Genomic DNA, 72,089 nt, shown 5'->3' on the forward strand with positions numbered 1-72,089 from the left:
TCATGCTGAACATGGACTTGGCAAGCAAGCCAAGCTGGCATAGCTGGCAAAGGGAGGGCACATCCAAGTGTGACCCACAACCTCTGGGCTGGGCCGGACACATTGCAAGGTGGGAGCACATCCACCACCACCAAGCTGAGCAAAGCCAGAAAGCAGCAAAGACCACTGGAAATGGCTCATGCCAGCCATGATCTCCTCCAGTTGCTCTCCCATGCAGTTCCCAACTTACACCGTATGTCAGCACTGCCTGGTATATGTGATCATGAACATGGAATCACACTGGAGAAGCAATCCAAGATAGGCTAGTGGATGGCCACAGAGCTCTAGACAGACCACAGGATGAGGAGCTGCCATCTGCATGCCATCCTCAGTGACATCAGGACACACTGGTGAGCTGCCCACACCTGCCCTCTTCCACAGACTGACAGGGATGCTGGGATCACCCAGTCCAATCTCCCATGTCACTTCACTACAGCAGATCCTTCCTCTTCCACCAAATCTTCTGCTTCTGCCAGAGCCACCCTGCCCTGTGACCATCACCTAGCAGTCAGGATGGTGACACAACCTGCTTCCTTTCCGTGCTGTGACTAACAGATGCCAACAAAACTGCCATTCTCAGTTGCAGGAGTTTAGTTAAGGACATTTGGATCATCCCAGGAGAACATTCTACTGGCTTGGGATCCTAGGAGAAAGTTTATTAGTTTTCCATATTCTTCATGTTTTCTGTAGCCTTGCTGGCCTAGGGACCAGGACTAGGGAATATGCCAGGTGCTACCAGACCAAGCCTATGCTGTTTCTTTCAGCCAAGCACTGTTTCCTCCTTAGACTGATATGAAAGATCTCTCTGTCAAAGGGGGAAGTGTTTTGTATCTGTATGGTGGCATTATGCACAGAAATTCATTTGCAGTCTGTTCCCTGCTATCACCTCAAAGCCATACCTGTCCTGCCTGCTCAAAACGCAGCTGTTTACCATCCATGTCTGCACTATTTCCTCTGCTTTAACCCACTCTCCTTCAAAATAGCTCATAAAATACTCAAAACAATTCTGGGTAGCTCTTCCTCCAGACTCCTGAAATGACACCATGCAGTGGTGCTGCTTTGCTGGCCAGTAGAAGTTGGTACATTGGAAAAGTTCTGGCTCCCAGTGCTGCAGCTGCCACAGTTGAGTGCTGTTCTCCCAGCAGGATAGGACATTTCATGAAAAACCAACAGCTCATCTCTTCCTCAGGACTATGAAAATAGTCTTAAAAGCACTTTGAACCCCTCTGATATGAAAGGCACAAGAAGAGTACAAAATATCCCTCTCCACCATGGCAGAGGATGTCACATGAGTCTCTTCATGACCACAGGAAGTTGATTCTCTGCAAGAAAGCTGCCCCTTTCAGATGATGTGTAAGGCTTTGCCAGGCTCAGGATGAACAATCCCCTCTGACCCCTTCCTTGCCTTTTGCATGTTGGCCATGCATGCCCCAGGCTGCACACCAGCAGAGTACTCCTGGGCTGGGGGAAAGTAATGGCAGTAGAAGATACCAATTCAGGGCAATCACCTTGGCTGCTGTCAAACAGCACATCCTTCCCAACAGCACTACTGTCTGTGAGTCTCTCCCATGTGCTGACTACTTGCTCTGTGAAAAATATATTTACATTTCTATTTGCATTTCCTTCAAACTGATCAGATTTGAGCAGGGCAGTTACGTGACCTCGTACAACAGAAGCCTTCCCAGTCCATGCCACTGGCACTGGGTGCTGCATGAATGCAGAAGAAGGAGCAGCCTTGAGGAGATGCAGCTGACTCCAAGAGAAGCCAGGAAGAGCAAAAGCCAACAGTGCAGTGATCACTCACGCTGCCCAATTAAGCAGTAACTCTCCTTCGCAGAGCAAAAGTTAGTGAGAGATTCTGGTGGGTTTAGGAGGGGTGGGTGATGGGAGCTGCTCTGACTTTCAAACATAGAAAGAAATGGGGTAACCACTAAGTGAAGAGCAAATACCATGGTCTGTAGGGCTCTGGGCTCTTTGGAGTGGCTTTTGCAACTGGCTTTCTTCAGAGAATGAAGAAGTGTAATAAAGTCCCATCTCTGTGTTGTACATTTCTGCTCTGATCAGTAACAAGACAGTTTACAATGATGTGGTTTGTACTGTTGAAACACATCAAGTTCTGCAACATGGACCTAGGAGCTGCTAGAGCACAGACAGGAGAGGAGAGATTTGCACTTCCAGGGTGAGAAATAAACCTGAAGCTGCCTTTGACACTCATACACATAGAGCGTGTTAGCAAGTGCAAGTGGAAGAGTGTCCTTAGAGGAAGAGCCATCAGCTCAGCATCATCTTTGTACTCAGTTTTTCATGTTTTCTCTTGAATGAACTTTTGATGCACGAAGTCCAGGAAGATTCTAATTCTAATTCTAATGCATTTGCTCTTTTACAACATTTAGGTACGTGAGGGACCAAACAGTAGGACAGGTGAACAACCCATGTGCTCTTGGAACAAACAGCATCAGCTAGGAAGCTTCACCATCCCTTTAGCAGCCATCTCTCTTTCTTGCATCTTCCTCTCTCAGTCCCAAAAAGTGGGTCCAAGGAAAAATACTGGCAGAGATAGGAGGAAAAAGTCCAGAGGACCAGTATTACCAGTGTTTCCAAAGCCTGTGTACTCTTCCATGTCTTCCAGGTAACACACACCAACTAACATCAGCCTGCTTCAGGGCTGGCCTGGGTCTCACCACAGCTGCTCTCCAGCTCAGCCAGGACCAGACTGCATGGACTCCTTACCCTTCCCCCCTTCCTAAAAAGGATCCTCATCTTCCCTTGAGCTCGGCCAAACCAACACCTACAAAGCACTGAGACCAGCGAGCAGCACAGGGCAGTGTGAGCGCTCAGGCAGCCCAAGGCAGAAGGCTGAGACATTTCACACCACCGCTGCCAATGTCTCCACTGCCGGCAGGAACACTGTGGGGCCACGACAGGAAATTGGGTCTTAATCACCATCTCACTTTTCATTCCCCACTTTAGTTCTGCTATTTTAGCAGCTGCTGCGAGCTGGCTCCGTACTTTGAGATGAGCAGCCGTTGGGGCACAGGGTTTAGCTGGAGTTTTCAGGCTGCAACTCCAAATGCAAAGAGAAAAATGAAACTGGGGCAGGCTCGGGGTAGTGATCTGGCAGCAGTCAAGGCTTTAAGACACAACCAAACAAGCACCAGTCTCATGCACAGGCTGACATTGCCTGGGACAGGCAGGCAGGCTTGTGAGACTATATGGGCAGGACACTGGCACTGTGCAGACCTACTGACTGGGCTTGCTGCCCACTTAGGACAGCTGTGTGACTTGGTCCAGTGCAGATGTGTCTCCAGGTGCTTCCCCTCCTCCTTGTTCATAGTACATCTATAGATGTGCTCCAGCAGCAGGGTCAGCTGTAGCAGCTCCCTGCTCAAGCTCTGCAGCAGCCATGGAGAACCCCCTTGCATGGGGAAAATCTGCTGCCACTGTAACCAGCACAGATGGCACAGCCAGCCCCATACACCTGTACCAGGGATCATCTAGAAGGGAGAAGGTGCTGGGACCTGGAAAGAGACGTGGCCAGAGCTCAATGGCACAACCATCCCTGTGCACCAGCATGAGAATGCTCACCAAGTGCCCATCAGCCTGTGCTCCCCATGCTCACATGGCCTGTGGACCTCCAGAAGGCAAGTATTAAAATTATGAAATCCTTGACCAAGACAGAAAGCAACCTTTGCCACAAAACTAATTAAATCTTTGAAGAAAAGGACAGTATTTACTGTCCCCATATTGCCTCAAACAACACTATTCCTGAAAAGATCCCAAACTGTTCTTGTGCCATGCCCTCAAGTCCTACTTTGCCTCCACATCACATTGACAGGTCACAGATGCAGTGGGTGCACAGACTGTGGGTGACTCAGCCACTGCCAAATTGCAAATTACCTATAAAAGTTTCCCAAGCTGGCCTTGACCTGACCACCATCTTCTTCAGATGATACAAAGTCAGAGCCACTGCAAGAAGGGCCCACTAAACTTGCTTTAACACCCCCCTCTCTCCCCACACAGCCCACCACAGCCTGGGGATGAGCTTTGCTACAGCAGGTGTAGGATTCCTCTCACCCACCCCAGAGCCATCAGAAGTATCGTATCTAGTCAGAGTGAGCTGGCTGAGGCACGCCACATCTCATCAAAGAAAGGTGTCTGCAGCCTTGGCATCTGCATCCAAACAAGTCAGCATAGAGTGTTTTTGCAGGTGATGAAGAATCTGCCACACAGCCAAGGAAGATGAAGGTGTGATTTGTCCCATTCATCAGGGGTCACACCTTAATTCCTACGGACAATGTTGACTAGATCTCCCCTGGCTGCAGCATTAACCAAAAGCTGCACTGCTGACCTACATGGGGGGGTACCATAAGATGACTCCCACCTTGCCAACTAGTCAAATGTTAAAAAGCAGACACTTCCAGAGGGTGAAACTGCTCTCAAAGCCTAACTTCATCACCTGACATGTCACTGCCTCCACCTCAGTGCACTTCCAGCCTTTAATCCTCCTCTGCCCCAGTAAGGGGAGGCAGAATAGACAAGCCACGTTTCAGCTTCCCACTTGGTGCTCCAGTTCTCCCAGCAAGCAAAGATGGGTTTGTGCTCATACAGAGCAAGGGATAGATAAGGTGCAGATGCACATTAGCTCATCCTTAGCCCTGCCTCTGTGGGTAGCAGCTTTTGGCAACCAGGTAGGTTGGGAACTAGGAGCAGCAACGCCTCTAACAGCTCCACAGGGACTCACTTCACATCAGGATGGTTATCAGAGCATGCAGATGAGTAGTACCTTCAGCACAGCTGTATTAACATATCTCAGTAAAACTCCCTGAGACTCCAAGACAGAAAATGCCACATGGGCAGCTAATTTCCACCTAATTGCCCATTTTCCTCTGGCAGAAGTTATAGACTGCAAGTGCTTCATGAGCCATTTGCAGGAACATTTGTAGGCACTACTGAGGAACTCAGAAACTTAATTATCTCTTTTGAAATGACCTGTGTAATTTAAAAATCTATTTGGACTTCAGGTGCCCTGGGATCTGTAATACCTGATCTAGTTGCTCAGCTGGCACAATCTTGAAGTTACCATACAGGCCACTCACATTGCTATTAATTGTTCTACCTACTCACCAAACCCTCAAACATGCCCCGAAATCCACCATCCTAAACCAACAGAGATAGAAGCAAAACCCCAACAACCACTTCCTTATCCACTACCTGCCTGAGCTTCCCAAATGATGGCAAGAGTACAAATCCCCCCTACTGGGGTCAGCAAATTTTCAGCACTAACAAATGCCCAAGCATCTTTAGACATAAAATATATATATATTTAGGGAAGTTATTCTGCTTCTCGGAAACTTTTTGCAATAGAATGACCAAGGCTAAACAGCAGTTTTTAGAGCCGGGTGGCAGTTCACAGCTTGAACCAGAAGACACGCCACACACAAACCCTCTTACTAATAATGGCCCACAGGGCTGGAAAGCCCCTGTGTCTCTCTCAGCCCGTGCTGCGCCGAGGTGACATGCCTGGGTGCTCGATTTGAATATGTAGAGCTGAGACCACCCACGGGGAAGCACAGATCCTGCCTCTGAGCCGCCATCCTGACCCCAGTGATGCGAGGTGAATGGGGTAGGGGCAAGTGTTCTCATTTCTCTACCCCAAAAATATTTCTGTGAAGTGATGGTTAAGAGCAGTTGTCAGAGTTTTGGGGCTTTTTTAGACATGTCAGTGCAGGAGGATATGCCCAAAATGGAAGAACACGCTGGTAAAATTCCTGATGCCCTGACCCTTGCATTCATTGACTGATTCTACAAGATCCCCAAAAGCCAAACTCCCAACCTTTATACCAAGATTTATATCAGATTATCACTCAAAAAATTTTAGTCCTAAGGTAGTTTCAGCATGTGAATATCTCCGATGCAGAGCCTAAATGGAGGAGGCCTTAAAAGCATTTTCTACTCTATGAGGCAGGCACCTAACTGAGACTATGTTACAAACCATCGTGCAGGGTTTTCTGCTCAAGCCAGATGCAATACATATTTTTTATTTTACATATGAGCAGGACCCACTTTTTTACTCCAAAGTGCCATAACTGCCAGAAGAACAGAAGCTCCAATGAATGTAGTAAAGTATCAAAATCATAGAACCACAGAATGGTTTGGGTTGTAAAAGACCTTCAAGGATCATCTAGTCCAACCCTGCTGCTATGGGCACATATCACATATAGGACATCTCTCACTAAATCAGGTTGCTTAGAGCTCTATCCAGCCAAACCTTGAATATTCCCAGGGATGGGGCATTCACAGTTTCTCTGGGTAACCTGCCCTAGTGTCTCAACACCCTCACAGTAAATGCTGAGACCCAAATCATGCTGTTGGGGCACAGCACAGATCCTCAATGCAGATTTTTCCTCCTGGGCTCTAGCTCTTGTTTGCTGAGAAAGCACGTGCAGCACCCAACACACCTCCACTGCCCCACTGGAAGGTCCTGCCCCAGGCTACTGATGGTGACAGGGATGCACTGCTCCAGCCACAGCTTCTCAGTCATGGCCCAGCACCTTGATGGAAACCAAACATCCTCAGCAGTTTAAGGATGGTGGGAACCACAGGTGATGCCCAAGAGTGTGCAACAGGTGGGGTCCCAGCCATCCCCAGTGACACCACCCACACACAGGTAGGAACATCAGGCAGAGCCACACATGCTGCCATCACTAGCAGCATGGCCCTCGCTGCAACACTCCCTTGAAAAATTTCTCCTTTTAACTCCAAATTTCCCTCACTGCTGTATGGTGCTTTGTGCCCGTCCAAGCTAAAGCCACCTCAGTCCCCTGCCACCCCAACTGGTTTAACACCTCCCCAGCAGCTCCTGCTATCCTGTACATACCCCCCACCTTCACAGCTCAGTTCCTTTTGCATCTTCCCCACGGGCAGGTTCCTTTCTCTTGCTCATCATCACTTCTTAAATCTCATCACCTGTTGCTCACACAGCCTTGAGGCCAGTGGTTTTGGAAGCAGAGGGAGGTTCAGACACAGAGTCTCGGGTAGCCTGCAAATTTGTTCTTGAATGTAGTAATTCCAGGGCCTCTCATGGAGCTGAGTACATTGGGTACAACTCTCACTCGCCATTGAGTCAATATGGGGTTTTTTTACACTTTACTGCAGCCAGCATTTTGCTTTAAATGATTCAAAAGTAACAGCTGGAAGAGCAGTTGCATTACCTGTTTCTGCACCTTCTGGTTTGTTCCGCTGAAGAAAGGGTTTGATGGCTCTGAAAAAACACAAACAAAACAAAAAAACCCAAAGAATCGAGGAAAGACGCTAATGACATCTATGAAAAAGACAAATATTGCACATCCTGAAGAAGAGCTATAAAGCTACAGCCTTTCAACTAGCTTTCATTTAGGTAACATGAGCTGCCCCATACCCTGTACCCCACTGGGGGAAGCAAAACCTCCCCTTGTGAACCCTTTAGATGGACAAACCAAGGAGAAAAGGTGCCAGAGACCCAAAGCACTTTCACAGAAAAGCTTGGATAGTGAAATTAAGGTTCCTGGCTCTTGGCATCACACTATAGCAGTTATAAAACAGGATATCCATCTCAGCAGCACAGCTACCAATACTCCAGCATGAGTCATCTCCAATACTTATCTAATGGTGAGTAAGCTGCTCCTGTCAGTCACACTTTCGAGATAAATCTGTGAAGAAAACAAGAAGGAAGAAAAAAAAACTATCAGAACATATTATTAAAGAAATAAAATGTACAGGATGGTGTCTGGTCAGCAAGACAGCACCCGAAGTGGCAGAGGGAAAGGTGGTTTGGGAGTCATTGGATGAAACATGCACACCAGGTGCTCCAAGACAAATATCAGGGTCCATATGGAGTATGAGTGAAGAACCACTAAATCAACCATGATGTGACCCTTCCTGCTGGTGGATGCTTCAGCCAACACCAGTGGCAGGGGCTGTACGTGACACAGCTTTTGGGACTGGGACTCCAACATACAGACATGTCAGTCTGGGGGTTTGTGCTCAACACTTCCTTGCTTGGCAGTGAGTGATTGTCCAAGTGAGGACACAGTGCTCAGGAAGAGTTGCTTGAGGTCAGTGTCTTTAACATCCCCAACATCAGGGAAACCCCAGCCCAGCCACCAACTGTGTGCAAAACAATCCAGAACATGGGGGATGCTTCCTCACCTCCCCCTGTTGACTAAAGCACAACAATTAAATTGCAAATAATTTAGTGGTGAAAATAATGACAGAAAAAGATAAAGACTTCTTTCAAGTCTGTTTGATGAAAGCAACCCTGAATGACCGTACAGGCTCATTTGCACCCAGCCATATGCGACCTTTGTGCTTGCTGCCTGCCTGTGCCTTGTAGACTCTGGTGAGCCACAACAGCTGAGGTCAAGACTTAGAGAATTTTCTCACAGAGAAATCGCTGCTGGGGAGGTGGAGGAAATACCCCAAGGGTCTCCCAAGGGGGTGTGGGTGTCTCACAGAGATTTCAGAGGGGAGCTGGGGAGCGGGAACTGTGAGGGGAGAAAACTCCAAACACCTCCCCAACTTCACATGCCAGAAAGTGAGAGAAAACCCCGGGTATGAATCACCCTGTGCTGGTAACTCAGAGCTGCTAAAGCATTTCACACAGGCTGGCATGCAGGCTCCAGCCAGAACAGAGGAGCCCATTTGCTGTTCTTGCAGCCCAGCTGTGAGGCTTTGTGGGCAAGGGGATCCCAGGGTGGGCACAATGCTTCTGTCCACTTGCCTGCAAGTGGGGAGAGGCACAAGGACATGGCTGTGGGGACCAACACAGAGCCACCAAACCCCAAGACATCCATACCCACAAGTGAAGCCTGAGATGGCCACCTTTGTCTTTTCCTACCTGGAAGGGACTGGAAAATAAAAGCTCTTGTCATGGCTAGCATTTCATAGAATCACAGAATGGTTTGGGTTGGAAGTTGACCTTAAGGATATCTTGTCCAAATCAACTGCCATGGGCAGGGACAACTTCCAGGCACAGTAGACCAGGCTGCTTAAAGCCTCATCCAACCTGGTCTTGAACACTTCCAGGCATGGGGCATCTACAACTTCTATGGGCAAACTGTTACAGCATCTCACCACCCTCATCATAAAATATTTCTTTCTCATGTCCAAACTAAACCTAGCCTCTTTCAGTATAAAGCCACTCCACTTTGTCCTATCACTCCATGTCCTTGTCAAAAGTGCCTCTTCAGACCTCTTGTATCCCCTTTAGGTGTTCTAAGGTCTCCCCAGAGCCTTCTCTTCTCCAAGCTGAACAACCCCAGCTCTCTCAGCTTTTCCTCACAGGTGAGACAATCCTCTGATCATCTCCGTGCCCTCCTCTGGACCTGCTAAAACTGACATAATAAAATTGATTCCTTCATTAAAGCACAGGCTCTGCATGGGGAAAGCCATTTAGAAATAAAACCAGGCCAACTTAATCTCTCCTGAAATCTCAAATTTATTTTCATATACACATTTTTCTTCCTTTTTTTTTTTTTTTTTTTTTTTAAATAATAGGATTGAGAAGGGCCTCCCTGGAGCATGAAATCCATAAGCATCTTCCTCAGGTAAACATATAATCCTTCCCAGAAACAAACCAAACCCCTTAATACTAACACTCTTATTAAAAAGCTTCCCCCAAAATTAAAAACTTTCTTTTTATGTTCAGCCTAATTACCACCATAACAGGTGAGTTCCATTTGCTCCTGAAGCATCAGCCTCCTTCTGGTCTCAGCAGGTCATCCATCTCCTCCCTGATATGTTGCTCTATTAGGAACGGCGAGAAGAACGACACAGACTCTCTAGGAGTCAATCAGGAGAATATCTCTTAGTTTATTACTTCAGGTCTTTTTTATAGACTGATACATGAAAAGTACAGAAAGGAAACTCTTATTGGTCAGCAAACTACTACATCACCATCATTGGTCAGTGGGGCACACCACTCCCCGACCTTCTCCTGCAAAGAAAACAAGGGACAGACAAACAGCACCTGCAAGGCTGTTTTCTGTCTCTGAGGATTGTTTTAAATCCTCCTCATGAATTCCCAGGCCACTTTCTCAGGCAAGACTGAGAAAGCTATGTGGCCTGCTCACATGCTCTCTGTTTCAGAGTTAGCATCCACACTGATACACCTGTACTGGGCTGAACAAGCAACCTGCTGTTCCAGCCTTTCCCATCCCAGGTCTTTCTGTCCACTTCTTCCCATCTGAATTTATCTGAAGAACACAAGAACTGGACCAAGTAAGCACTTTTGGGAAGGCAACTTGCCTCTGAGAAGCCCTCCTAATTTTCTAGGTTCTCCTCTGAGACCTTCCTACTAGAGTTTTATAATTCTGGGTTTGGGGCTTGGTTTGGTATTTTTTGTTTCAGTTATGCTATATGACCAAAATTGCCTTTAAAATGTCTAAACATGCGTTTCATCCAAAATTACAAAATACAGTGAAGAGGGGGAAAAAGTGTCGTATCTTCTTGCCAAGATGCAAATAAAGTGCTGAGTAGGAACTGAACTGGCCACAGATGTAATCTAGTCCTGTCAGTGCTTTGGAGCACTGTGATACAATACTTGTGTACTTGTGATACAATATTAGACCCAAATTAGGAGATTCCTGCAAATGAAAATACCATTTTGTCAGCTCAATTTTCAGTAAAAAAAAAAAAAAAATTTGTTCTAATATAGCATTTAGCCTAGCCAGTTTTGCAGAAATAAAAAGAACAAAATCAATAATAAACTATGTAGCAACCTATCACAGCTCTGCGCATTTCTATCGGTAAATAAATGTAGGACTGCCTCTCTGTATTACGATACAAAGGCAAACAAATGTGCACTGCCAGCTTTGGACCAAGGCTCTGGAATTTACAGAAGCAAGGAAAAACCTACAGGGGCTTTGCCTGAATAAAGACCGCTGGTTTAAGCATACACGTCTTGTGCCAGTGTTCAGTGAACCAGCTTGGCTTGCATGCGTGTGTGCACAGTTAAAGATAACCATCTTGATATATTTATATCAAAGAGGGAGAGCGAAAAAAAACCTCGCATGCAAAACATGGTGACGTTCACACAGATCTTGCAGATCTGAAGGCGACCGAGCAACACTCTCACAAGAGGTCACAGCTCTCGAGTTACCAGCCCTCTGACGTGGGCCTTTGCTGAAGGGGAAGCTCATCTGGCTGCCCCTACAACTGCTGTTGTACACAAAGCTGGTGCAAAAGTCACACAGCAAGCATGCAGAGAGGTGATACAGCACTGCAGTCATCCAGCTCCTTGTTTTCTGCATGCTAGAGAACATTTCTGGTTCCTTATTTTGGGCTTGGAAGTTTGGAGACTGGATTTTTAAAAGAAAAGGTGTGAAAACAGTCTGTTCCTCCTAACTACTAATGTATCTGTTTGATTAGGTAGCACCTTTGTGCTGGTACTGGTGAAGCAATTATGTATTTAATGGAGCAAAATTGCAGTCACTGGTGAAATTCAAGAGAACTGCAGCTCAGCATCATCTCTGCAGTCATCTGGTGCATTTGCATCTGGTTTGGTCACGCAGCTCCATGCAGCTGCTCCAACTGCACCTCCCAATCCCTACAGTAACTAGTAATTCTCTTGGGGTGTAAATATAGCCGTCACACCTAAGATGTCTGCAGCCATTAATTAAATTTCCAGCTCGAGGTACTGCGAGATGCTATCTCTCTTCGAAAGCAGCAGCCTTGACTCAGCACACGCAGGAGAGAGGGAGGGAGCGTGCTTCTTCACTTTCCTGAAAGGTCAGCAAGGGAACGCCCCGGAAACCCTGAGTAGTAACACCTTGTCCCTAACCCAAGTACAGGAGCTGCATTTAGGCAGCTGACTGATCACAAGAGCTACAAGGACACGTGTCTGCTCAGCAGCAACCAACTGGAAATGCGGATGCCTTTTATTAGCCACCCTTGTATTTAGCTTGGCTCGGAAAAGCGTGCTGCTCTGCTGGTGGGTCCTGCAGCGTATGGAAGAGCAGTTATTAGTGAAGCTAATTACAAACAACGTGGCTACTTAGAGGGCTAAAAATAGCGTGGTGTATTAATAGATAGAGTGAAAACTGGGACGCGGAAGATGACGATTCTGATCTCGAGCACAGCAGCATCCTACATGATCTTGGGAAATTCTCTTCATCTGTGTGTTTTGTTTTCACAGTTTACAAAGCAGGCAGGAAAACCTCAGAAAGGCTGAGAGGCTGAATTCCTCAGCATCCAGGAGCACTGGGAGGTCCTCCCATGTATCTCCACACAAGTGGAAAACATTCCTGTGTCAGCTGACCTGGCTCCATGACAAGAATTTCACACCATTTATGTGTCACTCAGGTGACAGTTCCCAGAAAGCTGTAACATTTACCTTAAATACCTGAGTTCACTAGTCACTGATCAAAGGAATGCAACCTTTGGAAACGGTTTCCAGTTGACTTGGAGCTGCTGGGGCAGAGTGGCAAGTGAAGCCCTTGATACCCGCCACTGCTCTGCAGACAGGAAGACCATTGCAAGGGGGGAAGTGTCTGACTCACCTATTCCATACAAACTTTAGCCAATTTAAAAATCTTATGATTTGCTTCTAGCTAATGACCAGACACACAAAGACCTGTAATGACATCAGAAACCCCTCTGCCTCCCCACAAGACAAGCTCAGTCTCAACCTGAGAGCACACACATGAGAAATCAAGCTCTTCCTTCCCCCACTCTGCAGCCTCTCAGTTGATCTAATAACAAAAGCAAACCAGACCCTGGCTACCCTTCCAGGCTGGACAAACATCACTGCTGTGCTGGAGAACATCTCCTGAACCTCAGGACACCACACCAGCCACTAGAAGAAAAGGACACAAGGAGCTTGTGTACCATGAAATCCCTCATGTCCCAGGGAAGCTCCAGTGCCAAACCTGGCCAGTCCTGCAGGCACCATGCAGGTTCCAGCTTCCAAACTTCACAGTGCTGATGCAAGATGTGTGCAACACATGTGTCCATACATGCAAAGCTGTATTCGTGTGGATCAATGCACTGCCCCAGGATGCCAGATTAACCCCTCTACATCCATCCCTCTGATACAGCTGCTTCTATGAAGAATAAAAACAAAAGGTCTTTAATAATGATGCAACTGCTGTGTTATAGTGACTCCTAATAACTGTAAAACAACATACCTTAGTGAGTAAGAAAAGGGAGTGGAAAATTAATGTGCATTTGAAGAGGGATTCATCTATTTATTTAAAACAGAGGGCATGCCTCTGAAACGAGACAATGCAATCCCATGGTCAGTGACAGTTCTACCTTTGCACTGATGTACAAGAGATAAGACTCTGCCCTTGAGTGTTTTGTTACCTTCTGCTCAAGAGTTCAAGATGATAAAAAAAAAAAACCTGCAAGAAAACATAAAAGCCACAAACCATACCAATTTCAATACAAACAAACAGGAATGTTTTCTTTAGCCTTTTCTACCATGGAAGTAGTGAGATAAGTGGACCTTTCATATGAGTGTTGTGAAAACAGCTGCAGGAAGATAACAAAAATTGAAATACGTGTCAGATGCAACTGACAGCTACTGGCATCTCAGGTTGCAACTGTTCCCATGCTTAATCTCCAAGAAGAGCAAACAAAAACATCTAACAGGGCTTCCAAAAACCAGCATCTCTCAGCTGCACAACTCACTTCCTGACCAGGAGGGGTGGTGGCACCCCCTTAAGTGGAGGTTGAGTCCCAGAGGCAGAGTTCCAAGCAGGAAGAGGAAGGATGGAGAGGGGAAGGAAGAGACACAGGAAGGAGGAGCAGTCTCCTTCCTCCGTGCTCTTATGGTACCAAACTTCTCAAGGCTTCTGCTGCCTGTTTTGTTTTCCAGAGGACATAAATTCCTTTTCCACCCTCAAGAGCAGAAGCTCAATGAAAGTCAAAGATGCTTCAAGAGCCAAGCATGGCCCCACACAGCCTGAGTTCCCCACTGAGCTCCAGCAGCCCCGGGAAAAGACCTAGCCCAAGGCTGAGGTGCTGGAACTTCAGCAGGGCGTCAAGCTCCAGCTTTACCATGCCATAACCCTCCTTGGGTTTGAGTGAGGTGTTTTATCTCCCCCAGAGCTCCACAGCAGAAGGAGGGATGACCCACTCTTCTGCATTTTGCTCCTCACAGGAACTCAGCTGCAGGCCTGCTGCAGCCCAGGGCCTTGGGAGACACAAGAACTGCCCAACACCAAAGATCTGTGCTGCTGACGGGTGCACAGGGAACCCATTCAAGGTGGAGCTCCACAAACCACCAATGGAAACATGAAAAGAAAGTGGCACCAAGTTATGACTTAGGAATGACATGGGAAAAAAGAACAGACACGCCTGCTGCATCCTTCTTTTTCAAGCACACTTCTTTTTTTTCTAACCCATGACTTAATTTTTTTTAAAGTATCTCTTTACATTGGGATAAAGCAATTAGTGGAGATGGAGATGTTCTCTAAAGGCAGTATCCACTGCAGCTGTGACAGACCAAAGGATTTTTATCTACTTAGAAGTAGAGTAAGATGTTTCAAACTGAAAAAAATACGTAAACTGTCAAAAAAAGCGATTTTTTCTTTTCTTAAATAATCACCTAAATCATAAGCAAAGTGAAATTAAATTAGGAAAGGGGAAACTTCAACCAGACATTGGGAAGTATTTAACAACCTCATACATCTTCCTGTTGGGAAAAACTTCCTATGAGGAGGTCAGTGGCGGGGGAGTGAAGTCACGGCCGGCTTCCGAGCTCTGGGCTGCGCTGCCTAATCCGGCGCTGGCAGCGTCCTGAGCCACTGGAGGGGAGAGGGGAGAGGGGAGAGGGGAGAGGGGAGAGGGGAGAGGGGAGAGGGAACCTTCCCAGCTCCCCTGCCGGGACCGAGCCCCGCTGACTTCATCGGAAGTGAATCCCCCCTTTCCCTGCTCCCCCTCCGGCCCCCCATTCATGTTGGGAAGGAGCCTGGCAAACCCTGGGGGGATTACAAGGCAGGGGAAGCAGGAGGTTAAAACGCTCTGAGGCCCCTTTCAGTCTAAAGGACAAAGTAATCGCGAAGCTAAAACAGATGCTTTGCTGAAAATAAAGAGTGGTTTACACAATTCTCGAAGAGAAGCCAGAAATTGAAAATACTGTACAGTCCCAGGAAACTGAGAGCATCCTGTTCTTATAAATAGCTACAATACTTGTGTCTGCAATAATATTATTGCAGCATTTTGAAATGATGTTAAAAAATTAAATGTTATTTGAAGGATAAATTTGAGATGGTACAAAAAGGAGACCATGCTGCTGAATATGATGTAATGAAAGCCCTGAGTTTAAAAATATATATATATTTACAATTCACTTCCATGAGAGATACAAGGAGGAGTGACAAGACCAGCCACCCAGGCACAGGGACAAACAACTGCCCATTTAAATGAGCTCTCCACAAACAGAGCACGAGATGCCAAGACAAAGCCATGAAGAGATTAAGTCAGCAAATGCCCCTTATGAATGTAATTATTGTTGACTCCTGTCACATTTGGTAGGCTGACCTGTTTCCCTGGAGAATCAGAGAAGAGTGATATTCTGAGAAAATATTTCTGTAGGTTCACTAATATTTATCCAGGGTATTTTATGGTGCTTTGATCCTGTGTAGGTGAAGGGAATGCTATACTGAGGTTCTGGGCTCAGCCATTCTTCCACCTTTCTACTAAACCTCTGTATTGCAGCAGTTGCCAGCAGTGTCTTGGCACGAGCATGTCTCAGCTGCTGAAAGGACTGAAAATGTCATGTTTCTTCCCTCTGAATTAACGCTAATGGATCAATTGAAATAGGAGATCACAACTTGCAGGATTTCAAGAATCACGAAGTGGTTTGGGTAGGAAGGGAGCTTCAAAGATCATTTAGTTTCAATAATCCCCCCCTGCCATCCACACCTTCCACTAGACCAGGTTGCTGAAAGCACCATCTAGCCTGGCCTTGAACACTTCCAGCCACAGGGCATCAAAAACTTCTCTGGGCAACCTGTTGCCAGTGCCTCACCACCCTCACAGCAAAAAGTTGCGTCCTAATGTCCAACCTAAACCTGCCATCTTTCAGTCTGAAGCCATTCCTCCTTGTCCTATCATATGCCCTTGTAACAAGTCCCTTTCCAGCTTTCTTGTAGCCCCCTTTAGGTACTGGCAGGTGCTTTAAGGTCTTCCTAGAACCTTCTCTTCTCCATGCTGAACAACCCAAACTGTCTGTTTTACCTCAAAAAAGAGTTGCTCCATCAGGACACCAGAGCAGATAAAAGCAGCTCTCCTGGAAGTGAGCCCATGTCTGGAGTCTGGGCTCTATTTATTTATCTATTTGATCAACACCTCTGGCTGCTGCTTCAAAATGGCTAAAGGACTCTGATTTGTCTTCCCTCAATCTTTGGACCTCTAGGTGAGGAGCAAGTATGCCAAGTGAGGGAGCAACACAATCTGCAAGATTTGTCTCTACATTGTGCTGCATTCCAGAAAGTTTGAAAGACCTGTGCAGCTGTCCTGGGAGCTGCCAGTGGAACTGTGCCGCAGTTACTCTGCAGCTATTCACACCAGACACTGCCTCACGGGTTTAACATTTGGCTACTTAGGCTCAGCCCACTACCAGTACAGCTTTTCACAGACTTCCACTCGCTGTCCACAGATAACTTTTCATCCCCAGGTTGAAGCCAGACCAGTACAGAAGTGACATCCCCTTTGTTTAGTTCTTATGTGGTCAGAATACCTACAGCTCAATTATAGTCAAAATCTACTACCTGGAAAAAAGAGATGGTGACTTTTCATATACAGAATAGTGGCAAACAGCAGAGAAGAGGGGAAAAAACATAAAATAAAAAGAAAGGAGGAACAAAAAAAAAAGGACCAGAAAAAGGAAAATAAAGGTGGGGGTCAGGGGGGAGGGAAGGAGACATGGAAAAAGGGATGGAAAGAACAAAAGGACTGTGTGGGATGACTTTAGTAGGGTTCAGGCATTAATCCAGGACTTGTGCACCTGGCATACTGCCCATGGAGAACAGGCACTGCACAAGGTACCAGGTCTCCCGCACACTGCTGGCCCCAGGCTTTAATCATCCTCCTGCACAGACGGCCCCATGATCACGTTTCGAGCCTTATAAATTATTTACATCAGATATGAGGAAGCAGAGACATTAGAGATGGAAAAGATGCACCAGCCCATCCCCTGGGGAAGAATGCTGGATCCTTCCCCGTGTCACACGAGCAAAGCAGTGATGCTCTGTCTCTCCTTAAGAAGGTGTTTTGCTGCTCCATGCCCTCATCAGACTGAATTTCTTCATGAAGCCTTTGCATAAATTGTATTTATTTTGACCTCTAATCCCTTCCTTCTGGCATTACCACCTGCCTGCATCCTCTGCAGCCCTCTGGAGTTTTACAGCATCACTAAGACACTTCCTTCTTGAAAGTTTGCCAAAGACATTAAATATCCTGCAAAGCCCAGTTAAAGATACCTCAAAGAATAACCCAGCAATCAAGTACTTTAAAAAATAAAAATAAAAATCAGACTAATTTTGAAAAAGGAGGACTTCCTGCTAGAACTTTGCTCTTCCTGCCTTCACTCCCAGAGTGGGAGGTCAGCATTTGCTAGCTAGGGATGTGATCAGCAGGAAAATATTTCCTGAGCTATGGACCGAATGCTTTGTAAAGTCACTCCTGCAGCACCAACGTAGAAAAGGGACTCCAGAGAAGCTTCATCCTTCCTCCCACAATGCTCAGCCAGTTGCAGTTTGTGGGATGGGGCAGTACGCATCCTCATGAATGCTTGGCAAAGTCCAAAACACAAAAACACAAAAGCAAGCACAAAATAACTCAGCCCCCATCCCCAGCACTACATTTTAAGCGCCAACTCCCTCCTGACAACTGAGATAGAGTACATAAAGGAGCGTGTCATGCTTTGAACTCCACAGTAATTCACCTCCTTGCCAGGACTTACACGATCTTTCTGTTGGCTCCAAGAGTTGCCAACACTTCCTTCACTTACAGAGCTTCATGCAGATGAAAGACTCCTGCTGAGAGTCATCAAGATTTACTGCAGTTTTGGTTCAGATCAGGAAAGCACTTACACATGCTCTTAAATACTGCTGAAGTCAAGGGCACCCGGCTGCACACTCCCATACTCGAAAGCAATCAAGAGGATCCCCTTTTTATCACTGGAATAAAAAGGCATGTAGAATATTAATTAAAGCTAGATGGAAACTACCTAAATGAGATGCTTTGTTACTGTAATAAATCAGATGGGAAGATAATCAAGTACAAGACATGAGGACAGAAAGTGGATGGGGAAAAGCTGGAACTGAGGGTTTGCTTGAGCAAGCACAAGGTGCAGGACACAGAGCTTGCCCACAGAACCTCTGAAAACAGGCTTTGATTTCAAGACACCAAAGTCAGAAAGGAAAGGCTCCCAGGTACTTCTACTGAAGACTCCCCTTGTAAAAGATGTATTCTGGCTTGCTCAAAATGGTAGAGACCAAGCCAGTCTGCTTTTCCCCCATGTCTAATGAATTTCTCCTGGCTCGTCCTGCTCTGCTTGCACAAGCCTTTGCTGGTACTGGGAAGCCCTGAGCATGGAGCAGAAGTTTTGGAGGCTCTTCTATACTCCACAACTCATACCTGGCAGGCAGCATCTATTATGAACAGATTTGGGAATATTTGGAAGTTCAGCCTGTTTGGTCCCCATTCCCATACTCCCAAAGCTACACATGGGACATCTGACAGTCACCATCAACTGCAGCCCCAACAAGAGGGCTGTAGCTGCTCCACAGGCCTCTGACACTACATCACCCATGGCTGCACCAGAGCAGGACCAACACTAGCAATGTTCCAGCCATGTGTTAGAGCCACTTCAACCTTCCCATTTTGTGTGTCAGTCTAACCCAGATAATGGTTTCTAGTAAGAGCGCTGTGAGTTCCAGGTTGACTGTGCCTCAGCAGCTTCTAGAAAAAAAATTACCTCAGCCGACAAATAAAATGACACATTTTTCTTTTTTGTTTTTCCAACTGCAAACTCAGTCTGGGAGCTGAAAGCAAAGATGTGAGCTCTCACCACCTCAAGCATTGCCACCCAGCACATAATCTGGACAAGGTTGCAGTGTGCATGCAACTGGGAGTGCTGGCTGTGTGGGGCACATGCCATGGGGCATGGGCTGCATGTTGTGGGTGTGCAGGATGCTCAGTGTGAGCATAGGGCACATGCTGTGCACATACAGTGTGCACCCCATGGGCTCCTGGGGTGAACTCCGTGGATATGCAAGGTGCACACCGTGGGTACGCGGCCAGAGTCCAGCTCACCGAGGTTATCTGCGACAATTCAGAAGTCACAGCCAGACACAGTGCCTGAGACAATGATCAGACAGTGCACGCACTCGGCAGCTGAAGGGAAACCCCTCTCTGCTCTTTCTTATAACAAATCAAACATGATCCTGCAACTGAACTAAAAGCAGGCACCCAGCTGGACAGGCCAGGCTGACAACTGGGAGTTACCAGCTGGTCACCTCAGATGGTCACTAGCCTTTAACTCAGCACCTCCCCATAACCTCCCCAATCCCCCACTGAAGCAACCACCTATTCCCACAGGACAGGAGAGCACTGCATCCAAGGCAAACAGGCAATAAACAGCCACCTCAGCAGGAGCCAGGTAATGGGGAAAGGCATGACTGTGGTGCAATGGCATGCAGGCGCTGCTGGGGAGCAAAGCCCAAGGGCTAGCTGGTCACCCACTGCCCTGGAGACCTCCATCCCAGCATGACCTTGGGAAAGTGGTTGCTCAACTGCTGGTGCAGAGCCAGAGGCTGATGGGCAGGCCTGAGGCTGCTCCACTGAAGTCAGGGTGACTCAGCATGATTCAGAGGGAAAATGGTGAAAAGGTCTGAAGGAAAGAGAACCCAGCCCACATGCGACAGCACCTGCAGGTGCCTGAGACCCCCATGCTGCAAGCTGTGACGGGTGCTGGGCTGCACCATCAGAAGGCAGGAGGAAGGACATAGAAAAACCTGAAAATCAAGCTGTGGATGCTGTTTCAAGAGGAAGAAGATGGCTGCACATCCCCAGAGGTGCCAACCACGAGAAAGGTGGCACTGTCCTGCTCTCTGATGCCAGCCACCCTACCCTGGAGATGGGCCACCCTGGGGATGCTGCACTCATCAGCCTCAGCATTTCTTGATGGCTGCTGCAGATGGCAGAGAAGCCTCCCCAAGGAGTCAGAGCACAGTCTTGGCCCACTGCCACACCACAGAGGGCTGCTATCTCTGGGCATCTTGTGGAGCTTTGCAGAAAGGAGTGCTGGTGGTTTGGCTCTGAAATAAAGTGGTCTTCCCTGGGCAGAATAGCTCGAAGATGTGTCCCATGCTTCCAAGAACATGCCAGCATTGAGCCAGGAAGGGTGCAAATAGTGGAACCTTCAGCCATGATGCCCTCACCATGCTGGGCATAGTTACCACTCTTACACTGCTTAAAGAATGGCTTCTGCTGGACACCCAAGACTTGACCTCCTGCTCTGCATTACACAGCTGCCACAGGCCAGCTTGAAGATACGTGCAATTAAAGTGAAGTACCTTGCCACAATCACAGATAAACTAAAAAACTCATTTGAAACCACTAAGCGGAAGAAATTGATGTTGCACATTAAGTCTCTCTCCGTCAAAGATGGCATTTTATCAGATTTATTTTGATCTGAGACGATAACCCTGGCCCTTAGTACAACACTACAGGAGTACTGTCCTGTGGAACACACCCTCCTGCGAGGAAAAAACATGCTAATTCAGAGATGCCTTTCCTAGGAACCTCTTACGGGAAGTTTGACCTTGCTTGGGTGGCTGGGTGGGTAGGTAGTCTTGCTTCCCGCCCAGGAAGATTCCATGGAACAAACTTGCCTTTGTGGACAGTGCTCAATTAGGGGAGTTCAGCAAGTCCACTGGAGAGTTCCTCCATTCTCCATCAAGAGCTTTGCCCAGATGCATTGCAGAAGCTGAACACCCCATGCTGTCAGTTCTGCTCTAAGAGGCACAAAAACAAGGCCAAAAAAAAAGGGTTCTTGGGCTTGGTGGGAGAAGCTTCTCTGTCTCTCTCCTACCTGATAAAGATCCAGACACCCACTTGACTCATCAGCGGCTACCAGGTTACCTCCAAAGACAGAAAGGGAAAGAGAGGAGGGAAAATAACCTGTTCTTAAAGTGGTGGGAGGATGGAGATGCAAGCTCTAAGTGTGGAGAAAAGCTGTTGCTGTCAGTAGGAGGGCATGGCTTTTCACAGCACAGAACTGGAGGCAAAGCATTTGTCCAGTGGGAGAAAAGAGTCCCTGGATGTGAAGCCTGAAGTATCAGCTGTGCATACGAGGACTTCTAAGTGAAGATGCATTCACACAGCTTTAAGATGCCCTGTTTTAGTCATATGAACAGTCTCGCTTCCTCTCCTCAATCCCACATCCTCTCAGGCACACGGACAATGCTCAGAGCTTCAATCTGCAAAAAAACCTTGACACAAGCACCTCTGACCTACAGGCAGAAATCCATTTATTGCTGGGTTGGGAGGCTGGACAAAGAGGAGTGGTGTTTCAGAGCTGGGTGCCAGGGCCACTCTCTGATTCAGCAAAGCCCTTGATAAGAAATGTCATCCTCCATTCAGTAATTTTAGCCCATGAGATAAGAATCTCTATCAGCCTCAAACATATGGCTGGCTGCAGTGCACGCAGCAAAATGAGATGGGTAATTTATTTGCTTGTGCTAAGAGCACTCCCAGACCCAGAAAAGCTGATGCAATGAAATAGTAAGTGCCAAATTACACTCTATTCTTCTTTGGAGACCTGGAAGAGGCTCCTATGAGATACAAGAGGTTGTATCTCTCTCCTTTAAGCATCAAGCCACCAAGGAGACAACAGTCCTACACAACTAATTGAAGACTAAGCTGCACAGAATTTTCTAAGGTCTGTTCATGACATTAAATCCTACTTGTTACACAGGAATTCACAGCCACAGATATGACTGGTGCTCTCTATGACATGCCAGCAGAGGCTTCCCAGGGGAAGAAGTGGAGGGGTTAAATGACCAAATTACACAGGACTGAGGGTGAATTCCAATCCCCTGGTCATTAGAGCAGGACCATCAGTTCACCAGGTGCTGTGAGGTCCCCTGGCCAAATCCAATTTAGCACCTCTGATTTAGGTGACCTTGGCTAATCCATATAAACACAATACTGGGCCAGAGACTGCATGGCTTGGGTTGCTCAGACTAATGAGCTCTGTAACCTGAGCACAACAGGAGCATCTGATCCATGGGGACAAATGGCCATAAAGGACACTCCCAAGAAACGCTTAGCACATTTAACCACTGGCTTCTGCAAGGATCTGCTGAGGAAAGCTCATTCCTAAAGCACTCTTTCTTACACTCTTTCCTCTCTTAGCTATCACCACAGGAGATATCAAACTAGATGGTCTCGCTCTGTACAGCCACTTCTACTCCCTTTCGTCTTTAACAGTGTGGCTGCTGTTCAATGTGTATCAAACATTTTCTCACCTCACCTTTAAATGGGGGAATTTCAAACACAAGATTAGCATCTAAACATCCACTCTGAAACAGAAACTTAGGCTTAATGAACAAATACTTCAGTTTGGTGCTTCCAAAGAACTGGGTAAGAAACCCAGACTTTGAAAGAGTCCTTCCTCTCTCTGATTCAAATCTGCTTTAGAAATGTAACAGCTACACACTTAGTCATAGATAGTCTCTTCATAGATGTGAAACCATTGTTGCTTCCTAGACAGTGGTATCTTCCCATCACCACATCTACCCATGTCACTGGCAGTCTCATTGGAAAAATCAGCAGTTAAACCAACAACTGAATGAGTCACAGAGGTTAAAAATTTCTAATACAAAGTGATGGTCCTTCCAGCTCAGTGCTGAGACATGAGGGTGATGGACAGCCAGGAAATCTCTGATCTGAAGAAAAGAGAGGGGATTTTGACCTCAGTGGAGTTCAGTTCAGCATTTTTCACCATTGCCAAATTTATTAGGGAATATTGCCGTGACCAGTATAGGTCTCCATGCATGCAGTGGCATGGCCTTCACGGCAACATCACACATACCACACAAACTCAGAGGAAGTGTCTGATGAACCCTTTCCACCCTCACACCACACAGCCTTCAGAGTGCACGGGGTGCACAAAGTGCAGCAGAAGAAAGCCGTACGTCCCCCGTGCCCATGGAGCTGTATCGCTAGAACAGACCAAGCCTGACACCCCTGGTTAGCCTTCTCCTCCAAGGAATGCTTCCAGCACTCCAGAGCCCAGGGTCCAACATGGGAAGAGCCATGCTTGTTTATGAGGAAAAACATTGGCAGCAGGAAAGAAGCTAAACTAAATGAAGCTTCAACTTTCTTTTCCACAACCAATGTTTTTCAGTTCTCCAAAGGTAGAAAATTTAAAATGGGTAATTTTGCTCTATTTTCTGCCTTTCTCCTCTTGTGGCTTTGGACAAAGCAATGTGATAAGCCCATACATTTCAGTCCTCTCTGTATCTCATCAGCTTGGAAAACACATCACTGTCCTGCTCTGGAGCTGCAAAGAGTGCAGTGCAAACAGTGTGAGGGACTTCTCATCCTCACTGCCAACAACAGAGCAGCAAGCTCCTCAGGCATAAAGTAAAGGCACAAGCGTCCTCCAGAAACAACATGTTTTGTGCATGTGTGCATGTGTGTGCAGAGATGCTTGAAAAATTAAGTCTTAGATATGTGGACAACTAAGGCAGTCGAGATTTACCGATGATTTTTACACAAAGCCTGCTCAAGGCATGGGTGATGCAGGACACAAGAAGTGGCCAGGGGTACAGAGACTGGGAGCAGTAGGAGAAATTACTCAATGCATGGACTCATTACACATCTCACTTCTTGTCTGATGGATATTTCAGTGAGGTATGAAGGAAAGAAAATGTTTTGTGTTTGTTTTGTTTTTTACCTTGTTACAAAGCATCAGTTCCACTCTGGAGGTCACGAAGCTGGCATGCAGCATCACCTCTTCTCCTTCTTCCTGTATCTTCCCCTGGGCACAGTCTTCCTAGGCAAAATCTGTCTCTAAACCAAGATCTAAATGCCAGGCTTTCCTTTTGAGCACTCCTTCCAAGAACAACACAGCATTGATTTTCATTACTTGGACAAAGCAGCCAACTCCATTCTTTCTCCTTGTGTGACACTGGAAATATAAATTTAAGCTCCTCTGTCCCCAAAGTCTAGGGGGAGGGTTGCCTGGCAAGTTCAGAAAGTCTTCTGAAATACTGTAATCCAAGCCAAATTGGAGCTCATCAAGTTTCATCATCCAAACACCTATAAAGAAAACACAGTTTTAATATCTAGATCAGGACAGATTGACAAACCTTCAGGTTTTATACATGATATCTATTAGTATCAAGAGAGTGATGTCTGGTTCACACTTCAAAGGACACCCTGACTTTGCAGTACGGACAAAAGAACATCTTGTTGCCTCAAGATTCAGCCAATGAAAGGTACTACTTGAACAGCGATGAATAAGAGATGTCAAAGAAAGCTGAAAAATCCAGTTCTATCATCCTTGTGGGATTTAAAGATCTTGAGGGTTTTTTCTACCATTCTGAGTAAGTGAAAAGAAATATAAAAATCTTGAAATTTTGAAGGTTGCTGAATTGAGACTTATTTTGACTTGAAACACTTTGTTTCAACAGTTGGAAAATTTCCCTTTGGAGTCACAAACTTTTACATTTTGTATTTTAATTTCCATTAAAAACAAAGACTCCTTTCAAATACAAGCCAAAATGCAGACAGAGTCAGAAAGTTTAGTTGTGCTGTCATTAGCCAACCCTCTCCAAAGTTTTACTATACTTTTCCCGAAAAGGAGGATTTACTGAAGCTGACTGTCTCCTGAGGGTGCATTCAACTGCAACACAGCACCGGATTAGTGACAAAGTAACAGTCTGCTCAAATGCAGACAAAGAAAACATTGAGCTACTTTAATCAAATTAAGTGGATTTTAATTCACAATACAATATAGTTAGCTTTACATGTAAATTCTACCCTAAGACAATATAAGTGTTCAACTACAGACTCTCACAGATTAGCAAAATGACTACACTGTGTGTTGATTAATACTAATGCAGACATTGCCCTGCTGGGTATAACACACTGCTCCACTGAGGAGGCAGGAACAACTCCAGAAATCATATCTAGATTAAATTCGAATTTTTATCAAAAAACAGACTTTTTTTGTGTGCAGAGAGAAATGGAAACACAGCATTTAGGTACTTTATCAAAAGTAAAGAATTCCATGATGTCCAGGAGCTCCTACACTGGCCAGACAGAAGCAGCCCAATGTAATGGTCCTGAGAAAGAAAGAAAGAGGCAGCCTTCATCTATGTTCAGTGGACATTTGAAAGAGATGGAAAATAAACACAACAGAGATGTCTACAAGGTTCCTTTGGGTGGGAAGAGCTGCAGAAGAAGAGGCCAGTAGCCCTACCCCATTTGGGAGGACCTGCAAACTAACTCCAACCCAGCAGCTGAGGATTGCCAGGGCTGGCCAGTGACATAGAAACTAACTCAGGTTTAGGAGGCAGCTGGGAATAACTTGCAATTTAGCCTCATAAAAGAAGAGCTCTCTTATATCAATGGAAGTTGGGTGCTACTCAGATTTAATGTTCCTAGTTACAAACAGTGAAGTGGGTCTCCTGCCCATGGTAGAGGGGTTTGAATAGATGATCTCTACAGCCTCTTCCAGCCCAGGCATTTCTGTGGTATCATTCTATGAGAAGCTGGTCTGTGCTGCTGAAGAAACCTCTTCCTTGGGTGCAGGATGTGGCACAGGAGGTACAAAGCTACTAATGCTCAAACACACCTTTGCTAGGGAAGCCAAGCAGCATGGTTCATTGCCAGAAGAAACAAGATCATAGCTGGTGTGGTGGAAGCAAATGGCTCTGGCACACCCTGGGAGCATGGGAGGTACAGTAAGAAGGTGGCAACTGGAAACAAGAGGGGCCCCAAGCCATGAGGGTGGTAATGCCATTCACAGCTCCAGAAACGTGTCTCCCTGACCATCTCTTGCTCCTTTCTGTGTTCACATGGCAAACATTTACAAGCCAAGCAGTCTCTCCTGCTTCAAGGCCTGCAGTGCTGTTTCAGGGTCTTCACTTTCTGAAGGACCACACACACAAACCAAGGTGCTGCAGGCTCCTCTGGAGCTGTACAGTGTCCACCTCCATCCTGTGAATCACCCAGCTGGGCCACTCTCTGACACGTATCCAGGAGCGCTTGATGGCCCATCCTTGGCCTGCTCACGGTGCTGTGTCACTCATTAGAGAGGAACAGAAAGGAATAGGATGAGATCTACGCCTTTGGGCCATTCATCTCACAGGCACCTACCACACCAACATCTCCTCCACACAGAAGGGCTTTGCCACACCCCAACCACACATTTCCACCTTCTCCCCCCATTTTAACCTGCATAACCTCCAATGTCACCCCACCATCCCTGGAGGGAGGTGACACACTAGCCTTCTTATGAGGAGATGAGAATCTTTTCTTCTTCAAAGACCTTGTGGCTGCCATCACCTTTCAAGACCAGGCATCCACATCAGTACTTTGCATTGAGCACCACAAACTGGTCTGCTCTGAAGACACACCCCCTGTGACCCTGAAAATCAGCCACCAGCAGAAGTCATTGAGGAAGAGGGAGGAAGAGCAGAGCGGTGCAGTGCTCACCAGATCCGAGTCCACATTGGAAGGGCTGTGACCCAGGGCTTGGAGTGTGCAGCCTGCACACTCACACTGCACAGCTCAGGGCACTGGGAATTATGGAATGTTATCCTCAGGCTGCTGGCAGCATTCCCTTGGGCAGGGCACAACTCTGACACAGCGACATTAAAAGCACAGCTCCCAGTCGCATCCTGGCTGCCCAAAGCCCTGGAATGAGGCAGCTGAGCTGTCCCAAAACTGACCCTCCCTGGAGGAACACTGCATGCTGACAATCCTGGTGCAGGGATTAGCAAGGCCATGTTGAAGTGCTAAACAGATACAACCAGGGAGAGAAACAACTTCCCACTAATGAGGGCACAGGCAGGAGTATCTTTTCACACATCACTCACGGCACAAGGAGAGCTTGCCCTGCTCTCAGCTGAAGTTAACGCTCAGACAGACAAATGTCTTGCCCACATGGCTGAGTTGCAACAGCACAGGTACACAGTGACCTGTAACCAGGCAAACCTGGGGCACAGTATTTACAATTACATGCAAGACTACTTCCAAACACCCTACACAAATGGCAAAAGCAAGAATAATTTGGGTTACAGTCTGGATTGCCTTCCTTTCCCACGCTTCCTTGGCAGCTGGTTGTCCTTGCTTCTGCTGCTAGACTTCCCCCTCCTCCATTTCTGCATTACTCATAAATTAGCATCACACACAGCAGCAGGCAGTAAAACACACCAGCAGCACTGCTGAAGGCATTGACTTCAACAGTGGCTTAAGCAGATGTGCTAAAGAAACATCTGGATGTTATTACTGAAAAGCTTTCTAGGTTCCCTATCAGATCAACACCTCTGCTTCCTCTGAATCATTGTACATAAGAAACATCGAACCAATAATAAAAACACCTCAGTTGGAAATACAGTTAACTGTGTCTAGTATCTAGAAATTCAAACCCAAACCCCTGGTGGCAGCAGCCAGTCCACAACCCCCAGGCAAGCAGCTTGGTGCCACCCTCCATAGCCAGCAACAGCAGGTTTGACTGGCACAGGGCTTGCAGGTTAACCATCTTCATGGTTAGTCTTCATGGGAAAAAAAAATCCACCAAGATCTGAAGAGGTTAAAAAAGCCCACAGGACTTTGGAGCCAGTGGTATGCATCTGTCCTGTCCCACCATGCACTGGAGATACATCTCAGTGTTATTTTCCTCTTGTGAACTACCTTCGTTCCCCCAGCTCTGTAAAACATATTCCTAGCAGCTCTCAGCTTTGTTAGGAGTTCTGACGTGTGCCTGGTACAGGGAAGAAGGTTGGACTAAAACTACTTTCACAATACAAACCAAGAAAAAAAAAAAAAAAAAAAAACCAAAAAACACATCAAAGATTAAAGAGACGCTTGGCTTATTAAAGAAATGAGTGCGTGGAAACTTTTTAAACATACAAGAGTTACAGGACTGGCTGAGGTAAAAGGATAATTAGCCCAGCATGAGCTCGCAGGGCAGGTCCGTGGTGCTTGGCTCCACAGACGAGGGATGTCACGTACCAGCAGAGGCCCTGTTATCTTCAGGCCTTGGGCTGGCACGGCTGATGGGAGTGTGAGGTTTCATACCTGTACCCACACTTGAAGAATACTGCTGGAAAAACTGGAGAGAGTTCAGAGGACAACCACAAGAACAAACTCAGGCTTGTAGCAAGGAGCTCAAGGAAGTCAATCAAAGAGAAAGTTAAAAGGCACTTTGCAGCCTGTAGGTACCTGTCAGAAGGGTGCTCTCAGCCAGCCAGACAAAGGCATAATGAGACCAAAGGTTGAAAGTTGAAGCTCAACAGAAAACAAACCAGAAACGACAACATTTTTCAACACTGCAGGTAATTAAGAGAGAAAAAAGTCCTCCAATTGGCATGGCCAAGGATCCAGCACAAGCAATTTTTAAAATAAGATGGGATACTTCCACCTTGCTTCTCTTGCTTCCCCAAAAATGTATGTTTGGTTCCATTCACAACTGCTGACTGCAGAGTGGAAATTAATTCAAGGAATCTCTGTTATACAGCAGGTCAGACTAAAGCACTATGACCCAAAAGCCTAGAAACCAACGAGGTACAAAGAACAAGAGGGTCAGTTACTGGTGGTACAGAGAACAAGATGCCCCATTACCAGTGGTCAGGCTTGTCCAGCTTCAGACATCCCTGCCCCATCCAAAGGTCCTCTGCATCCCTCACTACCCAGATGTGGATTTTGAAGAGCAGCAAAAGTGCCAGATCCATACCACAAGCAGCAAAATAAAATGCTGTTAAACCAAAAAATCCACTCTGATGCTTTTTTCACAGCTAAAAAGACAGAAAAAAACATCCAGACAAAAGCAAGCAAAAAAATTTACACTCAAGGGCAGAAACAAAGCATAATGTAAGAAATAAGCATTTTATTTTCAAGTGAGACCAATCACTCACTGGAATAACGTCCCCAGGGAGATGGTGCAGTCTCTATCACTGGGGATTTTCAAGATTTAACTGGACAAGATTCCTACAGTCACCTTGGCTCCCTTTCCCACAAAAGACTGAACCAGACAATCCCTTCCAGTCTGGGCCAATCTGTGGCTCTACAAAAGGCACACAAAATGTTCCCAACTACAAGCACTTGAGCCAAAGGAATGAAGCTCTCAGTTCTGACACTCTGAAACCACCCATTGATGTTTATCATAATTATGCTTGCAAGTTCCCTTTGTGCTTCTTGATTCCAGGATCTTCATATCTGCTGGGCTCCTCTAAGCCTCAAAAGCAAATTCTAGGACACAGTCCCTGGCTGCATTCTCTCTCAAAGAGTTGGAAAGCCCTCCCTGCAAACAGACAGCAAATTTCAGCTCTGGTTTGTTTAAAGTTTTCATCATCATGGTACTGGTAAATGGTTGTGCATTTACAATACCTTTGCTCACTCCTGCCTCTTCTTCCTTTAGGGCTTAAAATGTGTGGGGCTCACTATGATAGCCATAGGATTAAAAGGGTAACTAACCTGTGCCACAAAAATCAAGGAGCTGCTACTGCTCCCAAGGAAACCTGCAGACTGCAGTCAAAATCCAGCCTCCACCAAGCCTAAGCCTGCACTTGGTAGCTGGAAAATACAGGGAGAAGTAGGGATGGGGATGAACTTTTGGGGCTGCAAAGCATAGCAATCACTGCCAAAGACTTTAGGACCACTGGGTCACCCAGTCTGGATCTTGCATAAGGGAGGTCACAAGTTGCACTCCTGCCTTTGACTTGAGCAGTACTGCTAGTGTTTGCCTAAGCCCTACCTTCCAGGGAGGCATGCAGGCTCCATGCAAAGAGCTCAAGATATGGAGATGGTTAAGTCACCTTTTTGATGGCCGGCTCAAATGCTTAAGTCTTTGGTATTTAAAAAAGGCACTTTAACTCTGATTTATCTGCACTGCATTTGTGGCCAGGTTGCTGTGACATAGCTGATGGCTGCGGGAGGTGCTCTGCCTGATTTCCTCAGCTGTTCACAAAATCCATCTCCAGGAGAAACCCTGGGGCCTCTGCTCTCTTCCCCTGCAGACAGCCTGTCTTCTGCCTCCACCCTTTTTTCTGTATTTATGATCGCCGAAGGAGAAGAGGAGCTTTCAAAGGATTTAGCACAAGTGCCTGGCAGGGAATTGCTTCTGTGGGTGGCTGGTAAGCAGACGAGGGGAGGACAGGAAAGGCAGAGCAAACACTTTCATCCCCATTGTTTCCATTCCAAGGTGAATCCACACATTTCTACACACACGGTTCCCCCCACCCCCCAAACATCTCCTGCTCTCTTACCAGCTTTTCCATGTACTCACACATATAAGGCTGCCCTTCCCCAAACATCCTCCCCAGATGCCTCACAACAACCACAAACTCCTGTGACCCTGTGCCACTCTCCCACAGTCTCGTTAACAATAATTATTACCCAAGTTACTGAACCTGCTCCTCAGTGCTCACCTCTCAAAGGACAATTCTAACCTGGCTGGCTAAGCAGCACTCACCACCAAGCAGGGAAACCTGGGCTAAAGAAGATGCTCACACCAAATACATCCGATAGAAACAGGGATCACATTCCACTCCCCAGAGCTGCATGTGCACACAGAGCTCCTCTTGCCCACCCTAGCTGCTGTCTGCAGCACCCTCATCCCATTTGCAAGGGCACAAGTTTCAACAGCCTTGTACTGAAGCTTCAGCATTTCCACTGATTCTTTGGTATTCAAAGGTTTATTTTAAAATTGGGTTTGTTTATCTCTAAGCACAGATTCATTTCCAATTTATGTCAGCAAAATAAAGACCAAAATGCAAAACAAAAATGTAAAAAGAACTCGCCTGACTTGGTAGCCTAAAAATAGACCTGTGTATTGCAAAGAGTGAACTGTCAGGTAAAGGCTGTGGATTGAAGTTTCAAATGAATAATGTGTTTGTTTTTCCTGCTTCAATACTTTCCTGCTGTTATCACTGTACAAATAAGTCAGCACATGCTAATTACTCTGATGGCAATTTCCTGGGAACTGGTACTTAAGTATCAGGCCAAATTTATTGCCAAGCATCACAGACTAGTCCTTCCCCTGCACTCCCAAACAAACAAACAAGCCCAGCTGCCAAATCCCCCTGTCCTTCCCTTCATCACTGCAGACCCACCACTGCCAGCACAGTCCCACTCCTGACTCCAACCTAAGCTCTAGGATCTGCCCTGAGGAACAAGTGTTTCCTGACAAGCCTGGTTAAAGCTAAGATGCTAGTGTAGAACATGGATCTGGCAGTGCCAGAACCTGGACTTATATCTTTCAAGGCATTCAGTGTATGAACAAACTGTGGATCCCAAGCAGTATTTGTGCAGTAAAAGGGGTTTAATCTTGGGAGCCGAGAGTACAAGCACCTTTTCTGCAAGGCACACACATCAAGAGAAAAGGGATGGGAAGTGAAATCTCTGTGAAGTGTTTTTATAAGGCACCCAACAAACCAGTCTCAAGCCCCTTTTAGCCCAAAACCATCCCACAATGCTAACAGTTTATATTCATGGGTGAAATACATCAAAGAACCACCTAAACAATGCCTGTGGTTTCTGCTGCATTTTTTTCTCCCCCACTTGGTATTTATACAGCCATGGATTTGCACTGTTATTCAGTCAAATGCATTAGAGCAAAGATGAAGGGAAGAGAGAGAAGAGGGGAAAAAATGCTATTACCTGTGTTACATCCCAAATGGCATTGAATTTCTGTACAAACCTTCATTGCAACCTCAACCCTAGATGCAGGCTGTTTGTTGAACAAGCAATATAAACCCAGCATCCTCCTTTGTGGGCTTTTTCAGCTTTTGGGACTTTTTTTTTTTGGAGGATGGTTGGATTGCTTTGGATTTATTGTATTATCATTTCTTTCTGCTTTCACTGTGAGGCAAAGGGTTAAGCGACCTTTCAGATCCTCCCTGGATGCAACTCCATGCATAACAAGAAAGCTTCCAGCCCAATGAAAACAACTTGAAAGAAGGGCAGTGACCCAGCCACGGGCTTAAGTTTCAGGTCACAACACCCTTGCTCAAAACCATCCATCTTCCTCTGGCCACAAGTTTGCAGCCAGTCACCTCCCATTAGTGCTATTTGTCTCCAGGATTTACAGGAAAACACCTTTTGGGGACCCAGCTGTTGTTAGCATCCTCTCTTGCACATGAGATGAGAGCTGTGAGCTAACAAGGAACAATGCAGGTACACATCAATGCAGCATCCAGTAATACCACAGACCACTAGGAAAAATAAATAAGTAAATAAACCAAACTGCGATTGTGAGCTTTGGTTTCATTTACTCTCAACTTCTGCAAGGAAATGGGTCTTTACAGCCCCTATCAACCTGGACACATGCACACCACATTGCATGGCAGAATCAAAGCTGTTTGGCTAACACAGGAGCATCATGCTGCTCTTAAAAGCCCTGGATCAAAGGAAAGAGAGGGTTTGGTGTTACCACACACTGAGCCAGGGAAATAGAGCATCTCAGGAATGCTACATGCTGGAAGAAGGCTGCTGAGAGGAAGGATGTGCCTGTTTGCCCCTTCTCCAAAAGGGCTTCCCTCAGGCCAGCTAGAAATATTCACCTGCTGGACCACAGAACTAGAGAACATAGAATCAAAGAAAGGTTTGGGTTGAAAGGGACCTTTAAAAGTCATGTAGTTCAAGGCCCCTGCAATGAGCATGGACATCAGTGTTTCCATCTCCACACTGCAGCAAGGATGCTGGCAAGCAACCCACTGCTGAGACTAGTCAGCAGAAGGTCCAAAACCCGGCTCCACATAAGCCAAACAGAAACACGGCTCCTGGGAGGGGGATCTTGGCTCATCTGGGGCAAGAAGGACTAAAAACATAAGTGTGCCAACCAGCCCCAAGCTGGCACGCAGCCCAGCTCCTCCCAACCTCACATCTACCAGGGGTGGCCTTGCTATGAACTGATGCTAATAGAGAGTATCTGGATAGGAAGCAAATATAGAAAATTATGAGAATGTGAAAAGAATTATCAAACACTCTCCCCACCTCTACCACTTTGTGCTGTTAACTGTAAAACCAAAAGCACAAAGGAACAACCTCTGTGAGCAGGGAACTGAGTGCTGAGACTTTCCCATTTATTATCATCAATCAAACTGCCCCGGGAAGTAGGGCAGGCACAAAGCCTGAGGAGGTTCCCAGTTCAGCTGCAACTCCCAAGGTTTCGATGTGATTAGGCTGGTGACTCTCCCCCACAAGCTTTCTGGCACTGGGACCAACCCATGATATTGTTTCCATTAGTTCCTCCCTCTCAGCCATGCCAGTGCATGCCAGTTTGCCATGCAAGACTGTGAGCTGGGCTGGGGAACCGAATCTACAGAACAACCCAGGGGAGAGAAATATGTCAGCTGGATGGGTTCCCTGTTGTGTGTTCAACATCCTTTGTTGTCGGCAGCTTGAGATTGGTTTTGGGTGTAGCGGAGCAGAAGGACGGCCAGATATTACAGTAACACTGCTCAGCTGCCAAAGGAATGAACCACCAAATGTCGCCTTGGGCTTTTAGTTTTTTAGTGACTAACTGTATTTCCATGTGCTATCGAAAAAACTGGACTGAATTTGGTGAAGTGATCCCATTTCTCAGCTGATTGGCTTACTGTGTGATCCTGCAGCACCAGAGGAACCAGGCAGAAACAGTGACTGCAAACCCAAGGCAAGCTGTCTCTAACTAGGTACTGAAGAGAGAAGCCCACGGCTGAAGCTTGGTATACACCAGGGACAATACAGGTATGAGCTGAAACACTGTCAAACGACATGACAACTTCACCAGGCTCCCTGACCAATAAGCTAGGCAGGAGTGACAAGATGCTGAGCCCTTCAAGCACGGTTATCTTCTACTGCCTTGTATATACTCATGTGGGATGGATATGTGTATTTATTTTAGTATTTGCTGAAAGTATTCACACTATGTCTCAAAAAATGCAAATATATCCTTCAGTGCTCAGAAAGGCATGTCTTGTGGGAAGATTAAAAAAAACTAAAACTCGTTTTGCCTCTCCAGCCTGCTTTCAGACTGACATATCCCGCTGTTGAAGAGCAAGCACAGGTAGGGTCTGTATTAATTAGCAATAGCCTTTGAAAAGGTCCTGAGACACCCATTTAGGGAGGAATTTGTAACCGAGCAATGTAAGTGCTGAGATCTCCCCTCAATGCATGCAACTAACCCTTTGTTGGTGGGTCAGGCTCTGTCCTCCACTCCTGCAGCTCTGCAACAAGGTCAGGGGATGCCCTGGACCCCATTTGCCCCTCTGTGTTAGCCAGGCTGGGGACTGCCCTCATTGAATCATCTGGGTTGCACGCGACCTTTAAGACCATCAACTCCAAACCCCTCAAGTGAGCAGGGGCATCAACACAATGACATTGTTCAGAGCCCAGTCCCACCTGACCTTTAAAGTTTCTGGGAATGGTGCATCTACCACCTCTGTGGGCAGCCTGTTCCCTCCTGCCCTCCTCCACCTCCAAAGAGATGAGTGAGCACCCAAGCTGCATCAGTCACTGCACCCTGATAAAGCCAAAGTATAAATGATGATGACACAGTCAGTGGGAAGATGTGGGGACAAGATCACGTTGTGTTACCCAGTAACCCCGGTAACACTGGGTAGTGCCAAGATGGGAACCACCTCAGGAGATTCTTTAGTCCAGATCTCTTCACTTGGCTTGGAGAGGGCACAACAACTCACTCCTTGTCTCTGGCACACATTGCTACCCCTCTGTCACTAGCAAAGTGACAACCCACTTTGGGTTTCTGAGCTACACCAGGGCTACCATCTCTGGAAGAACCCTGGAGAACAGCAACATCAGAACCAGGGACTGTGACATTTTCCCTCAAGATGCCTCTCACCACCACAGAATACGTGGGCAAACTCAGGGAAAGGGATGAGACCCCACCCCAAACCAGGGCATGGCTCCTTTGGGGCACCTGCCCAAGGTCCAGAAGAACAGCCCAGCACACGCAGGAAGGGCTCAGCCACCCTGGCACTGCTGCTGTGCCAGCGTTAATCGCCACGACCGATAAGGCTGCCAGCCACAGCCAGCGCCAGTGAGAACAAGCCCTGGAGACGAAACAGCTCTGTGTCCTCGCTTTACAGCCCAGCTCCTACGTGGAGAAACAAAATGAGAGGCACAGCTCACCCTCTCCAAGGAATACGCCCTTCCTAATGAGAGTCGACCCAGGAGCTATGCGGGAGTGGCGCCCATTCCCAGGCAGGCTTCAACGCCACTGAAAGCCAGCGATGGAGACAGGCAGCCTCCGAGAAAAGAGACACCAGTGGGAAATTTTGCTTTGATGCCGGCTCGCCAGCGAGCTCCGGCACCAGGGAGGAGGAGGAAGGACTGCCGGCTCTCGCGATGCTCCCCTGCATGTGCATACATGCACAGATGAGCTCAGCTGGAGATCCTGCGAGAGGGTTGCAGCAACCGCAGAGCAAGTCACCAGCTGTGCCCTGCCTGACTGGGCAACACATGGCTGGCACAGCCTGAGCCCCACAGTGGCAGCCAACCACCCGCCATCGGACAAGAAAGCCCATGAAGAAGAGCTGGCACTGCAAGGACGCTACGAAAGGACCATGTTGTACAACTGTCCATCGTCCCAAGATGTCGGTAGGAAAAACTCCATTATCTGTAGCTAAATCTGGGCAGAGTGCAGTGCCAGGACCTCTTCTCATCCCAAAGAGGTTATGTTTCAGGAGACACAAATATTTTTTATCAGCCTTGCTGCCGCTGTTAGCACAGTAATGATGTCAAGCATAAGCCAGCAGCAAGAGCAAGGTTCAGGGTATTGGATTCACCGCAGTCTTGATCTAGCTCTAGAAAGCCAACAGTAGCAGTGGGATCAGAATAAATACAAATGTGATACAATGAAAAGATTTCCCAATTAAATTCCTGACACTTGTATCCCTTCCCACACCTCCTCTTCTTATTGTTTAATTCGCTACCACAGATCTCAAAGCACTTACAACTACTTAAGTGCTGTTAGCACCCGTCATCCCGATGGAGAAACTTCCATTGGGTTGAGCAATCCTTAAGTTGCCCAACAACCTGCTGGGCGAGGAGAAAGCAGGACTGGTTGAGCACAAGCCTATCCATCCCTCCACGCTGTCTTGCTGCAGGGTATGAGTTACCGGCAGGAGGGCAGGGCGGTTACATGGCACAGCCATTTCCCAGGATAGCGTGTGCCCCACCTTTACAGGTGCTGGAAAGCACTGGGCACTGTCCCTGCAAAGGGGGTAGTCAGAAATACATCACCTTTTTTCTTCTGTTTTGTGGGTTTTTTTCTTGCTTTCCTCATTAGAAATTTTCTGTGTTTAAAGCTCAGGAGTGCAGACTTTCTGCAGAGAGCAAGGGCTGTCAGGGCAGGTAGCACATGTGGCTCAGTTTCTCCATTAATGAGTAAGATTGATTCCTGCAGGTATTTACAAGCAAAAAAAACACCACCAAAAAGGATTTTTGTTCTGTTCTTACTGTCCCAAACCCTCTGTGTCCAAGGTCTGAGTTATACAACTACAGTTATACAACTACACATTAGGGTGACTGGGAACCAGGAGCTACCAGTGTGTGGACCTTGCCATACAGAGTCCCTATCAAAACAAACAGGACCCCAGAGTTACCCAGAGGTTGCAAAGTTTAATCCCTCCAGCAGCAGCAGCAGACACAGTGCCAGGGACTACGGCTGTGATGGTGCTTGACTTCTTGAATCACTTGTACAGGTGACCATGGAGGACACCCCATGGTCAGTCCACCCTGACTGGAGGATCACCAAGACAGAAGATGATGCAAAGTATTTCTATTTGCTATATATATTCTCCAGTGTGGTGTCAAGCAGATGTCTCTTCTCAGCAAGGGCAGTGAATGTTTTAGGTAGAGAAAGCAGACAGAAGAGTTTCTCACCTTTCTACAGACTTATTTGCCCTGCTTTAATTCCTTCACTTGCTCTAGTGGACCCATCTTATCTATCCCATCCTCTCATCTTCCTCAGATTAATGCATTTGGCCTTTCTGTAAACTCTAAAATTACTGTACAAATTAACAATTAAGGGATTATCACTGCAGCAATTGAGGATAATATGTCCAAAAGTCACACCTTCAGAGAGCTCCAACTTAACCAAGAGAAAATAGGACAGGAACTATCTACTGATGAGGCTCAAAACTGAGGCTGGAAGGAAAGGAAGGCAAAGGAAGACCACCTTTGCCCTAGCTCTTGTACAGTTGTGGATCACGGACATGAAGCAGTTTAGTGACTTGACCAAAATCCAGAAGTTGGATTTTGCACTGCACCTGAGGATCCCGAAGATGGGAATGGGGGGCTTATGAAAACCTCTTTGCCACCTAATTTTCCATTGCCCAGTCCTGCCGAGAGAGGGTTTAATTAATGCTTCAAGTACAATTAATAGACTCTGTCCAAATGCATTCTAGCTGCTGAAACACAATCATTTTCATCTCAACTTCTAGGAAGGGGCTGTCTCCTCTTCAGCACTGTGCAGCAGGTGAAACCTTGGGGTGCCCAGCTGGTGGCTTTGGCCCAGCTAATGAACTGAATTAGGCTGCTTCCATTCTCATTACCCTTCAAAATAGTGCCCTTTAAACAGAGACCTTGAAGCTGCTTTCAGTAAAACCTCCTCCATGTCTCTGTGCCTGAAATTCAGCTGTACCACCTCCTGTTAGGTCAACAGTGCTATTGTACCCATGGTGCTCACTTCTACTGACAAACTATCCAGCTGCCCAGCCTGCGCACCCACAGCTCACACACAGTACTTGTCTCCCCATTAAGGATCCAGTGCTCCCAGTTCCCTCAGCTTCCCAGGCCCTTCATGTTGAAACTCCAGCAGCAGAGCCCAAAGCGGTGACGGCAGCAGCTGCTGCAAGCAGACAGGTTATGCAGAGCACCACATTCCTCCTCTGGGAACAGGCAGCACAAATAAACCCAAAATCCGATTTTATTGCATCTTTCAAATTCTTAACAAGCCAACAAAAATTACTGCTGCCTTTTTTATTTTTTTGTATTAATATGTCCCATTTTTAAAGTGACAAGGCTTTAATCAATAGTTAAAGTTTAGATGCTAGGATACTGTTAGATGCATTTGGGTATGGTTAATCAGTCACTAAATAAATAATAATAATAACAACAATATATCCTCAGCAGGATATATAAGAGTGAGGGACTGACTGTCGCCCTCTTCCCTGGCCAGAGTCAAAAGCAAAAGAACTTCCATGAGTCTCCATGCCTGTGCTGACACTGGGGAGTCCCACAAAGGCAGGGCGGCCCAGGACATGCAGAAGAGGCTCTTTGGAAAGGCAGGACCATTCAAAGCTCAGCCTAGATCATTTGCAGGGCTGAGTGTTTGTCAGGGATAAAGCAAAGCCTTTTTTTGAATCAGGCAGCTGCCCACAGTCTGGGAAGAGGTGTGAGTAGGATGGGATGTAGGGCAGGATGCAGGATGAGATGCAGGGCAGGATGCAAAGCAGTGGTGGAGCGCATCCCAGCGGGAAGGACAGCCCCACTCCAAAGCATTAATCTGAGCTTTCCTGGCTCCAGCCTTCCTTCGCAGCACTGTGCCACACACATCTGTGTGGGGAGGGCCGTGTGGCAGAGAGCCAACTCAACAACTCAAGAGGTGCAATTATCATTAAAGCCAAGCAGGCTGGAGCAGGGGAGAGGAGATGCCTCCCTGCCAAATGAATAGATTTAATGCTGCTCACATTCCTGCATTCCTCTGCTGAAGCGTAATGAATAAACCCTCACAAACTGCTAAAAATGAGGTGGTTTTGGTTAAACTTTGCGAGTGTGTGTTTTGTAATCTTACACCTTTGCAGACAGAGAGCCCTGCTATGCTGGTAATCTAGGAGCTGAGGTTTTCCAGAGCTGACTTGTGTAGCCAGGCAGAGACATCAGCACATGCCTGTTTTATGGGAACAGCATCCCCATCGCAAGTGGGGAGATGGGATAGAAAGCACTGGAGCCAGGCAGATCCCTTCCCAGGCAGGAGCACAGCAGTGGTCCCTGACCAAAGCACACACACAGAGCCACTTCTGCTGACAGAACAGGATTGGATAGCATAGCACTGGACAGGACAGGATTAGAATGGATTAGAAGAAAATAGAATAGACCATTTCAGTTGGAAGGGACCTGCAACAACCATGTAGTCCAAATGTCTGATGGCCTCAGGAGTGATCAATAGTTAAAAAACATAATCAAAGGTACTGTCCAAATGCCTCTTAAACACTGGCAGACTCAGAGCATTGACCACCTCTTTAGGAAGCCTGTTCCAGTGTTTGACCATCCTACTGGCAAAGAAATGATTCATAATGTCCAGTCTGAGCCTTCCTTGATGCAGCTTTGGACCATTCCCACATATCCTGTACTGGATCCCAGGGAGAGGAGCTCAGCACTGCCCTCTCCCCTTCCCCTCCTCAGGAAGCTGTCAGAGAGCAATGAAGTCACCCCTCAACCTCCTCTTCTCCAAACTAGACAAGTCCAGAGCCCTAAGACACTCTTCACAGGACATGACTTCCAGCAATTCCACTAACTTTGTTGCCCTCCTTGGGGTGCATTCAAGGACCTTCACAACCTTCTTAACTGGTGGGGGCCCAGAACTGCACACAGAGCTCCAGGTGAGGCCACACCAATGCTGGCCAGTGGGATAATCACCTCTATTGCCCGTCTGGTTCTGCTGTGTTTGATGCATCCCAGGATGATGTTAGACACAAAGCTTTTCCCTGTCTGCACTGGTTTATCTGCAGAGGATCTTATCTGGGTCTGGAAGCAATATTATTTATTCATGATTCTACTTAAAAAAGTAGTGGCTCCTTAGCTGAAGGTCAGAATCCAAATGTCCCTCTGCTTGGCCTTGGCTTCTCCAACCTGCCTTTGTCAGCACAATCTCTCATCCCTCCCTTCCTGCCTCTTCATCATCCTCCAGTTCAGCTTCAGATTTCCCTCCCCATGAGCCCATGCTCCCATCCTTCTCTACCTCCCTTTCACTTCCACCAGAAACTTCTACCGTTATGATGGTCTGTGCCCTCTTCATGCAGACTCTCTTCTCTACTCCAGACTGGTCTCCTTATGTTTGAAATTAAGTCTTAGGACATCTTTTGAACGCTCTTTCATCCAGGATCCAAATCTGCCATTGTCATTGAAGCTCTTGCTTTCCCATATCATAGCCAACACTCACCCTTCCCTGAGACACCTAACTTCTGACCAGCAAGAGTACTACCACAGGGATCATGGCTTCTATCCCACTTCAACTTCTCAAGGATAGCCCCTTTCCCTGTCTCATCACACAAAAGCTCTGTAACTCTCAATGCTTATCCCACACCCTACAGGCACCCACTATCTGCTGTTGACTCTTACAATACTCACTGGTACTTAGGAACTTGGTCTCCTGGGCCAGTCAATGGAAAATGCCTTTCATATTGAATGTCATTTTTCCCTTCCTGCCCCTTGTCTGGTAGAAATTCATCTCAAATGTCTGCCAAACCACCTCTGCGATTTCATCTCAAAACTCTACTTTGTGTGACATTTACAAGAATACTCAATAACTGTGAGGCTGCTAGTGTTCTGAGACATGTCTGTCAAGATGATCAATAGTGTCCTGGCATTTTTATTTTATTCTTCCAAATGCATGCACCAATCACAACCTCCTGTCATTGATCCACACCAGGATCTCCCTGGAGGGTGGACAGCCTTTGATTCAACATTTGTACAAAGGACAATAGGCTCTGGGGCACAGTTAGTGCTCCTACTGTCACTGTGGGGAAAATAACACTTTTAAACACCCATCAAGGTCAAGAGATATCTGTTTGCACTAGGTATGATCCCCAGGCTTAGAGCAGACAACATGACCAAGAAGTCCACTTGCATAATGTTGTCAGGAAGGCACAAGTTACCTGAGGAAACTTCACAGGGCACCAAGACCCAGGTGTCCTGTTGCTGCATCTGATTATAACAACATCCTATTTATTCCCAACAAATCACAGTACAAGATGCTTCTACCAGTTACTACCAGCACCTCTTGATATAATGCTCTTGACAGCCTGGAAGGCATCCCACAGTGATTTCTTGGACATCAAAGACCACAGCATTACCCTTGTTTGCAAGCACAAGCTCCATCCTGACTACTCAACTATGACTGCACTGCAGTGATGTTCTCTCTATCAGACTGGAAACTGTGGAATAGGCTGGATTGGAAGGGACCTTTAAAGGTCACCCAGTCCAACCCTCCAGCAATGAGCAGGGACATCAACTGGATCATGTTGCTCAGAGCCCCACCCAACTTGACATTGAATATTTCCCAACTTGACCTTGAATGTTTCCAGGGATAGGGCATCTACTCCATCTACTCTACTCTGGGCAACCTGTTCCACCATTTCACTGCACACATCATAAAAGATTGTTTTCCTTTTATTTAATCTGAATTTACCCTCTAGTTTAAAGCCACTACCCTTCATCATTACAGGCCCTGCTAAAATGTCTGTCCCCATCTTTTTTATAAGCTCACTTTAAGTGGTACTTAAGAAAGGCCTCAATAAGGTCTCCCAGGAGCCTTCTCTTCTCTGCACTGAATAATCCCAGCTCTCTCAGCCTGTCCTTGTCAGGGTTACTGTGAGACAAGATGAGCTGGTCTGGATCCCTGAATCTTTGCCATCCCTCCACTTTTGTCATCTCAAGGTGACCAACACCAAGCATCCTTTGCTACTGTTTGGCCCCAGGAGCAGGAACAGCCTTGAGCAAGACCTCAGAGTGTTCTGGTCCAAATTCTGCCAGTAACTCCACATGTGCACTGGCATCTCTGCTATCCAGTCAAGGAGATGCCCAACTGGCCAGGAAGACAACCTGTGCATATCACATCTCACACCCTGACAGCTCTGACATAGAGCTTCTACCAAATTGAAAGACATAGGGGGGGAAAAAGCAAGCCCACATGGAAGTGACTTTCCCTCCACTACCCAGGAGAGACTTGCAAGGCAAGCTCTTCCACCAGGTTCCAGGGCTGTCCATGCTGTGGGCAGGGCTGAGCCTGCCCTGCCTGGCCACCAGCCCCAAGCAGGACCTGCTGACTGATGAGAATCCAACAGCCACGTGGGACCTGTGCAGCACAGAACAGAGATGCACACACAGCAGGCATGGGTTTGCTCTCCCTTCACACTCATCCATTAGATGAACCTGACCTGAACTAACGCTGCAGTGACAAAAGCCAGGCATAAACCACAGACCTTACAGACTTCAGACACACAGGGAGGGCTCTCCTGCCTCCTTCAGTGCTTCTCGCTGGGGCTGAGCTGCATCTCTGCAGATTTGGGATTGATTCGCCCCATACAGAGGGACACCACAGCATCCGCACTGCACAACACAGGCCCTGCCTTCTCTGCTGGGAAGCACTTCCCATGCTCACATCAGACGTTTTGCACGTGTGCACACGAAAACATTTCTTGGGCAAGAGCTTCTGCCTCCCACCCTGCAGTCACTTGCTCTGCAGGTCAGCAATAGCACTTTTGATCAGGGCTTCTCCAAGGACTGCAAGGCTGAAAACACTGTCCTCTGAGAAACAGGCATGGCTCTGCTTGGTTGAACACTACCAATTCCTTTGTTTTTATTAATGTTACAATTTCACATCACAGGCATTTTCAGGCTCCCTGTGATTATTTTGTATATCCAGTGCTATACAGTTCACAGGCACAGCCAAAGGCGAGAAGGTTCCTCCAAGGCTCTGATGAGTAGGGATTTCACATGACCCAAACGGGATGTGTCCACCCAGACATGTGCAGACAGACCTGGGCCTGCTCTGCTTCTGCCTAAAGCTGACTGGGACTCAATCCAGTTTAAGACAAAAGCCACAGAGGCACATTAGTACAGCACTCTACCCAAGCTCATATGACCAAAGTAGGTGCCCTGGGCAATCATCAACAAGACCTTTGATTTTGCTGTCCACAACAGTTATACGAGAATGTTAGGGTTATAAATCACCAACAGCACAGAAAATTCCTAATAACCGTAACTGGTAACTATTAAAAAGAACAGATTTAAGTGAACAAGTGTGCTACTCTACCCTGGTTGAATGATGGATTTCAAGCCATCTGGTCCTTGGGGAACAATGTTCCATATTGTAAGGGTCTGTGGAAAATAATACAAAAAATGCAGCTCTATTGTCAGAAGGCTTCAATTTCTTAGAAAGGATCCTACATCTTCATTTAAAAAGAACAAAAAAACCAACAACATATTTAGAAACTCATAAGGTGACAAAAGTTTGGAAAACCAGTTAGAGGGTGCATAATGAAAGGAAATCCACCCTTGGGTGGAAAGAGCTGTTAAAAACCCAATCACCCAAACCCCTCACAACATCAGGGACCTCACTGGTATGGTTTGTGAGGAAGTTTATTCAACAAAAAGGAAACTGTTCAGAAGGAAGAAAGTGAATTGAAATTTAGCCAATACAAAGATAAATGTGAATGCACAAAGAGAGGCTTTAATATCCTGAATGGATATTAAAAGGCACCTCCAATAACAAGTGCCTTGTACAGGTGGGGGAACGATCTTTCCCTGTATCACCAGTGTCCTCATGTACAAATGGCACCTGGAAGTGCCCACCATCCAAGCAGCCACCAGGCTCAATCACATTTAGCTTGAATGTATCAGTGAACATGAGAACAAAGCATATTTCTGCATGTGCATGAGTGACAAGACAACCCTATACTGAAACGAAAGGAGCTGTTGGTCTACCAGGCTCTTCCTTTCTACTGAAATAGAATTTTACCCTATGATTATCTGCAGAGGACTTGGGCTACTTTCAAGATAGTTTAGAGAGGAAGAAATCAATGACCATCTATCTATGCCTCAGCACTTTCAGGACTCTCAAAGCAGTTGACCTTTTTGGAGAGAGGAAAAAAAAATATACAAAACTTTTTCACCTCTCTAAGTGATGTGGATGCAACCTTGATGGGTGAGCTGGACTGGGCTGAAAGCTCCACAATGTGTGCAAGCCTAATACTTCATCAGTGAAAAAGACCAAGTAACCTTTCCTCACTTCCTAAAGCCACTGCTGGTCCTGGTGCTCACCAAACCTCTGGAGCTGCTGATGCAGTTCACTGACCAGCAGGAAGCTCACCCAGGACAGACACAGCTGACTTTCTATCATCACAGTGAGCTGTGGGTGGAGCAGTGCAAGGGCTGAGGAGAGCTGGAGAAAAGAGCAGAGCCGTCCCCAAGGTGGCAGGAATGGTGACAGCCCAGCAAAGCCCAGCACAGCCAAGCACCCAGCCCACAGTCAGTGGCAGAACACAGAAGAGGACAAGGAGGAGGAGGAAGAAGGGAAGATGGTAACAAATAAAACACTTGTTTTGGGGAAACTGCCTATAATTAAAACCGCAAAGTAAACACAAACTTGGCAGCTGGAGAGAACAGTGCTGAGTTCTGTTTTGGATTTGCCTGGCATTTATCAGCCTGGTTGGCAGGACACTTGTTAAGTAGTTAATCCTAAGGGAAATTCCACTGATCTTCCTAAAAATTCCAATCTGCTTCAAACAAAAAAAAAAAAAAAAAAAAAAGAAACAACTTTACTCAGGTATTGCCCATACCCAGGTTTTTTGATCAGACAAACATTTATTTTATCTCTGAACAAATGTTTTGCATCTCCCTATCTCTCTGTGAAGAAACCAATTAAGGGAAAGGAGGACACCTGCTTAGTCCAGGAGAAAAGAATCAGGATATGCACACAATGCTCTGAAAATTGCACAGAACACTCAGGTGGGAAAGAAAAGTAAGTGAACAGACAGGGAACTTGCTCTTGGCCCTGGTACTGGCTATGGTACCATGAAGCTCTGGTTGCTCCTGGAGGTACCTGCAGCTGGTAACTCCTGCCTGGTAACCTGTCTGTGCTTGATGCTGGGCTTTCTCTTCTGTTCATTAAATAACACTGAAGCAGCCTCTTTTAAGTGATTTGTCAGAAAAGGCTGACAGATTTGAGCTGTGGCTCCAACACTGCTCTATCAATCCAAATTAGGGATGCTGCCTCCTGATTCATACCCAAAAGAGGTTCCACCCGCACAGGTGATGCTTACCTTTCAGAGGACTCTTCTGACTGTCTCCGTGCAGGGAGGGAAACATAGCCCATAAAGAAGGATTGCACTGAGAGGGGTATTGCTGGGTGACAGCAGGTATCTATCACCACTGCTATCCCTATCCCTCGGGATATCACTCAGGGAAGTCAGCAGGGTAGAACAAGGCTGATGTGCTGCACAGAAACCCATGATGCTCCTACCCAGATGTGTCAGCTGCAGAGCTGGGAAATGGAAAGCAAACTAGAAGGAGGAGAGGGGAAAGCTTAGACAGAGGAAAGGTACAGCAAATGGGAAATTTGGACCTATTCCCAGCTTCCAAAGGAGAGGGTTCAGCCACATGAAGTACATGTGTCCTCTGCAGAGCTTCCCAGCCTCTGCTTCTGATCGCCCCAAGGGGCTGTCACTTCGAAGTTCAGCAGTGTCCTGACAGGCAGCAATACCTTGGGGCTCACATGCATGCCCCAAAGTCCCTGCACTCATCACCAAGTTGTCTGCTGAGCATCCCACCACAAAAGTACCAAAGTGACATATGTGCCATAAAAATAGCTGAAATCACTATTCCTACCACTTTAATCAGCTTTTAATTGCCAAGAGAAGACAGTACAGATACTCAACAGGAGTCGTGCTTGAATGCATCAGAGGTGTGATAGGCTTTTTTGTGGAAATCTTCCTTTTTTCAACAAGTATCTTTGAAATCAAAAGCAGCCTGTGGGAAGACTTGGGAAAACCCAGAATAACAGCAGTGTTCCAACCGGCATACACTGCTCAACACAGCAGAGGCAAAAGCACTGAAACTCAGTGAAATTAACAGCACACCTTGGAGGTTTGTAAGCAAACAAAAAATTAAAGAAACAGAAAGACTCAAAATTATCAAAAGAGATGGGGAGGAAACGGAAGGAGAAATGGAGAGAAGGTAAATCTTCCCTGATCGTACCAGCTTTTTGTACGTGGCCATGGATACCATTTCAGTAGCTTCCTTCAAATAACAACATTACTTCATGAATGCATCCAAGCACACTGGCACAGTCCTGTTACCACTAAAACTTTTTATAAACCCCTGTTTTACCACACTAAATACCAGGAGTTTATGGGCAAACCTCCCGGCAGGCTTCTGCCCAGAGAGCAGCAGACTCAGCACTTTGTCCAGGGAGCTCTGGCAGATGCTCCAGCTGTGGGTCACTATTCTCACTTCAGACTCTTGGAAAGATATCAACTGGTGTGAGTGCAGTGTTGTAAAAAAAGCTGTGCTCATCCAGGGAAGATGAAGCCCATTTCAGTCTGGGAAGTCCCCCACTACATATTTTTAAATCACAGCTATGCACGGGGAGGAACCCAGGCAGAGGGCTGGAGCACCAGCTCCTGTGTGTGTGCTCTGTGGCTGAGCATCGTGGGGAATGAGCAACAGCCCCAGCAGCCTGTTACACACCACCAGGTCATGTTTTTAACTAAAATGGTAAAAACAGAGGTGGGGGTGTGGGTGGATTCACTGCAAACTAGGGTATTTACCAGCCAGAGGAAGGTACACTGTAGGTGCCTCCTCCACACCATATAGTACCCCAATATCACACCAAACTCACATGGTTTGATTAGTGATGAACTCTATGCAGGCCAGTGAAGGAGCAGAAGGAGATGCTTCAGGCACCTGCAGCCCATGATGAGGCACCTGCATCCCTGCAGCCTGTGGAGAACCACAGGGGAGCAGAGATCCACCTGCAGCCTGGGGAGAAGACCCACACCAGTGCTGGTGGATGACCGAAACAGGGCTGGGAAGCTGTGCTGGAGCTGGCTCCTGACAGGGACCTGAGGACCCACAGAGAGAGGAGCCCACACTCAGAGCAGGTTTCCTGGTGGGATTTGTGACCCTGTGGGGACCCATGCTGGAGCAGCCTGTCCCTGAAGTGTGTCCTCAGAAGTGTGACCAACATTGCAGCAGTTCGTGAAGAGCTGCAGCCCATGGCAAGGACTCACACTGGAGATGTTCATGGAGGACTGGCTCCTGTGGGAGTGACCCCATGATGGAGCAGGGAAAGGACTCCTCTTCCTGAGCAGCAGCAAACACAACCTGTGATGAACTGACTGTAAACTCCCTGTGCTGCCCAAGGGGAAGGAGGTAGAGCCTGAGAAGGAGAATGGGTGGGTAGAAGATCTTTATAAGATTCATTTTACTTCTCATTACCCTGTTCTGATTTTATTGGTCTATTTTCACTGGTAATAAATTCAATTAATTTCCCCAAGTCGAGTCTGTTTGGCCTATGACAGTAATCAGTTGATCTTCCCCTGCCTTTATCTCAAATCATTAGCCTTGTTACTATTTTCCCTCCCCTCTCTTGTTGCAAAGGGGAGTGACAGAGTGGCTTTTGGCATCCAGCCAGTGTCAACTCACCACAATAAGGAAGGTTGGATGGGAGATCCTGAGATGCTCCTCACCAGCTGTGTCACTTCATCTACCCACCGTGCAGCACTGGCTGTGGGCATCTGAAATGCAACTCTGCAGCATCCAGGCTGGGATGGATGAACCCTCTCTCAGCTCTATCATGCTCAGAAAACAACTCTGATCTAGCAATCAATCCAATCAATCAAAACTCTACTTTTTACCACAGCCTTCTTCCTCTCTCAAACAGGAGCACAGAGGCAGGGGTTAAGTCCAGCCTGGGATGCTGAGTCCCTGCAGATGGGCAGAGGGAGGGATGAGGAGGAGAATCATTTCCCTGGCCCACCTGAGCCCAGAGAGAATCTCCTGCTCTGCTGCACTCCTGCTGCTCCTCTCAAATACTTTATTCACCAACTGCAAGTAAAGCTCCAGAAGGATTGCCAGCACTGATTCAGAGGTCTGTGAGGTATTTCCACATGATTTTATTTTTTACTGGCTGAGTATTTCTGGCTAAGCCAACAAATCCAGTCATTGCTGTTACACATTGTTCTCAGTCCCACATTTATTTTTGCTCATGGTAAAAAAAAAACCTGCAGTTCTTTCTGATTAACTCTACAGAAACTCCTATTACTCACATAGGACTCTGAAAGTTGGCTTGAACTAATCAGCAAATTGGTTTAAAACAATTAGATTTTGAGGATCAGCATCCTCTGGCATACAAAATGCAATTCTGAGGGGTTTATTTGCTTCTAATGTTATTTTTTGTCTTGCTGTCCCTATCAGGTTAATCCCAGACAGGACAGAAACATCATCAAACCCAGCCAGCCCATCGTGGTATAACCCAAAATAGCACAATTAGTTTCCACAACGGGATTCTCTACAGAAGCAACATAGCCTGTTGCAGTCTTGGCTCTCTACATGCCTTGTGATTCAGTTTTGAGGGGAAGAAGTTCACAAAGAAGCTGCATGAGTTAGTGCAAACCCCAGAAGTGCATCCTGCAAAAGGCAGGAGAGATGACCCTAAAGGTGATTGCACAAGTCAATGCTTTGCCACAGAAATACAGAATCGTGAACTGTCCTGAGCTCGAGGGGACCCACAGGCATCGAGTCCAACTCCTGACTATGCACAGAACAACTCCAGGAGTCCCACCATGTGCCTGAGAGCGTTGTCCAAACTCTTCCTGAACTCTGGTAGGTTTGGTGCTGTGCCCACATCCCAGGGGAGCCTAATTCCAAAACGCCCTCTGGGTGAAAAACTTCTTCCTATTAATCCCCCTCCCCACTACTGCCCCGACTCAGCTTCATGCCATTCTCTCAAGTTCTCTCACTGCTTACCAGAGAGATCAGTGCCTGCCCCTCTGCTTCCTCAGACTTGCAGCAGGCTTGGCCAGCTGGCCAGGCACAGCTGTTTGCTGGTGGTCCAGTACAGGACAACTCATCCCTTAAAACAAGATGAACGAGTTTCAGCAAGCAAGCACAGACTCCCTGACAGAGGGGCACAAAAACACCCTAAGAAAGACTTACAGCACATATAAAAAGACACGGCTGTCAAGCCAAAGAGTTGCACAGTGCCCTTTCATACACCATTCCCCCAAGTCTGACAAGAGAAGAACATGAGGCTGCAGCTGGGCTTTCACGGGAGCACAGTGCCTGTGCTGATGGTTTCAAGTTGGCTCAGGGTCAGTGCAGCTTCTCAGTGGGAAAGCAGTCCTGAGGACTCAACACAAAGCACAGTGACTCTTCTCTCCCTGTTGTCAAAGCATCACTTGAAGCAAAAGCCTGAAAATGTGTTACCTGGGAAAGCCAAGCCACCACATTAGGGAGCGACAGCACAAACCAGACTGTGACATTTACAAGTGAGCTTGAGCTCACTCATTTGTATTTCAAAGGCCAGGTTGACACAAGATATTTTTCTTGTTCTAGTTTTGGCTGTGAAGGGAATAATACACAATTTTGAGTGCTACTGCCACTGTGTCAGCTTTCCTGCAGAGTCAGATACAACATTCAGCCTGCTTCGCTTGGAGAACATAAGGACCAATCTTGGAAAGTTCCCCTTTGGCTGACATAAACAAAACCAATTTAGGAGGCTTGCTCATGTCCATACTCTCACCAACCCATTCTCAACTTCCTATGGCTCAAGTGAATGAAGCTAATCGTGTTGAGTGTCTCCCCTCCTTCAGTTACTTCACACTATGAAAGCTTTCCATCTTCAGAGGTCTCACTGACTGATGGTGACATTTAGTGACAAAACAGACTCAACAGTTTAACACCTTTGTGGCCTCCATCACACTGTAAGATGTCCTCCTATGCAGGAAAGGATCAGTATTTCTGATCCCACCACTAGTAGTGACCAGCACTGATCAGGCAGAGCCCTCTTGGTGACAAGCCACAGTGCTCCTTAGACCGAGATCTGCCTCTTCAGCCCAGAAACCCAGTGTAATACTGAGTAGAAATCCAGTTTACAGCTTTCCCTGTCATGCCAGACCCATCAAGACCCTTGCTGGAGGTGGCAATATCCCGCTTGGGCATAACACCTGTCTCAGCTGACAACCTTGGAACTGGCAGCCAAGGTACACAGTCCACTTACCTGCCTCACATCCTCCTCCTACTAAACACCCAACTGTCCCAAAGGAACAACCCATCCTCCCCCACTTTTCACCTCACATATTTTATGCCTCTGTTTTCAGGTCATCGGAAGTCCAGAGCTTCTCGGAAACCCTTACCGGCCTACAACGAAGCTCATCACAATCACAATTCAGCTGGGCAAATACATAGAACTGACAAAGCCACAGTGAGGCAGGTCTCCATCCCCTTGGCAGATACCATTATGACAATGTGGAGGCGTTAAAGAGATGCCATCATAAATGGCATCACAAAGACCATGACTGCCTGAGCAATAGAGATCACCCTCTTCTAAGAAGGACCAAAAGACAGGAACATTATGTGGTCATTTTGCTCCACTGGTTCCCTCAAGTCAGAGTTGACCACAAAGTTTCACTCCTCCTCCGTGACTCCACGTGATCCCACAGTTAACTCTGGCTCCTTTCCTGACCCCAAACATATTAGCACTGTCACAGTCCTACCCACTTTTTGGGACCATGCATGTGACCCAAGCAGACACACTAGGAAAGCAAAATAGCGAAGTAAGGTAAGTGTTCAAGAAACTGTGGGGTAAAAGATTTGCCCAGTTAATGATCTTCATACCTGAATCAGAATTTTCCTTTCAAGTTTGCCATCCAGTGCAGTTTCTCATACCAATCACCCACCCACACACTCTACCTCTGCCTTGGCTGCTGTCTCCAGCCTTCATCCACGCCTGTGACACCCTATTCACGGTCTAACATGTCTCCCCCTCTATTTCAGGGCAGTTTTATCCCCATTTTTAAAGCCATTTTCTCCATATACACTTTGCCCACATTTGCAGCACAAGTGTGTGTAACTCAGGGACCTGGAGACTTCCAGCCAGCAGCTCCAAGGCCCTCACACCCCACACCTGCAGTCACCTGAAATGGTGCTTGACACTTTGTGTCTCCCCTTGCCTGGGTGGAGCAATGGCTTTGTTTGGGGATGAAGGGAAGCAAGACAGAGAGAGCTGGCAATGGACTGGTTGGACACAACATGTCCAAGCCAAGATCCCACCACAAAAGTGAGTAATTTCCTTGTGACAGCACAGACAAGACAAGCTTTATATAAATCACAGTAAAGCACACTCACACAGAGCTGTATGTAAGATATATATCCAGTACACACCAAAATAACACCAAGGAGTATGGATGCCAAAGAAGGGGTAAAATTAGCATATTAGAGAAGTGGCAAAATCCTATAAGAGAATGGAAAAAAGGCCTATTTTGAACAGTAATGAATACATTTCAAAAATATTGGATATTCTTGGCTTGGAGCCCTACATACCACAACATATGACAATCACATCAGATTGAAGAATGAGAAAAATCAGCCAGAAGGTCCACTGGAGATATCCCAAGAAAAACATGGATTGCATGTGGTAGGGCGCTGCAGCAAATTATTTCCTTAGCATCACAGAGTGCACCAGTGTTCTGTCTACTCCAGCCTGCTGCTGAAATGCAATTTTCTGAGTCACACAGCCCTTACACGGCAAAAATTAGCATAACCTCAGAAATAATTTTTCAAAAATCTATTCCTTGAAAGTTAGTCCAACATTAACAAGACAAAAAGCAATGTTGGCAGGGAATACCAGGATGTCATCCTTGAAACTTATGCCAGAGAAAGCTGAAATGTCAATAATGTCAAATGCATACAAATTTGAACCAAATAATACTGTTGTTAGCTCAATGACTTCATAACAATCAAGTTAAGGAGGAAAAAGGAGATGGGAAATAAATGAAAATGGGCTAGACAGTTTTTACCACAATTGGATAATCTGTCCAAGGGCATTAAAGGGGGCAGACGAGAATCCTAAGGATGGAATCAGCCCTGGGAAGACTTAACAGATCCTCTACAATGGAAAAACTAATAAATGCAAGGTAGTACTAATCTTTAATAAATACTATAATATTAAACAAGAACTAATTGAATTCAAATAAAGGCACTACATATATTGATCAATAATAAGTGCAAAATGTAATCAGAATCACAGCACTCAAAAATTAAGACCTACTACCAAAATGGGGGCAAGCACGGTGCGTTGGAAGACACGTGTTCCACTCCACACTTTATGGACATCAGGACTTCAATGCCAAACCTTGGGTAAAATAATCCCCCCAGCATTTTCTGAGGAGAAACTCATGCCTGAGACACCAAAGCAGCTGAGCATCATTTTCCCAGCTCAACTTACAGCAAAAAGTTTCCCTAACTTTCCCATCCTTTTCGACGCCGTTTTACTGGATAATTTGGTTATAGGCATGAGGGATGAATTGCAGGCGGAGGGTAACTCAATCCCTCTCTCCCTGGAGGAGTTCTACTGGCAGCTTGAAGTGAGGTGCTGACCTTGGTTACTTTACCCTGGTTTTTTTCTCCTGCAAGCAACCACAACAGAAACCTCAAGCAAAATTGTCCTAAACTCTCCTGGAGATTTGGAATTCAGTCCAACATGGGTGCTATTTGAACTTCATGAAATGAACATCTTAAATAAAAAGGTTTGCGGTGGTGTGAAGCAGTAAAATTGATTTTAAAGCCTTAACATGCCAGCTCATCAAGAGAAATACAAGCACATTCATTAACTCCCAGCATGCTGGCAGTTTCAAAGATGCTACCCATGGCCAAGATCAGCCTGTTATCCCTAACACAAGCATTCATTTGCTGCTGTAGCCAGGAAACAGCTCCAAGTTTTATATTTATTCTCTGTTTCAGGGAAACAGGGACTTAATACTAAACTCCTTTTACATACAAACAACAGAAACATGAAGAAACTACAAGGTGGGAAGGTGAGACTACCCTCTTCATCATTCTAGCTGTCTGGAAATTTGGCATCTAACATAAGCCAAATGTTCAGAAAATTTCCATGATCCATAGAGGATCCTGGTCCAAAGCATTTTGTTCCCACTCTTCCCACAGATTGTAAGTGATGTCGACACTGGAAAACCATTTTTTTTTTTATTTCACACCCAACCTCACCTGACTCTGAACCACAGACATTCAGGAGCCATGAAGTTCAGCAAACAGCAGCTCAGATTGCACAGTAATGCTGGTACAACATGTCCAAGTGGGTCAGCATTTTGGATACCAGTCACACTTTTGGATATTTCTAGTCCAGCTGTCTGACCTGCCCGAAGTCACTTGGGAAGTATGCTGCAACACCAGGGTGCTTCACACTCAGGCTTGAGCTCATCCCCCTTTTGGAAAATGAAACTGTTTTTTATAGCCTTTATCTGTGCTCTCAGAAAACACATAAAAATTAATCCCAAGAAGTATCAAGCTTTTTTGAGTTGTTTTTTTTTTAGCACAACTGTTAAAGAAATATGAAAATTCAATTCAACAAGACGATCCATATTTCTCCATCATCAAGACTTCTCTTCATGGACAACTTACATGGTATGGGATTGTGGTAGTTTGATATTTGGAGAAAGAAATAAGAAACACCAGGGATTTGCCAGCAATCAACCACAAGGAATGCCATTTTTGCCACTTCCCACCTGGTTCTGCTCAACTGCCCAGGAGCCCTGCCCACACCAGTGGCACCATCACAGCAGAGCATGTGGAAATGGCTGCAGCCTCAGATGTTCATCCAAAACACCAAGGCACTGGGAATAACATAAAAGAGTCAGAACCATCCAGTTCATGCTCTTTGGATCTATGCCCAGTTAGGAAATCTTCCCAAGAAAAGATCATTTGTAAAGCACTATCTATACACTAAGGTCTAATGAGTTAATCCCCATCACAGATGTATAGCTGATGCCTTCCCACAAAATAATGCAATCCAGCAAGGATGTATTCGTGGCATGTCACTACACATTCTCAATTAGAACGAGCATCAGCTCTCCCTGTCATGACCACAAGGAAAGACAAGATGGAAAGCCACCTGTCCTGGGGTGACTTTATGATACTGGTATCCCCAATCATCTAGTTTATATTATATATTAAGTTCTGCACCTTTAAGACTGGCTTTGAGAGCAAGAGGGGGAAAGAAGAAGCGCGCAGTTTGTGTTAAAGAAAAACATCACTCCCACACATCCCGCTCCTGGACTGTGGTGTCTGCAGCACGGACAGACAGCGGGACAGAGCTTCTCTCTGGCTTTTAGTTAGTTCTAGCTATCTGAGACAGAGGAGTTCCCTAGACCTTTGTTTGTTTTTTTCCCAATTTTCTTGGATCTGTGCAAGCCTGCTCTGGAGTGAACACCCAGCCAAACCCCGGGAGCTCACGCCTGTGGCCCACCGGGGCCTGGGCCTTGGCACTTTCCAGCGACAGAAAGACTGATAAGAACCTGAGCGAGCTGAACTACACCACATGAAAAGGACTTTTTTTCCTCCTAGATTTGCCATCCCATCGAACAGCAAGAGGTTTTATTATTTAATATTACTCAATTTCTGTTAAATAAACAGCTTTTTCCAATTCTCTCTAAGGAATTTTTTCTTTTCCCGGACCAGTTAGTGGAGAGGGGCATTTCCCTGGGGAAATCCCCATTTAGAGTTTTCCTTCCTAATTTGCCCTAAACTAAGACACCACCACTCATCTCATCCCAAGTCAGCAGCTCCCAGTCTGTCAGCTTGGCACATAATGGCAACCCTCTCCTCCACGGATGAGCTCCCTTTATTGCTGTTGAAGACCTCTCAGGTCCTCCTTTGTGGAGGACAGTTGACAAATTCAGGCAAACAGAACCAAACAAAAGAGAAAGGAAAAAAAGCAAACCCAACACATGCAGCCATTTGGCAGTGTGTACCCTGTGTTTTCCTGCCCAATTTTTAATTCCCCTTTCCACGGGGGTATATTGGCATCATGTACCCAGCAGCCCCATCAGTGTGGACCCCTCAAGCCTCTAGGCTCCAGCTCCCATGCCAACTTCTCTAATGTGACACTGCTTTGGTTGGAAGTCATAGGCAGTTATGACTCAGGGTTACAGCTCAGAAGCACTGCCCCTGGGGCACTGGGATGTTAGCAAAATACACCCCAGGTTTCATAACTAACCCTTCTTGACCTCTTTACTCCATATTGGTTCTCAATCAACTCAGAAAATTAACACAGTTTTCTTCAAAGGGGTCAAATTTATTAAGGAAAAGCATCCACACAAGAACAACATCTCCCCAAAGGAGCCATCTCTGCAGGACATGCTGCAGATCAGACATTCAGGATAAAAATATAGACAATACAAACCACCTCTGAGAGCAGCTTTTTCATGCATGTGAGTAAACCACCCATAGACACCGTTAACTTTAGGAGGAAACAGCAGAACCAAACAAACCATTGATGCAAAACCTCAAAAAAAAATACCAGAAAACACCTGGTTCAACTAATTTTATACAGTTTGCAACTGGATGACCTCTGTGAGCACAGAGAATCGCACAGAATGACAGAATGGGTAAGGCTGGAAGGGAGCACACGGCCATACACATCATGCAGTTTACAAAGGGGACTGTACAGATCTGTAGTGATGCCGTGCTCTCTCTAGACACAGACGTGTCACCACTGAATGTGGCAAGCTGCCGGCTGGCCCAGACAACCCCTGGAGCTGCTGATGAAAAGCAGCTGGATCTTTAAGAGAAGTCTCCAAGGAGCTGAGGGGAGACTGGACTGAACAATGCCACAATTTTTTCCCCCCCAGATTTATAACAATGGCTCTGTGAGGATATAACACCTCAAAGCCTTTGTTGAAAGGCCTGGCTACAAGGATGGAGCACGCAGAGAGCACAGGACTGCCCAGCCTGCTGCTCTCTCCCCATCTATCCAAGCACCCGTGTACACACTCACTGTCCCATGAAGCTACTTTAAAGAAGCTGTCTGAAACAGGAGACAGCTCAAACAGATTTTCATCACCACATCCTGCACATATCAAGTGAAATCAGAAAGAGGGAGGCGAAGTCCACAAAACAAATAAGCAATTAACCCTCACAGTGAAAGAGCCAACGTCTTGGCTTTGGGGGAAGGGGAGGAATGGGAGTTGGGGAAAAATTCATTAACACAGGGAAAATTAGTGAAACTATCAACGAAATGAAGCAGGTCACCTGCAGGACAGGAGAACACAAGTGAGAGGTGAGGAGAAATCAGCCATCTGAGGCTACAGCTGAGCTGACAACACCCAGCAGACACACGTGCAGGTCCAAATCACAGCAAAATAATTAACTTTGTTAAAAGCTCTGGTAGGGTGTAAATCCAGGCTGGGTGTAAAACTGAGGCAGAACTGGGGCAGGATGGGTAGAGCAACAGCTCAGCACTGCTCCCCCCTGCACTCAGCATCACCAGGATGGCCATGGAGGGTCCTAAATCCACACCAGTTTCGAGCTAAGGCACTTGTGATTGTGAGCACTGTCCCCACTCGAGCAGCAGCAACCACTTGGATTCATGCATTGCATCAAACGTGAGGCAAAGCACGGCCCAAAAGCCGTCCCAGGTGGGTTTAAACCATCAGTCTCCCGTGGTACCTGTTGGAGCAGAAGCCTGGGGGGCTCTGCTCACCCAGTGCTCCCCACACCGCCTTCACCAGCGGGGTTTCAGCTGCAATTCGTGCTGGGATCGGCGGTGGGCTGCTGAGGAACCTGGAGAAGCAGAGACCTCACCAGTGGCAGCCAGGGGACCCACCTCCCCACCGGGACAGCACAGCCACAGCCCACACTTTTCTCTCCATCTCCTGGCCTCTGGGCTTTGCTTTTTTCTGCCTCTTTGGAAAGTCACTCGGTTTGACAAAGTTATCTTCTCCTGTTGGACCAAACTGCGTTTTCTCAGGGTTGATCAACTTGTGTCATGCAAATTACCGAGGGTGGAGGTAAACCAAGAAAAGGGGCGTTCAGATAGTTCCTTTTATGTTTCATAGATCATTTGCATCCTTATTCTCTGCCTTTAGGGCAACTCTCAGTTGACTGAACACCTGCTTTTAGCTGCCGGGAAGCACAGAACAAACCTCCTTCTCCACCCACCCCCAATTCACACCCCTTCCAAGTATTTAACTGGTGTCACTGAGGCTTGCAAAACCCTCCTGACTTCAGGCATGCTGCTCATTCATATTGGTCAAGATGGAGATGACAACATTCTCCTGCTTACCATGTCCCAGAATCCCAAAGCATCAAGGAAATCCCAAACTCAAAGAAAGCAGAGAGCCTCACCCCAGGCCATCAGCTTCGTGGCTTTGCATCCATGAGCCCTGAATATCCTTGCTGATATCCACGGTCTCAGCACAGCACAAAAATGCTTCAAAAAAACGGAGTGATAGAGAAAGCAAGCCAGATAGAGTGAACTTCAGTGTGAAAAAAACAGAGAGATGTCCAGCAGCCAAGTAAAAATGAGGCTGTTCCCTGGGAATCACTGGTACTGCAAAAATCATCCCCCTTTCTTAGACACAGCCTTGCATCTCCTGTTAAATTGCTCATCCTGAACATTAATTCTCACAGCAACTCCAAAGAATCAGTTTATTCCTGCTCTCTGGATCGAGAATCGAGGCACAGATTCAGAGCAAAGGCACCGGTGGCATAAGCAAGCATCAAATACAAGGGCACTGTGGGTCCCTGCAACATCTTCTGGTCCCCAAGGCAGACAGACAGGAGACACATGTGCCAGGGTCAGGGAAAGGGCAGTGACCACAGCAGTTCACTGTGACAGCTTCCCTTGCTATAAAAAGAGAGATTCCTCTCTTCAGGGTGGCAATAAGAACACTCCAATTATTATTAGTAATTATTAGTAATACAGAAAAGCTAGCAGCAAATTGCAGAGAAAACATTAAATAAATGAAGAGTAACACACACACACACATTTCCTTTGCCCACTTGCAACTAAACAAGAGTGATGTACTACCGCAAATTATATTTGTTCTTTGACTTAAAGGTGACAATCTTGATGATGGACCATCATCGTCAATCCCTATTTCTGAACAGACTGCCCTCAGAGAACAAACATATTGAGGACATCAGCAGAAACATAAGCCTACCAAAACTCTTCCGGAGTTACCTCTGCTTAGGTACAACACCTTGTACATCTAAATTTCAACCGGTGTCAGTATTTATCCTTGCTGCAGTAGAAATGATCCAGCACAGGCTGAGCACTGCAAACACAAGCAGAAAAAGCTTCCATCTCTCAAAGAACTAGGAGGACAAGCGGAGGAGGTGACCTAGCAAAGTCGGGCAGGTGTCTGTGGTGGGATTTCCCCTGGATGAGAGATGAGGTGATGTGCACAAAAGCTCTGGATGGAGATTCTAAACAGAGAGCTGACATGCAGGCCGCAGTTCTTCACAACAACACCTGGGGGATTCTGCACCTTAGCCAAGGTACTAGGATGTGGATGCTCCCTCTACAGGCATCAGGTTCCCATGAGGAGATGGCAAGCATTGTTCCAAACCTTCCTGTGCCTGAAAAGCCACAAGCCACATCACACAAAAAGCCAAAGAGCAGAGCAGCTCCAGGGCTGGTTCCCAGGAGGTTACCATGCAGCCCAAGCAGCCTCACTGAGTCTTACTGCAGCGGCTCCTGGGGCTGGAATGAACTCCTGAGGCTGGAACAATCTTGCTGATTCTCACTGGGGCTGCAACAGCCAGTGTGAGATGACCCAGTTGGACTGAAACCTCCTCAGCAATCATACCCTATCCTTCAGGAATGTACGTCTGCTGCCAGTCAGGGTGTATAAATGCTGAGAGCAGGCTGAGACAAGTGGCTCACAGATTTAAGCTGTGTCCAAACCTTGAAGAAAATTTAAGGGCAGCTTAGGAGAGGCCAAGCTTTCATGCAGTGGCTTTGGACACCCGAAGCCACAAGTAAGCACCCTGAACTCCAGTCCTCCTACACAAGGTACAGACATTACACATGCCTTGCAGACCCTACAACCAAACAAGCTGTCCCAGCTGTGCTGACAGTGCAGAGAAACAGGTATTGTAGGGCATGATTCAACCCATTCAGATGCCTACAGCAGGTCACGGTCAGGCACTTCCTAAAAATATCTATTTCCCTCCAGTGACTGTAAAAGGAGGCTGGGGGGCCCAAATCAGTAACAGGCAACTGCAGCAGAGTTCTCTAAACCCAGAGGAGTAAGGTTCCCTGCTGTGAAGCCCAAATACAGCCAGAAACAAGGCCAGTGTGATGCACAAACCTCAACATAAATCCAGATCGTCTCCAGCCCTTCTTTCTGAGACTCCCAAGCACAACAGCAGTCTACAATCCTCCCATCAGCCCTGAAGAGGCAAAATACGGCGAAACCTGTACCAAAAGGAAATCAGGAGGATCAACAGAAGAGGTCTCACACAAAGGGTGCAGGGAAGACCAGGAGGGATTCTATCTCCAGGCTTAGGAGCGCTGAAAGACATCACCACTCACCTTATTTCCCAGGAAACCCTGGCAGGATCTGACCTCCCTTTGACATGCTCCTCCCTTCTCCTTTCTGCAGTCAACCAAGACCTACATGACATTACAACAAAAGAAATGTCAGCAAGCTCAATCTTGTTCCATCCCTCCAACCAAAACCATTCAATTTCCGTAATTTTTCAACATAAGGCTGCAATGGAAACCAGTTACATATAAATTACAGCTTATATAAATTGCAGCTCATGTATACATTTAAATACGTATGTATCTATTTTTTATATATTACCTATTTCAATATATACATACATATATATATAAATATATAAATTGGTGAGGGGATGGGGCCCCATGCAGGTGGATGAAGCAGCAGCACATTCCCCTGCAGCCACCAAAGTTCATGCATCAATGATGGAGCCCTAGAGCCTGTCCCATGCTGGACTCCCACAATGACCCAGCAACGTGGCGCAAAAATGCATGTCAAGGTCCTCCTGAGATGTCCACTGTCAGCTCTAGAGCAATCCCTCAAACACTCCTAAGGCGTAGTGGGAGGAAACACAGACAGGAGTGCCAGGGAGCCTGGGTGGCCCAGAGCTGTGAGGAAAAGGAACAGAGGCAGCAGACTCCTGCTCCATGACCCAGAGTATCCCAGTGTCATCATGGAGAGAACGTGGGCTTTTCCTCGTGGTGACCTCCAGGCACTGCTCACCCTTCTCATTACAGCCCAAGGGTCACACAGGACAGCCAGGTGGACATCAGTTCAGCTTCTCAGTGCTCTGCTGGGTAGTGGTCCTTGTAGACTGTTTCACCCACCATCCAGGTCCACATCCTCTGCTTCTCAGCCCACAGAGCCCTTGCTGGCACAGCCATAAATCACACAGCCATATATCAAACAGCTTTGTATCCCACAGGTTGCTGGCAGTATGAGTGTGGGGCAGAGGAGGGAAGGGGACCTTTATCACCATCAGAAACTCCTCATCACTCAGCCTACTTAAACCCAGCCACATTTGCACTGCTAAATTTGGGAGAGTATGAGAAGCATTCCCTCATAATGGGAGTGGAGGAGGGACAAGCCAGCTTCTGGCCTTCTTTAACTCCTGCCAAGTGCTCAGTAATTCAAAGTCCATGTCAGGGAAGCCACCCCTGGCTGCACAGCAATGGCCTAGACCCAGCAAACCTCGAGATCAGTGCCTTAACCCCTTCCAGTCAGCATCTGAGCTTGCCTATTTTAAGAAAATGGTTGAATCAGGTTTTAGGAAACATTCCCACTGAATATCAGGTATGCAGGAGGTATGTAGAAGGAATTCTAGACACCTCCACACATCAGCTTCACACAGTGAAGATCCTGCCCTGAAGGGATGCAGTGCTCAGCCTGGTACCAGCAAGCCGCAATTCTCACCTTCAAACTGATTTAAGAAGCTGTGAATGACTATTTTTGGGTGCAAAAGAGATGAATTACTCAGGAAAGACAGCATCAATAGCTGCAGCAGGAAGAGGTCACCATCCCTGCCAGCGTCTAGAAGCATTACCCTGACCTGCAGCACAGGCACCTATAAACAGTTACCACCAGGCTTTGCTTTTGAGATCATAGGAGCATATTAAACCTCTCCCTCTCCTTGCTGCTGGCAGGTACAGGAAGGAAACACAGGTTACAGTAACCTTTCTGGGCCTGTTCTCCATTACCACCATCAGCACCTGCACCCTTCTGCAGATGCCCAGGGAAATCTGCCCCTGGAAACACAATCCATGGAACATCTAAAGGGGCAAATGTGTTGCTGCCCACATCCAACAAACAAGTATTTTAATCAATCTCAGAAGGTGCCAGGTCTGCTGGTCTACATGGTGAGCCAGAAATTTTCCTCAGCATCCACACTGAGACATTCGAGGGAGCTTTTGAGGAATCCAGGCATGAGCCTGGTCAAGCGGCCGGAGACATTTCCCAAGCAATTCACACGCACACAGAAAAAGAACAAAAAACAAACAAAAACAAACAAACAAAAAAAAAAACCACCTAGGCTTGTTTTCCGAAGAAGTGGGCATCAAACGTTCTGACATCAAGAAGGATGATTAAAGACAGCTGAGGTGCAGGAAAGATTAAAAGAACTAAATATGCCCAACCTGGTTAAGCAATGATTAAGAGGAGACGTGATAAAAGACTCCAGGCATCTGAATGAAGGGAGTGGCGTGGCATTAAAGGACTGAATAAAATATCTTTCTGAGAAATGGATCCATCAACGATCTCTCAAGAGATAAGGTACAAGCCTCATTTTTTAGGCATTTATGAAACCGGTCGCCAGAACTGAGGTTTTTGAGGAGAAATCCACATTGCCCCGGAGGGAACATAACACCAAAGCTTTTTATCTCTTCCAGGAGTGCTGCAAACAATGACCTCGATGCCACCAGGGAGCACAGGAAACTTGGGATGGGGCAAGCATTTCACACCACCTCATCCAAAAAGCTGAGATATGCCTTTTCACTGTAAAATTAAAGTTTATAAACATACTTCACTTAATACACACAGGATTTTTCACTCCTAATTTTTATTCAGCAGCCCTAATCCATAATGTTTCAGGTTTAGAGGGGAAAAAAAAAAGAAAAAAAAAAACAACAGAAAGAAATAATCACCAACCTATTAAAAATAAACAGGTCTGGGGATCTAACAAGTACTAGATTTTTTTCCCCTGCAATACATGAAGGTACATGGCAGGGTACCAAGGAAGCAAGAGCCTGGACTGAGCTGGGCAGCAGTGTTCCTGACAAGTGCCAGCCCAGCAGCTCTCCAGACACAGCCAGACACAGCACATACGTGGGCAAGGTGACAAAATCCCAGGAAGTTTTTCAATACCTGGCTCTGATGAGATCATACCCTTCAGTCAAAGTACCCTCTGAAACCCAGGGACCTGATACACCTTTTAAAGATCAGAAGTGAGCCCTAAAGCCTAGTAGCCCAGGAGGAGAGATAATGTCATGCTGGCTTTGCCCCAAAAAGCCATGTAATGAACACCTAACTATCAACTCTGTGAAGCCAAAACAGTGGATTCCGTGTAATTTCACAGGATGTCCAGACATACGAGGGTCTTCTGAACATTCCCTCCATGGCACAGAGTGGTGCACGCTAGGAATGGAGCTTGACCTGGCCGAAACTATTTACTGAATGCAGACATATGCACGGTCAGGTTTCCACCAACACCAGCTTATCAATTCATCTGATGTGCCTGGGGATTGCAATTAACCCCAGAATATTCTCTGAGGTGATTCTGCACCAATACTGCTCATGGAACTCAGCCCCCAGATATGATTTACAAAGCTCAGTGGTATCCCAGATTTGGGTACCTGGAAACTTCTTCCCCAGTTGGGAAAAGCCAGAAGGCATTTGCCAGTGGTGTAATTTTAAATCACAGTTAAATTCACACAATGGCCACATATCCTGTCCCAGCTGCCCCTGGCTTCCCCAACCTAGTGAGCCAAGGTAAGGCACTTGAATCTAAGAGGAAACTAGATAGGAAAAAACACAAAAGGTGAGTAATTGTCTTCTAATTAATTCCCTAAACCAGTTCAGTGGGGCTCAGGCAAGTACCAGAAATCTTTCCCCTTTTGGCATGAGCGAGATCAGCTGAACTGCAACATGTGACTGCAATCCAAGGCAACCTTTGTTTGCAACACCAAGACTGGATCTTTTTAATTTTATTTTTCCCCCCTTTCCCACAGCAACCTCTTAAGTCTGCAACTGCCTTTCTCCATGGGAACAGGAGATCCACCGTTAATTGACCAGTGAGTTTTATTGCAGAGTTGAAACAGGATGTTCAGAGGATTTTACTGTGGGGTTTTTAATAAGTGGGACATTATAGCAGGCAGTGTATCTTCTTGCTTTATGCTTGCTTGCTTGTTTCTTTGGGAGGCTCAAGTACAAAATCAGGCTGCCAGATTAATTTTATATACTGAAGAAACACGATTTTGTTCTACCCAATTATAAAAAGAGAACATAAAAAGACCTGTTCAAAGTAGAGGAAACTCTGCTCCTTATGTTTGGGATGAAAAGGGAAAATTAAAACATCTAAGATAGATTATTATACCTTCCATCAAACCTTCGTCTTCCCACAGAATCAGCTGCTTCCATCACTGCAGCAACACTGATGCTGGAGATTACCTGGCTCAGGGTATCACTGTCACACAGCATTAAAGGTTTGCAGGCTGTATTTGGACAACTCCCTCTTTTCCTTTTGATGTTAATTTTGGGTATCCCTGCTCAGGCCATGACTGCAGTTTTACTCTGTTCTCATCATGCATTCAGACAGCCAGACCTGGCAGCTCTCACAGCAGGTGTGGCAGGAGGCCACAGCCCCTCTCTGACCCACAGCTCATCCTTCCAGGAACAACTTTGGAGTCTTTGGGAGACTTTGGAGAAAGGAATGTAAAATTTTGACTTGTGCAATTCCCACTACAGGGAGTGGAGGTTATTTTTTTCCCCATTCAGAGAGTTAATAAGAAACAACTCTCTCCCAAAACACAGATTAGCTTCTACTCAGAAGAGTGGACTGGGGACAGTCCATGTGTTAAAAAAAAATAATGAAGAGAGCTCCCACAGGATGAACCCCAGGAGGGAGCTGTGTGCTGGGAAGCAGCCAGTTCTCCATGTCCTTCCCAAGAAATGCATTTCTCATCCTGACACATACATTTTGGTACACCCACTCCCACACAGCAGAGCCTTTGCTCTGTAAAATATCCCCTGGATATTTTACAAATACTTATCCAGAACCTCCCATTCTCTCTCTCATATGGCAGTAACTGCTATTCTATTTTTGCTCCAGTTTTGAAATGGTGCAAGACAGAAATGAGTGTTTTTCATGTTTCAGAAAGATGGGCACCTCTGTCTGAGCTGGCAGCAGCTCCTCTGCTGAGGGAGAGGGAATGCACTCGCCCTATGCACAAAGCTCTTGGACAGGGAATGGAGCAGGAAGTAAGTGCCTGGACTGCTCCTGGTAGTCTGGAAAGAGTTACTGCTGGGTCGGGGTGAAGAATGCAAGTGACGCAGCAGCAGCATCCTGCAGGGAGAGAAGGGAAAACGTAAAAAAAAAAAAAAAAAGGGAAAAAAAAAAAGGCCTTACAAAACCTTCAGCTCTTTGGCCGGGGTTCAGGATGACTGCACTTTTACTGTAAGTGTTTAGTAACTCAGACTCACATAACCCTCTCTGCCCACTTGGGGCCACGAGATGCAGCTCACAAGCTACAAGAAATGCTTCTCACACACAAACACACACGCACACGCACGCCCAGCCGAATCCCTGTCCAAGGGAGGACAAAAAGCCTTTACAAATTAAGCTGTGTTTCCCATTTAAGCAGAGCTCCATCGCTATTTATTTAACAATTTTAAAGTGTTATTTTAGCCTTTCTGGTTTGTGTGTGTTGAGAGATTGTTCCTGGGACAGGAGCCAAAGCTGCTTAGAGCAACCCGACAGCCAGAGAGGGAGGGAAAGGCAGGACAGAAGACAGAAGGAGGAAGATGCCACAGCAGAGCTTCACTGTGATCACAGCATTCCCCAGCCACAGAGCTTGAGGGAGGTGAATAGAAAACTGGGGACAGGGATGGGGAAAAAGAGCTGGGGTGGAGAGCTATATTGCTCTGTCACCATTCGGTGACTGTTGAGGTTCCCTGCTTTCAGCACCCTGTGCAAGCCTGTGGGTAGATGAGCAGGTGAAAGCAAAGCTGTGGCAGTCCTGCACACACCAGCACCCACCCCAGGAAGATGCCACACAGCTCTCTGTGGGTACCATCCACGAGAGGTGCTGATCCTGCCTGAGAGATGCTCTTACAGGAAAACTGACCAGAGGGTGGATGACCCACCTGCTCACAAATGCTCTTTAGTATCCACCTGCTCAGAATGCCCTGCAGTACCAACAGCCCTGGAACAAATGCATCAAGGGAAAAGCAACACTAAACATCTCCTGTGGCTATCAGACAAGTTACACTCGGACCTGCATTCTACTCCTGCCATGATTATACTTCCAGATTGGCTTCCAAGAACATCTCTTTGCATGAAGTACTAGTCCTGTGAAGTCACCAAAGCCAAGATTTCATCCTTACCCATAATTATATTCACCACTGTTATTAACATAACAGACCTGTTCCTTGAGAAGGGACTTCTAAAGAGGAAGTTAGTTGTTATTAGTTTGTCTTCCTTAAAAACACTTTAAAAATCCTTTTTGCCAATATCTTTGCAGTCCTACCTTTTACTCTGTCCTCTGAAGTCCTGCAGTTGCTAGACTCTGTATTTCCTCATTTAGAGTTGATGCTGTTGAGTCACCTGTACAGCACCCTGGGATTTCAGGAATGCAGTTTGAAGCCTTCAGCATCACCCATACCATCTACTGCATTTTGCAAAAGATGGGTTTTCTGTGTGTCCAAAGACACATCCCTGGGATGCCACTACAACTTTGCTGACCCTACTGAGAAGCTCTACAACTCCACTACCAGCAGTCCTACCACACCAGCCCTGCCACCAGTAAGCTGGATGTGGTGGTCACTCCTTCATCTGGTGATATTATATAGAACTGTCTGGGGATTTGACTTCTTCCCAGAGTAAGCCTCAGCCTATCAGCCTGGAAGAGGCAATGATTAGTAAACTATTTGGTCTCTTCTTCACTTTCTCCATACCCTTTTTAAGACAAATTACCATGCTTCTTTTATTTTTTAAGCAACCAAGATTAGCACAAGTCAAATTCAGCACCAACATGTCAAGCAAGTCACAAGCAAACATAGTAAGCTTTTTTCTTTTTTCTCCTAGGGGAATTTTAGCATTAACAAGAATGGAATGGAAGCCTAGATCTTCCTAACAAGGCTCACATCTATATCCTCCAAGATCGTGGACACAGACACTCAGACACTGTGCTTTGAGCTGTGCAGAGATGCAGCAAGGCAAAGGAACCCTGTAAACCACTGGGGAAAGCTCTGCAGCCTACAAAAAAATCAGCCAGGCGTATCCTGTAGGTCTGCCTATCTATGATCTCCCTCTTCAAGGCACTTCTATATCCTCCAGTGATTTCAAAACCCAGCACATACTGTTTCAGCTTTGATGCTCTGTGTTCTCATTATCAACCAACCAATACCAGAATTTCCTTTCTTCTTGCAGTAAACCCCCTTTTTTCCCCTAGGGATAGAGCTGGTTGGACAGAACAGACCAGGCATTTAGCATTTCATCATAAACCTAAGTATCTGCTTGAATCACTAAGGCTTGCACAGCTCCAGCACATTCCCATCAGCTGCAAACACCAGCCTGGCAACATCCCCGTCAGGCAGCAGTTGCAGGGGTATTTGGTTTAGCATCTGCAGCAGAGGCAATCATCAGCTTACATCACAGCAAGAGTGACCAATTTGTGGTCAACCAAACTATTCCCAAGAGCCAAAAAGCCAAGAGCATTGCAGTAATGACAGAAATTTGGACTCAGAACATCAGGAGGCGTTGAGATACTCACCCTCAGCAGGATGGACGGGCAGAAGCCGTGCCAAAATCTGGATGCAAGGACTGCAAAAATGCTGGGCTGGGAGAGAAGTCAAACAGCCACCAAGCCCTGAACTCTCTCTTGGCTTGTCTTTGTGCTGCTCTCCAAGGCAACACTGGCACAGCCCTGCCAAGAGCAAGCAGGACCTGGCTGCAGTTCCCAGCAACGAGCACCACTTGCCCCACCAGCCGGGAAGGGCTGCTGTGCTGCTAACAAAGAGGTTTCTAATGCTTTTTGGGTCAGCTCCAGCATCACTCATTCTCCATCACCACCACCACCACCAGGAGCTGGAACCCACACTTTGAGAAATGCCAGCCTACCCCACTGCTACCAGGCATGATGGAGACGATGCACTGGAAGACTGTGCCCAGAGAAGGAATTCCCTGTATGCAATTTTTGTTTAGTCCTGGAGAGACATTGTGTCCTGCACTCTTCACACCACCTTCCTGAATATCTCAAATCTGCTGTGCTCCCTTTATGTCTCAACTCCACCAGGTGCTCTCCTTGCCCCTCTTCCTCCTGCATGCCAACTGTTGTCTGTGTGGCCGGACTTTGAAATAAATTTGGAGACACTTCAGCTTTTCCTGTACTAAGAGAAGTTCCTTGTGCCAGCTCACAGTGTGGACACAAGTTGTGACTACACAACTGACCACACAATGAGCTGCAGCACAGTCGATACCAGGAGAGCAGAGATACTTAGCCCCAAAACTACTGCTGAAGACAGCATACCATCAATCCACAGCCTGACACCTGTGGGCTGCTGCTTTTTTGGGTTTTTTTCCCCCAGGTTTAACATATGCAAATCTTCCAGCTATTCCTCATAAGTAAATTTTCCCAAACAGAAGTTTCATCTTCCCAACCTGCCTGCTTTCATATTTAAAACAGAGGGGCTGAGACTGGATGCTGTGTTTCAAACAGGGTTTTATAGGACAACAAAGATTGAAGAGCTGGAATTATTACCTTTGCCATTTTTGTCTGGGCTATTCAAGATCTACCTGTCTTGTAATAGCATCTGAGTACAATTCACAACCAGCTTGTGATTCACTGCAGATCACAGATCCCTTTCTGTAGTTAATCTGCTCATTTTGAGTGTTACTGCTCATTTTGGGTATGTGCATCCGTTTTCCTAGAGTACTGCTTTGTACTTGTCTTTATTGAATTTATTTTTTTTATCTTAAAACTACCCTTGCAGCTCATTAAGGCAATTGTAAGAGAAGATGTTATGACCTGAAGTACCTGTGATATCCCAGGTTGCATTTCATCTTCTGTATCATCTGCAGTCTACCATCTGATCTGCTACTGACCCTGAAAATGACTTCCTCATCCAACAGAGAACTATTTCTTTTAGCTTCTGAAGTACCAACTTACAATGATTTCATCTTCAGCACATTTCCCAGGTTTGTTTACTGAGCTGTTGGGATTTCCTCAAGAAGTACTTTACAGCTTTCCACACTTCTTTGACAAAGTCACTAAAATACCAGACTTGGTGTGAGACTGCCTAGCAGTTCTGCAGGCTCTCCATCCTTCGGGAGAACTTGGCACACCAGGAGGTATCACAGCTAAGGGCTGGCAACTCAAGACAATATGAGCTCTAAAGTTACTTGAAATTTTCTTTAAAGTCAGGTCAAGCAAATCATCCATTCCCCATTTAGGATCAGCATCACAGTTTCTCAAGTCTTACCTACCCAGCTCGCTGCTGCTATTTCCTGTCGCTGAGCTATACTTCAGGGCTGCAGGCACTTAGAAAGAAAAGCTCATGCCCAATGGGTTAAGAGTTGTCATTTTCATTAACTTTGAATCATAAATATGATTTCCACTTTAAAAGGGAACCCTTCATTTAACAGACGCAGTGGCTCTGATGGGTAATGAAGGGTTTTGAAGGAAATTTTAAAAAAAGGAATCAAGGGGAAAAAGAAAAATAACACTTCCAGAGTTTTCCAAAGGAAATGAGTAACCACTTGTTATTAAATGATAAATCACAGTCCTCAGGAAGTGGCATTGTCTGTGGTCTATTTTTAATGAGAAAATACCCGTCACTGGCACAAGGGCTCTATGGGACACGTCTGTGGACAGTGCGAGTGTTCACTGGGATCCATCATCTCACTGCTGCTATTCCCATCACTTATCAGCTACAAAAACAACATGAAAAGAACATGGCTTAGAGAAAAAAAAACAAACAAACATCCAAAGCAACAAACAAGGGCTACTGTTCTCCATGGATGGAAGACAAGAGGTAACACTAGAGACCAAGTCGAGGCTGAGTGTAGTCTTAGGCCTTGCTTGTTTTCCATGCGTGAGGGATGCACATGAAGCCACCAGAAAGCAAATCTGTGATGATCCCAATGTCTCTATAGGGGGTTAGATGACTTCCCACATGCACTAGCATCCTCTTTGTCCCCAGGATGGGGACACATTAGGCACACAGCCACAAGAAACCTCTGGGCCTCTTTTCTCCAGGGTTTGCCACCAACACAGTTTTCTGGGGAAGCACCTGATGCTGCAGCACCACTGATGCTGAACATTTCAAAGGTGTAATTAGCCTCATTTTATGCTGATAAATGAGTCCCAGATTCCTGTGGCAAAGTGACTCACCAGCTGGGAACAGGCACACAGTGTCAAGGGAAGAGAAGCAAAAGACAGCAGAGCTGGCTGAAGGCTCAGCTATAAGCACAGCCTCAAAACCAAATCAGAGGGACCACAAGCTCCCAGACCTGTCCATCAGGCAGCAAGACTCCCTGCCCACCACACATTTCTGGCATCTTGTGCCAAGCCCAACTCTCCCAAGCCCCAGCCAAGCACTGCCAAGCCTGAGCCAAGGGGTTCAGCTGCAGCCCACCTTCCCCATGCACCCAACACATTCTGTCCCAACACCACACACCCCACAAACCTTCCAGACTGCAAGTAGAGAGCAGGAACCCACAGCCAAGGTGCTGAAATACCATGCACTATGCCTGATTTTACTGTGAGGGTGACCAAGCTTGTTCAGGAAGATTGTGGAGTCCCCATCTGTGGCAATATGCAAAAGTCATCTGGGCACGGTCCTGGGCAACTGGCTGTAGCTACCTACCACCTGCACAGGTCCCTTCCACCTTCAACCATCCTGTGACTTTTTAATTGCATCACAATCCTTCGCTTTCACTGACCCGCAAAAAGACTGCAATTATTCAGTTTCTGAACTATTTCTGACATGCTTTCCACAGATGAGGTTTAAGCTGTTTTTTCCCCTTTTTTTTTTAACAGGAACGTAACCCCACAGTTCACAGCAGATTATAAAACATGCACACACACATCACTCTTCCAAAACAGCATTTGAAAGTTTGTTTGATTTTTTTTTCCCCTCCCACCCATAAACCACCACCCTGCTGGTCTCATTCATTGTGTGGCATTTTGCAACGAAGCGTAAAAATGGTATTAATCATAGCTCTGAAAAAACACAAACTTCTTCTCTGAGGTTTGAAATAACCATTTGGAAGAAAAACTTCCAGGAGCCAGAAGGACTGACAGGGCTGGAGACTGAAGTCCTTGTTTTCAAAGGCCAAGTGTATCCCAATATATCCCTTGGACAGCAGCCCCAAGCCAGAGTTATAATACTTTATTCTTCAGTTCAAGTAGCAAGAAGAGATTTGGTACAAAAACAGGGCAAATACCTAAAAGGAATAGGGAGGAAAATGTGTGGTAAATCTAATGGGAGGCCTGAGCTCTAACTACAGCTTTGGTGAGAGTGTCTGAAGCCTCAGCTGCCTTTCACCTCCAGGATTTTGCAACCAGAAGGACCAGATAAGGGTGCCCACGTCTCACAGGCAGCACCTGAGCATCGTGGACAATGTGCTGGTACTCACCCATGGCAGTATTGCTTCAGCCACAGGTAGGTGCAGAGATCTGCAAAGACTGTGCCAAAAAATAAAAATCATTATCATTTTTATGTTTTTTGGCAAAACACCACTGGAGAAAATAACTTTCTACATAAATTAAGTTCTTTGTCCACCTCTGTAGATTCAGTGCTTCTCACAGAAGAGGACCTTCTGTCAAAGATGGAGTCAGAAAAAAAACATGAAGCTCTTTTTTAAGACAGATGCTTTAGCAGAGATTTGCCAAAGGCTTTGGAATCTCTCTGCTTCAGTGCTAAAGCATTAATAATTTAAACACCTTCTTTTAAATTAGGAAGGGCACTAAAAGAAACTATTGAAAGAGAAAAACCATCAAGCTTGCCACCACCTCCAACTCAAATACTAACATTTTCTCTCAAACCTCAAAAGTAGTTTCAACAACCTGACAAATGAGAAATTTACATTTTTTTTTACCTGTCCTTCCCTCACGTTTTCTCCTCTGCCATTAATCTTTCAGGTAAAGCAGCCGACCACAAGGACAGGGCACACCAATCATCCTGGTACAGAAAGACCCAGGATGCTGTAATCAGGGGCAGGGGTGGTGCAAACAGTTGTAAAATGTTTCACAGGGCATGGCAAACATTTCGTGTTTACTGTTACATTAGTGGGACGGGATGGGATGGGATGGGATGGCATGGGATGGGATGGCATGGCATGGCATGGCATGGGATAGTTGGAAGGGACCTACAACCATCATCTAGTTCAACTGCAAGTACTTTGTCTTAGAAGAGCAAGACAGAGGGAGAGAGAAAATAATCAATTATTTTCTCTTCTTTTTAATCAATAATCCCCGACTCTTGTGCAGGGTGAAGTTCCCTTCTTATTCTAAGGCTGTATGTCTCTGCCTGTCTCAGCTACCAATGCCTTCCTTATTAGCACATTTCATTCCTTCCTATTCTTTAAAAATCTTTGCAAAGTTAAAAAAGTGTATTATCTCCATATTTAAGAGACAATAAAGGCTGGCAGAGATAGGTCTACCCCACTATCAAGGATTTTGCAAGAGCAGGAATAATGTGGCAGCCCAAGATTGGTGCTGTCTACACAAACCCCACCAGGGACCCCACCTCCCTCAGCAGCAGCTGGCCCAGGCACAAACCTCTGTGGTGGTT

General features: G+C 46.4%; 1 long non-coding RNA gene across 1 annotated transcript; it reads right to left on the reverse strand.

Moving 5' to 3' along the window:
* Positions 1–23,998: 23,998 nt before the first annotated feature.
* On the reverse strand, positions 23,999–59,672 carry LOC148185009 (uncharacterized). Its single transcript, XR_015774507.1, has 3 exons — positions 59,612–59,672; positions 59,388–59,494; positions 23,999–24,357 (listed from the first exon to the last, which is right to left on the reverse strand). It is a non-coding gene; the product is annotated as an uncharacterized LOC148185009 (long non-coding RNA).
* Positions 59,673–72,089: the final 12,417 nt, after the last annotated feature.

This window comes from Pseudopodoces humilis, chromosome 1, assembly GCF_049639895.1.
Source record: "Pseudopodoces humilis isolate 2021_Gansu_Grassland_sample_001 chromosome 1, ASM4963989v1, whole genome shotgun sequence".
NCBI classification, from domain to species: Eukaryota; Metazoa; Chordata; class Aves; order Passeriformes; family Paridae; genus Pseudopodoces; species Pseudopodoces humilis.